This window comes from Schistocerca piceifrons, chromosome 1, assembly GCF_021461385.2.
Source record: "Schistocerca piceifrons isolate TAMUIC-IGC-003096 chromosome 1, iqSchPice1.1, whole genome shotgun sequence".
NCBI classification, from domain to species: Eukaryota; Metazoa; Arthropoda; class Insecta; order Orthoptera; family Acrididae; genus Schistocerca; species Schistocerca piceifrons.
The window spans coordinates 1,080,976,664-1,081,048,752 of NC_060138.1; positions in this window are offsets into that span (position 1 = coordinate 1,080,976,664).

Here is a 72,089-nt window from a genome sequence, read left to right on the forward strand (position 1 = left end):
TTTTTGTAGGCGGAGCTTAAGGTTAACATTGAGACCCTGATTGGTCAGATGAAAACACAGCCAGATAGTTTTTTTTAAACCAACTTCGGTAAATTGTAGTAAGGAGAAGTTAGGCAGAGAGTTGCTTCCGAGATGGCAAGGTGAGCGGAGCTGTGCTGTCCGCCGCCCCCTGACAAGGTAATGAACGCACGTGATGCCGCATAACAGCGCATAAAGCTTCACTCAGAACTGCAGAAGTCTCATCTGTTACACCCCCTTCTTGCGTAATACTAGTGTCGATCGTCAATTAAAGCTCATGGTGTTCACATTTGCCACTTGAAGTAAAAATCTGAAGCGCGATGATTTTTCTGTTATATAGTTATTGAGAAGCCATATCAGGCACTGTAATTTACGACAAGTTAGATAAGTAATTAAAGATAATTGAGGGTCACTGTAGACCATTTTGATAGTTTTCTCTTTTGTGAAACTTAATTTAAACCTAGATTATAGATGTGATATGGCTTAGGTCATCCTTCGATCCATTGTAGAACTTGGAAACCCACTCAGGGAATATTCGTTCACATTTTTGTTGAACGCAGCTGGTTTTTACCATCCTGTATTAAAACATTTCCATTTATCAATTGTGCAATTTATAAACAATGTTTTGTGAGTAGAATAACATTTTCAGTGGTAAACTTAACTGCTTTTTCGACGTTATTTTACCAGGTAACTAAAAATAGGAAAGCCTTGAACCCCTTCCACTAAATTTAGTTAGTATTAAGATTCTTTTACAGGGAGTGCAGTGCAGCTGACGCTGAAATCATTAAGTATTTGGTTATATCATCGCTAGTCTCACTGAACTCTTCTGAACTCTACATGTCATGTGTGGTCTGGCATCTCCTTACCAGCAACAGGTCCCAGGTTCAAACTAGTCAATTCCCCAAAAAACACGCTCAGAGCGTCGTTGCGCGAAAGTGGTAGGGAGACACGACATAGAACAACAGACACCACGAAGAATGTTAGAGCTTACCCGCATTTTTGTCAGAATTTCTAACATCTTTCACCATTTTACATTCTCGAATGGTTTTTCCAGATCGAGAAATCCTATTAACGTGCTTGGCTTCTTCTTCATTCAAGCTTCCATTGTCAGCCGCTACGTCAGAATTACCTCTCTAGAGCCTTTCCTATTCTAAAGCCAAACTAGTCGTTATGACTGAGGAAGTCAGGATGAGGGATGCACTTACCATGGAAGTCAAGGCAACTATAATGTCACTCCTTAAATACAACAACTACCAAATCAATAAATCAACAATTTATTCAAAGGCAATATTCATAAAATAGCTAAGAGACTATCAAAATGTGGCCATCTTTAAAACAATACCAAAATATCGCAGATAGCTTGCTTCTTAAGCAAGGCAGCAAATTACAGTTACGAAAACAGACTTAAAGAGATGAGCCACAGAGATTTCAAAACTTAAAGGAAGAATAAATTTCAATCTGAAAGTGATTTAAAGAAATGTGGCAAAGATAATTTATTTAAAGAGCAATAAATTGCAATATGAAAGTGATTCATGAAATGCACACCATTTCGTTAAGAACCCAAAAAATACAAGCAGCACAACAAGTTACAATTTAATACAATTCATTCTCAAGCAAATAAAAATAAACTTAATATTTTTAATATACATGAAACACGTTAAATGTTTACCCAACAGGCAGTGATGCCATGCTGCCCTGCGCAGAAGATGACTTGTCTTAAAATGCTGGAAGCAGCAGACCAGCCATCCAAAACAACATCTAAACGCCGGGCACAATCGGGAGTCACTTCCCATTACATAGCTCATCACAGCTTCTTTTTGCACCGTAGCGAAACGTGGCGCTGCTGCCACACACCCCAACTTGCAGAAAACTGGAACACAAACAGACGGTAGAAGACATGGCCAACAGCAACCAAACATCAACTAATACAAGTTAAGAGATTAATAAACAACAAGATAAATGAAGAACCAATTACTCTTTTACTAATACTGAGTGCATTCAAATAAATGCACGTGTATTAAATTCTGTGTACAAACGATTGCCCATTTGCAGAATACGAGCCTTTACTAATAACAGAGTGAGTACTTTCAAATAAATGCACATATATAAAGGAACTATGTACAAATGACTAGCTTTACAGAACACAAGTCTTTACTAATAACTGAGTAAGTGCTTTCAATAGAACTGACCCAAATTTTACATCAATCTACAAGGGTGTCGATTTGATGGCAATCAAAATACACTGAAAATCTCATACAGACAATACATATCTTCTTGATACTGTTCCAAAAACCCTATATATAACACACACACACCTTCGTGCTAATCAGCTTCCTAATAAGAATCCAACCAGCGGGTTTTTAAAAGAAATATTAACTTGTGGTCTCCATGCGGTCACACACTCTGCCACCTGCTCTTACTTCGACAACATGTACATTAGGGTATCCAAGTAAGAAGTACACTCACTGCGACGCAAATCGTTCAACGAAACGAAGGCACTAAATTCAATTACACCTTCGATTGAGAGAGTTGTTCGAGATGGTCTCCAGGGATGGGTCTCTCCGAAGAAATAAGCACCAAAGCAATGCGACGAACGGCGCCAGGAGCTGACATCAGGCAGGTTCACCACAAATTCGCGATCTTCTTGCGAGATAGACCGCCGTACCGCGGCTGACAGAGCATGCGTGTTTTCCTCTTTCGTGCATGCAAGCACGTTCTTGCGCCTCGTAGCGAGTCCAACACCAACTGCCCCAAGCGCGAAACACCCGCGAGAGCACAACAGGGGCAAGGATCCTAGTACAGCCGGGTAATCGATAGTGTCGCGCCAAAGAGCTGGTGCGCCAGAAAAGTCGCACCAAGGCTCAGTCGTCATCTGAGAAACCCTCAGTTTTGTCTTCCATTGTTCCGTATATTTTCTGTACCAGCATTTTGGATGTTTGAGCGAGTCTGCGTTAATTTTCGCAGTTGTCGGCTCTTGCTACCTTCGGAATTGTGTGGACGATGTTTTCCCGAAACTCTGATGGTACAACGGCATCTCATACATTCTACACGTCAATGCGTTGAGCCGTTTTGTTGCCAGTCCCCCATATCATTTTAGAAATTCTGATTGATGTTCTGAATTATATGAATGAGTGGTGTCTGTTCCTTCGAAAGAATAGACGCCACACAGATACCGCAGCTGTGAAACACTGTATGTAAATGGAAGGGGAATCAGTGCTGTCAGCGGGACATTAAGCGGAATCAGCGGCGATGTCCCGCTGCAGCTGACAGCAGTGACGAGTCCAACACCAATTGCCCCAAGCGCGAAATACCCGCGAGATCACAACATGGGCAAAGATCCTAGTACAGCTGGGTAATCGATAGTGTCGCGCCAAAGAGCTGGTGTGCCAGAAAAGGCGCACCACGGCTCAGTCGTCATCTGAGAGATCCTTAGGTTCCTCTTCCATTGTTCTGTATATTTTCCGTGCCAGCATTTTGGATTTTTGAGCGGGTTAAGCAGATTGTGCGTTAATTTCCGCAGTTGTTGGCTCTTGCTATCTTCGGAATTGTGTGGACGATGATTTCCCGAAAGTCTCATGGTACAACGGCAGTCTCATACGTTCTACACGTCAACGTGATTAATCGTTTTGTTGCCAGTCCCCCATATCATTTTAGAAATTCTGATTGATGTTCTGAATTATGTGAATGAGTGGTGTCTGTTCCTTCGAAAGAGTAGACGCCACACAGATACCGCAGCTGTGAAACACTGTATGTAAATGGAAGGGGAATCAGTGCTGTCAGCGGGACATTAAGCGGAAGCGGCGGCGATGCCCCGCTGCAGCTGTTAGCAGTGATCCCCCTTCCATTTACATACAGTGTTTCACAGCTGCAGGATCTGTGTTGTGTCCGTTCTTTGAGAAGGAACAAACACCACCCATTCACATAACTCATGAGCCTGGCTGGGCAATGGATCCATTTTCTTCAGTGCGAATGCACGAAAGACGTCCAACCTCCTATGGGAATCCTTGAGTATGGAATGGGAGTATAATGGATGGGGATTGCGTATAGGTGGCGTTTGGTGGGAGAGTGGATCGACCGTGAGGCGTACCGAGATAGTCCGTGCAGGTGCGATGATGCTGTGTCCTGGATGGCGCAATGGTTGTCGCATCTGCCTAGTAAGCAGAAGATCCCGGGTTCGAATCCCGGTTCCGTACGCATTTTCGCTCGTCGCCGCTGATTCCGTTTGACTTGCCACTGCAAGCAATGATCTCCCTTCTGTGTAGATACAATGTTACGAATTCCTTTCTGGTTTATATGATTTGAAGTCCTCCAAAGATGTTTTAAATTCTGACTCTAGTACTGGATCTCCCATCTCATTCCTCTCGATTCCCGTTTCTTCTTCTATCAGACCATACGACAAGTCCTTCCCCTGACAGAGCCCTCAATGTACTCTTCACCTATCCGTTCTCTCCTCTGAATAGTGATATTTCCATTGTACTACTAACTTTACCGTCCTTGCTTTCAATTTCACCGATGTTTGTTTTGATTTTTCTGTATGCTAATCAGTCCTTGCGATAATAATTTATTTTTATATTCCTTCACATTTTTCATGTCAATATTTCTCCTTAGCTACTCTGCACTTCCTACTTATATCGTTCCCAAGTGACTAGTCTTTCTGCATTTTGAATTTCCCTGAACGTTTTTGTACTTCTTTCCATCGTCGGTCATCTGAAGTATTTCTTGTGTTACCCATGCTTTCTTCGCAGTTACCTTCCATGTACTTATGTTTTTCTTTCCACCTCCAGTGAGACAAACAAAAATTACTCGTAGTGTTCAGAAACAAGTTTTTTTTTTTTTTATTTCAATAAATTTGAGGCCGACTCATTCTCTGACAGATTCAAAAAAGAACGAGAGTATGAATGTCATTTTATATTCCTAATTTCAAGTTTTAAGATCAAATAACTGGAATTTACCACAGATTAATAGGACTCAATGTACACGTTCTGCACCAAAAACAGACAGTGGCATCACGTTGTCTCTAGCGGATTACGTAGATGCCAAATTTGATGGTGCGGCGCCGTGCATGTTATTTTACCATTGTCGAGCGGATTGCATGTGCTCACAGAACGACAAAACTAAAAGCCCTGGACTTCGTTTAGCCCAGAAAGACTGTAACTCGCAGGTGATGAGGTTACTGGCCGAACAGTTTTATTTTAACGGTTGTCGGCGCGCTTAGCGTCGCAGTGCAGGACAATGCGGAGCTTTCCCTATCGTGTACGATGTTTATGTTTCCTGTGGGAATAGCACGGCCGTTCTGTTGGACAGCGAATCCGAAAACACAGCTTTCGAGAAACTGATGGCGCCGGACGGTGGATTTTCCCTGAGCCCTTAGTTGCGCCGCGGATATCGGCGACATTATAAAATGTAACGTATTCTGTGCGATTAAAGGTTGAGCGCAACGTGATAGTTTCTACACGCCTCTGACAAAATGAAACTTTTTAGAGCCACGATGGCTGCAATTCCAATAGTGCTTGGAGGGATATGGAGAATCGTAGCTTTACAGCTAAACAGGCAGCTGTATTTGGGAAACATTTTTAAAACTAAAATACTCCTATAATAGTCATAGCATGTGTACGAGACTCCCAATGTACATGAGTGACAGGGACCAACAAACAAATAGGAAACAGCACAGAGAAATTATCCTCTTGTTGCTTACGTACCGCGTAGACTGAAGACGTTAAGTTTGAAATATATTAATATGGAGGATAAAAACATTTTATTACTACAATGGAGTACAAAACGTAAGGAGGAAAGTTAGTTTCACATGATGTGTCACTGACAAGTAAGAGAGCTCAATGAAATGTAGGCCGTAAATAGGAAGAACTGCTGCAGGTTAGTACAGGAGGTAACTCAAAGAAATACGCAAAGGGAAGAACAGAATAAAACTTTTATTTAAAGACGATAATTACACTGTGGTCACCTGCGAAATGCAAACGGCGGGGCTTTGTTATTAATGGGACGTGTGCCCACGACGGATGGTGGTGAACGATAAACACAGCCGAATGGAACAAAAATAACGAGACTATATCCTTTATTCCCAATAAAAATTTAAGTGTAATGAAAAAGAAGAGGCCGGCTGGAGTGGCCGAGCGGTTCTAGGCGCTACAGTCCGGAACCGCGCGACCGCCACGGTCGCAGGTTCGAATCCTGCCTCGGGCATGGGTGTGTGTGATGTCCTGAGGTTAGTTAGGTTTAAGTACTTCTAAGTCTAGGGGACTGATGACCACAGCAGTTGAGTCCCATAGTGCTCAGAGCCATTTTTTTGAAAAGGAAGAGAGGAAGGCAGAATATTGCAATACCTTCCTTAGAGTTCTTGAATTCATGTCCTGTATCTTACTCACAACGCAACTTGTAAGGAGACCACATTGCTATCGGAATTATACACTTTTCATGTTTATGGTACATGAGGTTCAGAACTCAAATACCAAACATCAGAAGCAATTTGATGCAACTCCAAAAAGTGTTCGAGAAAATCGACTTTCCGGCCGTTTTTGTTATGCTAAAACACGATTAATCTTTCACGAGAGCTCTTGTGACTGTGTAGTACGATGCTGCTAATCATGATTCGACATCTAGTCGTGGCAAAATTTTAAATGAAGGTGCATCTTGAATGAAGATTTCCATGAAGCGAAATACATAAGAACGGGAAAGAATTTAATTTGCAATGTTTTTTTTAAATTTAAACCAAGTTTTATAGGAACATTATTAATTAAGAATTTACATTTTCTAGGGAAACTGGATGTTTCTGAGCAATTGTAATTAGAATTAACATATATTTTATTAATTATATATTTGAATGCCATTGTATTCGAACTGACCGAAAAAAATTATGACCGGAACAAGCCTCGAACGAGAGATTACCAGTGTCGAGCGCTTCAATGTTTAGGGTTCTGTACCTCAATCGGTGGAAGCGGAACCCTTACAGTATAGCTTATTATCCGTCCGTCCAACTCTTTTTCCTCAGAAAGGGGTTGACGAATGAAGTTGAAATTTATGTTACATACTAAGGTCTACGGTCCCTTGATGGAACAATCAATGGTAGGTTCTAAGTCAATGCAATCAATAGTTACGGCCATTTATATCACATCTTTTGATACTTCCCGTTCACCTAGAGTCATGAAATTTGGCAAGCTATAAGGTTTCACAGTACAAGCAAAGGCAAAAACCCGAAAATTGTTTATTTGTAACCATACTATACGAAAAAATTTCTTTTATCTTTTATTATCCTACATCAAATTTCAACATCAAACAATAATTATGTTTGCATTCAGGTTGACTCTGTCACAGTGATAAAAGTCAAACATCAGGCAAGGAATGACATTATTGCGTGAATCACGGGTTTGGGAATTTATCCACGTCAGATGTCAGGAGCGATTACTGCACATAGAATGGCTTTTCAAGTTTTATGTGAAACAAACATTGCCAAAATATTGTAAGAGATAATGGTCGCCTGCTCCCTGCATGAATTTGTGTCACATTTACATTAGTGAAGTAAAAATATGGTATTCTCTAAAATCTTGCAATCTCTAAGACGATATCTTACCAGTATCGATGTCGACAACAGGAGAAATGCTCGAAAATCTAGATTTTCTAGATCCCTGGAATGGATGAACAGTCTATTTATATAATTAAGTTTGTACGGAACCACCAGTGTGCGAGTCCTAGCCGCAGCTGGCCGTTTATCTCCATGTTATGCACCTCTGTTTAAAAAGTTGCATCTGCAGGGAATCGATCATAAAACACAATTCATAGCCGATATCTAGGGAATTTTTTCGTGTTTCATCGAACTGCTTTAGGTGGTTAATATTTGAGTTCTGATTTTCACGTACCACTAACATAAAAAATTACTAAAATTCGATTGTTGTGCGGTCCCCTTCGTAGTTGGGTCTCACGAGGCTGCCTCTGCAGCTTTGGAACTCACTGCTCCAATACTGTGCTGTACCTGACACTTGTCCAATCCCAAGAAAAAAATTTAATAATGATTTTATTAAGCGATACTTGTCAGATAAAACGAACGGAGAACATCATGAAATTGAGCCGCAGTTGGACGACAACAGAAGTTTTCCATATGTTTCGTAAAGTTGGGACATCCAGTAGCCCTTCGGATCACGGGTTAAATTCATGATGGAACTGTTGGAGGCTGCGCCAAGGGATACAAGCCCCGACGCCAACGGGAGCTTTCCAGTAAACGTTAGTGGTAACATCCAGCGGAAAGCTCTATGAGAAATCAAACATTAAAGTATTTGCCTGTCAAAGAAGCCAGCTAATGGGAATGTCCCGAACGGCTATTATCGAGGGTCAGCCGTGACTTAGACGGTATATAATCAAGAGATAACCTACTGGCCATTAAAATTGCTACACCAAGAAGAAATACAGATGATGAACGGGTATTCATTGGACAAATATATTATACTATAACTGACATGTGATTACATTTTCACGCAATTTGGGTGCATAGATCCTGAGAAATCAGTACCCAGAAAACCAATTATAGCCGTAATAACGGCCTTGATACGCCTGGGCATTGAGTCAAACAGAGCTTGGATGGCGTGTACAGCTACAGCTGCCCACGCAGCTTCAACACGATACCACAGTTCATCACGAGTAGTGACTGGTGTATTGTGACGAGCCAGTTGCTCGGTCACCATTGACCAGACGTTTTCAATTGGTGAGATATCTGGAGAATGAGCTGGCCAGGGCAGCAGTCGAACATTTTCTGTATCCAGAAAGGCCTGTACAGGACCTGCAACATGCGGACGTGCATTATCCTGCTGAAATGTAGGGTTTCGCACGGATCGAATGAAGGGTAGAGCCACGGGTCGTAACACATCCGAAATGTAACGTCCGCTTTTCAAAGTGCCATCAGTGCGAACAAGAGGTGAGCGAGACGTGTAACCAATGGCACCCTATACCATCACGCCGGGTGATACGCCAGTATGGCGATGACGAATACACGCTTCCAATGTGCGTTCGCCAAACACGGATGCGACCATCGTGATGCTGTAAAGAGAACCTGGATTCATCCGAAAAACGGACGTTTTGCCATTCGTGCACCCAGGTTCGTCGTTGAGTACACCATCGCAGACGCTCCTGTCTGTGATGCAGCGTCAACGGCAACCACAGCCATGGTCGCCGAGCTGACAGCCCATGCTGGTAGAAACGTCGTCGAACTGTTCGTGCAGATGGTTGTTGTCTTGTAAAAGTTCCCAACTGTTGACTCAGGGATCGAGACGTAGCTGCACGATCCGTTACAGCCATGCGAATGAGATGTCTGTCATCTCTCGACTGCTAATGATATGAGAGCGTTGGGATCCAGCACGGCGTTCCGTATTACCCTCCTGAACCCACCGCTTCCATATTCTGCTGACAGTCATTGGATCTCGACCAACGCGAGCAGCAATGCCGCGATACGATAAACCGCAATCTCGATAGGTTACAATTCGACCTTTATCAAAGTCGGAAACGGGACGGTACGCATTTCTCCTCCTTACACGAGGCATCACAACAACGTTTCACCAGGCAACGCCGGTCTACTGCTGTTTGTGTATGAGAAATCGGTTGGCTCAAATGGCTCTGAGCACTATGCGACTAAACTTCTGAGGTCAACAGTCGCCTAGAGCTTAGAACTAAGTAAACCTAACTAACCTAAGGACATCACACACATCCATGCCCCAGGCAGGATTCGAACCTGCGACCGTCGCGGTCGCTCGGCTGGAGACTGTAGCGCCTAGAAAGGCACGGCTACTCCGGCCGGCAGAAATCGGTTGGAAACTTTCCTCATGTCACTACGTTGTAGGTGTCGTCACCGGCGCCAACCTTGTGTGAATGCTCTGAAAAGCTAATCTTTTGCATATCACAGCATGTTCTTCCTGTCGGTTACATTTCACGTCTGTAGCACGTCATCTTCGTGATGTAACAATTTTAATGGCCAGTAGTGTAAAATGAGAAGATGTAGTCTGATGAAGTCTGATGGAGAAGTCTGACAAAGGAGTCCGAGAGCAGTAGTACGCCAGGCATCAGCAACGTGAGTATGCAGAAGTAATATTCGCAGCGAAAAGTCAGTAATCAGATCTGGTGACACACACATCAGCTGCAAGGTAAGTAATCATTATCTACTCTGGGGAATAGCTCTGAACATAGACGATCTGTCTTTGTCTTAAGGAACAGTTAGCATTTGTAGCTTTGTAATTAACAAGAGCAATTTATGGAATAGTAATTGTCTCTCGTAAGCTTAGGCGAGTGGCCTGTTGATAAAAATATGTTGAGTCTGACTAGCAATACAGAAAGGGGTTAGGAACTGCCACATCTTTTGTAAGTTATCAAAGAGAACACAGGTATTACTGAAATAAATACTGAACTCTTCAGCATACCCATCCTGCCATTAATCCGGAAAGATTACCACTGCCACCAATAACCACCCAGTTCTACCTCAGAGAGCTTTCTCCCTCTCATCTCCGACAATAAAGGTGGACACTCAGACAACCCTCAGATTGTCGTCTACGTTCCTAACGCACTACAAAACTTTGCTGGGACACGACACACTAGTGCGGAAAGAGAAGGCGTCTTCGCCGTATAATTTTGATGCACGCCGCAGCCACGACCGCCAACCGCCACAGAGACGCAGACAGGTAACAAATCGCGGCGCCGTAGTCATTAGAGGATTGCTCCGGGCGTCCGCGCCTTTTGTCTGGCCACACTCGCTGCTGCCTCCTCCCTCGACAACAATGGGCGCCACCTATTGTTGTTATTTGTTGCGGGCGCCGCGCTAATCCGTCTCCGGCGGCTTATCTCGGCATAACCCTGATTACCCGCCCTCTCGAGCGGGCCGAGCGCCTAAATGACCCGCGCTTTTTCTCTCCTCATTGTTGAGGAACTGCCGACTCTCCCACGGCCCACCAAATGAGGTGCTAGCGCTGAAAAGCGAGAAAGACCACCACGTTACGAGGCGGCTGTTAAAAACAATGACCCCGTTATGTGAACAAGTAGTGTCCTTTGTCTTGCGCGGGGAAAACTGCAGTTTTTTTACTGGTAATTTGTTGCTTACGTAACAGAGCCCTCTTCCCTTATTTTTATGCTCACAGCGAAAACACAGCAACTATTCTACCACTACTCTTTACAGACGACTCACACTACAACGCCCTCAGGAAAATTAAATAATGCACCGAAAGGCACAACTTCACATTACTACCTTTTTACGTTTTCCAAGAGGAAAACAGCTGAACCAGAAACGGAAGTACGTCGAAAGCAAATAATAAACGGAGGCTCTTATAATCTGTTTAGCATCGTAGGTCGCTATGGAAACTTCGAAGATTGGTGGCTTATGTTCGTTTATGCGCGCTGGTAGAGGACTGTCGCGGAAGAATAATTGGGAAAGTCTCATAAGCAACGGTTCGCTCATCGAAGCATGGACCAGAGCGTCGTGATAAGAGTTCTGTTGCGTAATAAGTAATTAATTGTCATTTTGTGCACGAGCACGCTACGGAACACGACAGCTAACGTACTTCCGTGTTCCCTTTAGAAGAGTGTGTGCGCCAAATGATTTATAATCAGGTCCAGGGTAATTATAATTAAAGTTCAATTTTTAAAACGCAGAATGACATCAACTTTGAAAGGAATATTATCGAAGGAGAGGGAAACGTTATAAGAAAAAGAAAATATTAAGGACAATTTTACCATTATATGGCGCTTTAAGTGTCAGAATATGCAACATAAAAGACATGGGCACATGGCTGTTCCTCAGTTTTGCGTCTGAGACGCTCGGCGTAACTGTCTCAATGTAGCATCGCGCGGTGCTGGTAAAGCCCTTTTACAAGAACGATGACTCTACGTCAGTAGCTCTACAGAGGTTCCGGACACTCACAGGTATGAAAAAAGGCTTTTGTCCGATTTCTGCCAGGGGTACGGAGAAACTGATTCCGAAATTCGAAAACACAGGTTCTTTTGAAATGCAACGAGGCAGAGAAAGGAAATCAGCTGATCCAACTTCAGTAAAAAGAAGTTTTGGCCACAGCACTGCAGCGTGGGCAGAGCAGCGGTGTGTAAACGAGCAGTCCACGGGGAATTGCCCGATCTTTGGACATGCCTGAGAGGACGATGCACAAAATCCTACCAAACAGCCTGCATAGATATCCATCCAAAATCACCCATGCTCAGGAGTTGCTCCATACCGACCTGCAAGAGCGACAAACGTTTGCTCTAGAATTTCTTGATCACTTGGAAGTGGACGATGAACGCTGAAGGAACATCCTGGGGGCAGAGGAAGCCCATTTCCAAGGACTTGTCAATATACAGAGTCGCAGAAAATTACCTCGAGCAACTAAACAGAGAACCGAATCGTGGAGATAACATCTTGGACCTACTGATAACAAACAGACCCGAACTTTTCGACTCTGTAAGCGCAGAACAGGGAATCTGTGATCATAAGGCCGTTGCAGCATCCCTGAATACGGAAGTAAATAGGAATATAAAAAGAGGGAGGAAGGTTTATCTGTTTAGCAAGTGTAATAGAAAGCAGATTTCAGACTACCTAATATATCAAAACGAAAATTTGTGTTCCGACACTCACTTATGGAAAACGTTCAAGGCAACCGTAAAATGCGTTTTAGACAGGTACGTGCCGTGTAAAACTGTGAGGGACGGGAAAAACCCACCATGGTTCAACAACAAAGTTAGGAGACTACTGCAAAAGCAAAGAGACCTTCACTGCAAGTTTAAACGCAGCCAAAACCTGTCAGAAAAACAGAAGCTAAACGACGTCAAAGTTAGCCTAAGGAGGGCTATGCGTGAAGCGTTCAGTGAATTCGAAAGTAAAATTCTATGTACCGACTTGTCAGAAAATCCTAGGAAGTTCTGGTCTTCCGTTAAATAAGTAAGTGGCTCGAAACAGAATATACAGACACTCCGGGATGATGATGGCATTGAAACAGAGGATGACATGCGTAAAGCTGAAACACTAAACACCTTTTTCCAAAGCTGATTCACAGAGGAAGACCGCACTGCCCTTAATTCTCTAAATCCTCACACGAACGAAAAAATGGCTGACATCGAAATAAGTGTCCAAGGAATTGAAAAGCAACAGAAATCACTCAACAGAGGAAAGTCCACTGGACCTGACGGGATACCAGTTCGATTCTACACAGAGTACGCGAAAGAACTTGCCCCCCTTCTAACAGCCATGTACCGCAAGTCTCTAGAGGAACGGAAGATTCCAAATGATTGGAAAAGAGCACAGGTAATCCTAGTCTTCAAGAAGGGTCGTCGAGCAGATGCGCAAAACTGTAGATCTATATCTCTGACGTCGATCTGTTGTAGAATTTTAGAACATGTTTTTTGCTCGCGTATCATGTTGTTTCTGGAAACCCACAATCTGCTCTGTAGGAATCAACATGGATTCCGTGAACAGCGATCGTGTGAGACCCAACTCGCTTTATTTGTTCATGAGACCCAGAAAATATTAGATACAGGCTCCCAGGTAGATGCCATTTTCCTTGACTTCCGGAAGGCGTTCGATATAATTCCGCACTGTCGCCTGATAAACAAAGTAAGAGCTACGGAATATCACACGAGCTGTGTGGCTGGATTGAAGAGTTTTTAGCAAACAAAACACAGCATGTTGTTCTCAATGGAGAGACGTCTACAGACGTTAAAGTAACCTCTGGCGTGCCACAGGGTAGTGTTGTGGGACCATTGCTTTTCACAATATACGTAAATGACCTAGTAGATAGTGTCGGAAGCTCCATGCGGCTTTTCGTGGATGATGCTGTAGTATACAGAGAAGTTGCAGCATTAGAAAATTGCAGCGAAATGCAGGAAGATCTGCAGCGGATAGGCACTTGGTGCAGGGAGTGGCAATACATAACAAATGTTATGTATTGCGAATACATAGAAAGAAGGATCCTTTATTGTTTGATTATATGATAGCGGAACAAACACTGGTAGCAGTTACTTCTGTAAAATATCTGGAAGTATACGTGCGGAACGATTTAAAGTGGAATGATCACATTTGTAGTCAAATCCATTTTCATTAAATCTTTTCCGTTTCCATAATATTTAATTTTTTTTTGATAAAGTTTCGTGCAACTGTAACGTTGCTCTGAGCAGTAATTCTTTCTTCACAGTGTTTTGGAACGGAAGCAACGGATAAAACAACTTTATGCTGATGAGAGATGAGTGTCTAGATTTAGGTGATGGTTCTATCAGGACTGTGTTACTTTGAGTAGTGGAATAAGCATCCATTGCCTAGTTCTTGAACTGTTTCCCTATACACTGAGATGATGAGAGCCATGGGATACCTCCTAACACGGCATTGCTGCGTAGTGCAGCAAAATGTCGTGGCATGGATTGAACAAGTCGTTGGAAGCCCCTGCAAAAGCATTGAGCTATGCTGCCTCTACAGTCGTCCATAATTGCGAAATTGTGGCCAGTACAAGATACTGTGCGCGAACTGACCTACCTATTATGAGCCATAACGTTCAGTGGGATTCAAGTCGAGAGATCTGGGTGGCTAAATCATTCGCTCGAACTGTCCAGTATGTTCTATAAATCAATAGCGAACAAATGTGGCCCAACGTTGTTTGCTAGAATAGAATCCACGAATGGTTGCAAAAGGTCTCCAAGTAGCCGACAGTAACATTTCCAGTCAATCATCGGTTCAGTTGGCCACTGTACCCAATCCATTCCACATAAATACAGAGCATACCATTCTGAAGTCACTTCCTGCTTTCAGAGCAGCTCGAAGACAACTTGGATCCATGGATTCCTGGGTGTACTTCACACTCGATCCCTAACACCAGATCTTACCAGCTAAAATCGGAACTCATCTGACCAGGCCACGGTTTTCCAGTCGTGTAGGGTCCAACCGATACGTTCGAGAGAGTAGGAGATGCGTTTCAGGCAATGTTGTACTGTCAGCAGAGGCACTCGCTCCAGTCGTCAACTGCCATAGCCCATTAAATCCAGATTTCACCGCACTATCCTAATTGCTACGTTCATCGCACGACCTACATTGATTTCTGTGGTTATTTCACATAGCGTTGTTTGTTCTTTGGCACTGACATCTCCACGCAAACACCGCTGCTCTCGGTCGTTAAGTAAAAGCCGTCGGCCACTGCGTCGTCTGTGGTGAGAGGTAATGCAAGAAACTTAGTATTCTCGGCACGCTCTTGACACAATGAATCCCGGAACATTGAATTCCCTAACGACTTCCGAAAGGAAATTTCCTATGCGTCTAGCTCCTACTACCATTCCGTGTTCAAAGGGGTCCCATGCCACTCCAACTCCACACGACCCACACCATTATAGAGCCCACACCACTTTGAACAGTCCCTTGCTGACATGCAGGGTACATGGATTCATGAGGTTGTCGCCATACCCGTTCACGTCCATCCGCTCGATACAATTTGAAACGAGAGTCGTCCGACCAGGCAACATGTTTACATTCATCAACCGTCCAATGTGAGTGCTGATAGGCCCAGGCGAGGAGTAAAGCTTTGTGTCATGCAGTAATCCAGGGGTCAGGGTCTTCGCCTCTAAAAGCCCATATCGATGATGTTTCGTTGAATGGTTCGCACGCTGACACTTGTTAATGACCCAGCACGGAAATCTGCAGCTGTTTGCGGGATTCCTGATATTCACGGTACACTCGTGAAATGCTCTTACGGAAAAATCCCCACTTTATCGCTACCTCGGAGATGCTGTGTCTCATCGCTCCTGCGCCGACTATAACACCACATTCAAACTCGCTTAAATCTTGATAACTTGCCATTTCAGCAGCAGTAACCAATCTAACAACAGCGCCAGACACTTGATGCCGACCGCAGCGCCGTATTCTACCTGTTTACGTAACTCTCTATTTGAATAAGCGTGCCTATACCACTTTCTTTGGTCCTGCAGTGTATAACGACTGCCTGCAGGTAGTGAGTCAGTTTTATGCTTACGTTCGAACTTGCGCACTGACCTAGCAAGTTATTTTAAACTGCCTTCGTTCAGAATATGAATGAAAACAAACCAAAGAATAAGAGGTTTTGTAACTGAGTATTTACGTTGATGTAGATAAATATGGAAATAAAGGTAATAATAGAGTAAAATAGCCAATGGCCTTGCCTCAGTGCTAACACCGGTTCCCGTCAGATCATGAAGTTAAGCATTATCAGGCTGGGCTAGCACTTGGCCGGGTGACCATCTCGTCTGCCCAGCGCTGTTGGCAAGCGGGGTGCACTCAGCCCTTGTGAAGCAAACTGAGGAACTACTTGACTAAGAAGTAGCGGCTTCGGTCTCGTAAACCGACATACGGCCGGGAGAGATGTGTACCGACCACATGCCCCTCCATATCCGCATCCAATGACGCCGGTCAGTAGCGTTGGGCGTTCCAAGGCCTGGTTCGGACGGAGTCTAGTTTAATACAGTAAAATAATTCTCACAAAATGCATGAAGATGGGTATTGCAAAAGTATCTTATAACGTAGTGGTTTTCTAACTCAATATTTTGTATCTGGTGTGTGGCACCCATATACTTGGACGTGCAATTCTTCTACATACGGTCCTAAAGTGTGTATGAAAGACACTGTAAGGCTTAAAGCAGAACTTCTGTAGCTCAACAAATAAGTCATGGGCATGTTTCTTTAAAAACATGCTGGCGTATAAGAAATGTCTACTCTCAACTATGAATGGTGGAGGGTCACATATAAAGACAAACGAAAATATTTGTCTAACATGTACTCTATACTTGTCTAATTTTCGTATGCGGGTATTGCTACCTTTCTTTTACTTAACGTGGTGCAGTTTTATGGCAGTGTCTTCGGTACCAGTTTAAAAGATGGATCATGAGATATTATGACTGCGTATACTAATTCATCCTAAATTATTAAAAAGATCTTCAGTTTCATTTTTTTCGGCACGACTTATCTCCAGCTTACGCAAATACTTTAACAGCAATAATCTCGTAGTTTAGTTGTTTTCGTAAAGTTTCATTCAGCTAGGTATGATTTATTGGTATAAATTTTCTGTATTAATATTTTACAGTTTCGAATGTTTTGTGGATAGATTTCGTAAAGAATTAATTTGGTCACTTGTAACTATGGGAGATGTATATTAATGTCAAACCTAACTTCTGGTTTGACATGTAACATATCGTGTTGATTAGAGGATGCGACATCAGTGAGTGCTAGTCGATATGTATTCACGTTCAGGGCGTACAGAATGTTGATCCTTGTGACACAGGGCCTTCGGACAATTTTAAACCACATTTTTTAGTTACACTCTTGCTACAGACTGAGTAGTGAAGACTAGATTGGACACTTATATTTTCTAAAATTTTCACTGCAAGAGAACATTCAAAACTTCCAACAATGGGTTGCATTTATGGGCTGTTCAGCTGATTACCTTCTGTTCAAGCATATTTTCCTGATGTGCTTTTCACAGTATGCCACAGAGCGGGTATATAATTATTTCCTCTCATGCAGATAAAGCGCAGTTGCTCCGAATAGAGAACGAAATCGACTGCTACAATAAAGAAACATGACTGCTGTGTATTATAGAATTCAGTTTCAAATTTTTAATATGTCTTACCACTTTTAAGCCAAAGTAGCAATGTACATTATTCTGAAACTACTATCGATTACTGCATATCAATTTTCAAGTTATAGCACTTTAATTTATTACAAGAATCGTCTATCTTCACAGGGTCGGCACGTTGATTATTGGATTTGGGATGATGGTGGTAGAGGACAGGCAGATGCTCTTCTGTCACCACCCCATCCTCCTGCTTTTAGTATTGCCCCATGTAATAGTGTGCGAACGTCTCCAAATCGTGGAACTTTGGAGGAACCTGGATACTAGGCTGTACTCACGTAGCCGTATGTGGGAAACCATCTAAAAAGCACATCCAGTGTGGCCGGCTCATTGGCCTTCGACGCCAAGCCCCGGGCGAATTCGTTACGGGGCAGGTCGCGTCTTCCAGTCCGGAAAGTTGCGTACTAGAACGTGCTGCTATGCGGGAGGATCTGTTAGTAGCATCGTTAAGTGACACAATTTATTGTTTCCTTGTAATTATTACGGAACATGACGTTCAATAAATTGAGGTACTTGGACGTGAAAATGAATTTGTAACTACTGAAACTAGTCAGCCGGTGTAATCTGATTGTCACAGAAAAACTGTTCTTTTTTTCCCCAGCTATTTACGTTTAGCGAGTTACGAGATGAAAGCTAAGAAAACAACATTGAGCCATACAGACAAATTACAATGTACAACTTTCTCCTTGATACTGACTGCAACTAGCTGTTTGCACGCAACGCTGCGGTCACTTGGAAAGCACTGTAGTGTAATTACGCGTCGGGCCACACCAACCACCTCTGCAGAAAAAAGCTGTAGTATTTTTATTTAAATAAATGTTGAGGAATAATCTGTGAACTTAGGTGCAGCGGAGAGACAGCCCATATGTTCTATAATGCTTCCTGGATTCAACTGCCACCAACCGTCAAGCATTGTAGAAGCGTTTACTTCTTCGCAAATGGTTACAAATTACGCTAGCCTGTGTTTGGATTAATTATTGTTGAGAGAAGCGCCATTCATCCTCAGAGTATTGCCCACGATTCATCGTTAACACGCCGCTCATCGAGTGGAAAGCGATTCGAGGCCCCTTTCCGGCTATTCACACTTAAGTTTTCCGCTGTTTCCCTTCAGACGGATAACACGGTGGTTTCTTTAACAATATCATCACTAATTTATTACACTACTCATGTACAATCCGAACTTGTTTTCGTTCTCTAATGAGGTGGTCGTCGATGGAAGCTGGAACTCTAGACTTCATTCCTTCTTACTGCGTCAACGTAACGATTGTCATGAGTGATATTGAGCCTTTTTCGGAACAACGAAAAAATTTCCAAAATGCGTTGTTTGCTATATTTTCCGTTGTTGAGCCACTCTCCAGGACATCGGACACTATCGTAAGAATTACCAGCACTCTAAATAGATTAGCCACATAAGTTTCTTCCAGTGCGAGAGATTTAATAGGAGTTTTCTCGAAATAATTATCGTAATAACATGTAGATATTACGATTAACGCTTCCAATTTCTGACCACTAATGTTAGTCGGTATATCGGACGGATCTCTATTTCACATTAGAAGTTGTACAAGAAAGCAAATGCCATCGGGCTTATCGCACTGATAACCTTGATTCCCGTCAGATCACCTAAGTTGCGCTGTTACAAAGCGGGCTGCAATCGGCCACAGTGAGGCCAATTGAGGAGTTACTTGACTAACAACTAGTGTTTCCGGTCACAGAAACTGACAACGGCCCGGAGAGCGGTGTACCGACCACCAGCGCTTCCATATCCGCATCTAGTGACGCCTATCGGCTGAGGATGACATAGCGGTCGGTCGGAACCGTTGGGCCTTCCCACGCCTCTTCGAACGGAGTTTGAGGGTAAATATTAATTGAAGATCTAAAAGCTGGCCTCCACTGATGTACCTTATTTAAAACATCTCCAGATTAATAGGTATCAGAATTAAGTGTTTTCAGGGTTCCGTTACTCGATGGGTAAAAACGGAATCTTCATAGGACGACTCTGTCGTCCATCTGTTAAGACCCCCTTTTCTCAGGAAAGGGTAACGGCATCATGTTTAATGTCAGATACTGAGGACTACGGTCCCTTGGAGGTACAAAAAATGTATGCCACTGAGATTCTCAAACAGCTGATTTGCTCTTCAAATCAAATGGCTCCAAGCACTATGGAACTTGACATATGAGGTGATCAGTCCCCTAGACTTAGAACTTCTGAAACCGAACTAACCTAAGGACATCACACACAGCCATGCCCGTGGCAGGATTCGAACCTACGACCGTAGCAGCAGTGCGGTTCCGGGCTAAAGATCCTGGAACCGCTCAGTCACAGCGGCCGCCTTTCGCTCTTCGTTAAGTGCTAATCCCGGAAACAATAATATCAACCTTCTGACGTATTTTGCTTATCTCCACTCAATAGCCTCGTACGGAATATTTTTTTGCGAATAATATGTAGTGTTCACCCATGGACGTCATGTAGGCACCTCTTCAAGGACCTACGCATTTTAACTGAGCCGCCACAGTAAGTATTCTCGCTAGTGAAATTCCTCACAAATAATCCAGCACAATTTAAGACCAATGGTGCGCATACCTACGACACTAGAGGGAAAACGACCTTTATTACTCGTTGTTAAGGCGGTCAGTTGCGCACAGAGGAATTCAGTGTAGAGCAATAAAAAATTTTGGTGTTTTGCCCACAATACAAAATGTCTGACAGGTAGCGAAGCAAGCTTTAATTCAGATTTAAAATTGTTTCTTCTGGGTAACTCTCTCTAGTCCAATGATGAATTTCTAAATATTTACTGGTAACCACTAAAAAAAGTCTTTGTTTTTAAGAGTAATTGCGTGATTAGAAATAAAATTGTTCATTAATGTTTACACTAGTCACGTGTACATATCCTGTAAACTAACTCGTTCCACTTAATTTCCGTAAAGGAACCGTTCAAATGATGTGTGGAACATGTAACTAACTAACTAACTAACCGTAAGCTTCTACGCTAGTACAAGCAAAAGCTGCGGCCATTTACGTCAGATATTTTGATACTCGCTGACTTACTTATTAAAACCAATAGATGAATTATCTTTATACGTAATTAAGTTTTTTACGGACCTCTTACAGTGCGAGTACTACTCGCACTTTTCCGGTTTTTAGAGATTTTCCTGCTGCTTACTTGGATGTTCCGTATAGGATTAACGGAGTGAAAGGTTGTTTGTTTCCTTCTGTTTCGGATGAACGTAACTGTTATCTAGTTCAGATCTCCAGTCTGCTATCCTATTCATTTTCGAATTACACAGCGCACAATGTATATCCATCATCAACTGCAAAGTTATGCTTTACACTTTACGACATGAACTGCAGCGTGCCTCATTCCCAATCAGTCTCATGTATTATCCACTCAAACTAAAGTAGACACTTGTGGTAGTTGGGTATCTCTTGCCTTCTTATTGCCGCCATCATCGGGTCACGTAAGTGCCTTGTATCAGAGTGTTATCATTATCGCTTTAACTACATTTCTCCATGATTTCCAAGTATTAAATGGCATGCCGCAACAGTGGAGAGAGTGATCGATTAATGGTTACCATCACTACTGTTTAATGCCTAATACGGCGGAAAGAAAACGAACAGCCATAATATGGTCCGCTCGACTTAATAATGAGATCACAGCTACTCCTAATAATAGAGAACCAGTAGCAGAGGAATTAAAAGAAGATGACTGGGCTCTGTTCCTGTGCGGGTGTGAGGTACTACCTTATTCAGACATGATGCAAGGAAAAGGATGTAGCACTTTTGAGGTAAACTGCCTTTCCAGACACAAGAAACTCAAATTACGTGTGAATCGAACGATTCATTATGAATATTAGTAAAGTAGCGATTGTCTTGGAACATAATCAACGCTTCGTATTTCAACGACATTTATTAAGGATACGGAAATTCTTTTGCTGCTTCTCTTCGTCGCCTTGGAAATTGAGGAATTGTCGTACGGCCGTACGCGATTCATTAGCCACACACACCAAAGTTCGAGGAACCTTTAGTGATTTACAGTACCTTCGACGTCTGTACCACATGCGAGGAATTTACAAGCAGGAGTAAGAGCTCACCAAAACTGCGTGAAACAAGTCGGCAAAAAATCTTACGTAAACACTTTACTTCAGTTGAGAAGTGAAAAGTAATTTGCTTGATGTGAGTATAGTATACAACGAGTATCACAACCAGAAGAAGAGGTGGTTAGACGGAAATATTTCATGTATTTTCTTTTCTAAAAACACTGTTTAAGAAAACATGTACATAGAATACCTACAGACCTTAATGCCTCAGCCCCGACGAATCCACAAGTACAGTCCTCACAGTATGGCAAGCAATTAGCTTCTCTCGTGCTTCATTAGCATAACAAAGCGAACAAAAATGTAAATCTGTCTTCAAAGAAATCCTAATTACGCATCTCGTTTTGATGTTAATTACATTGGCATAATTCATGGAGTGAGAAAGAGGATATTTCTCTGACCGTGTGTAAACGAAAGCAATTAAATTTTATGTTGTTAATGAGGCTGATCTGCTAACAAAATTTTAAAAAAGCAGAGGTCAGGTATGAAAATACAGTGAGAGAGAGAAATTCGTCGTTTCTCATCCACACGCATGAACACACAGGCGCAAAAGAGACACTGAATTCATTAAAACACACTGTCAGATCTGTGCGTATATCTCTACAAGCCACTGCACACTGGAGGGTATCTCATCCAAATATTAAGGGCTACTGCTTTCACATATGAAACGTCTGTCTGTATGAGTTGTCCAGCAACCTGATCTCTCGTGTGTAGTTATTATGATTCATATGTGCAGTGTAGCAGAGGTATCAGAACTGCTGCACAGTCTCCGTCGGATGGCTCTTCAATGAACTTGTAACATGCTTTCGCCTGAACATAATCATCTTTCTCCCAAAAATTCCCTTTTAAAGTCATTAACATCTGAATTACACTAACATATGATAAAAATATGGAAAGAAAGGGCGTAAATGCTTGCTTAAACATGAAAACGGGTGTCAGCCACGCTGTAGGTTGTGCTATTGCACGGTACCTGTGCAAATCGTCAACACTTTGGAAGTGTCAGTCATGGTCAGATCAACTTTCTGTGTAGTTGTTAGTGTATTATGTTGGAGCTAAGTGAATTCGAACGTAGCATTGTTTTTGGTGCACGTATGCTGGGTGCTTCCGTAACGAAGGTAGCCGAAGTGTTTGCAGTTTCAAATGGTCCATCGCGAAGTATTGTACTGCAAACAGTGAAAGCGAAGAGACGTCATCGCTAAGTCACAACGCGATTGAAGGTGACAGACGCTCACTGAAGAGAACTGAGACGAAAAATAAAAGGACGCCAGCTGCTGAAGTCGCTGCAGAATTGAATCTCAGACTCGCCAACCTTTCCCTCACCATACAAATACAAAGGAAGCTCCATAAGCAGGGAATTGCACAGAGAACTGAAATACAATTATCACTCATCACTAACGCAGATACCGCAAGAGGAAATCGTGGTTTCGAAGACACAAAGGCTAGACCATAGAGCAATGGAAGAAAGTCATTTGGTCGGATGAACCTTGTTGCACAATGTTTCCAGCTTCTGCCCGAGTTTACGACCCAATGGGAAACCTGGTGCGGATTCGGCGACGATATGGGTAGCCGCATCATTGTATTCCTTGGTTCCCTTGGATACTCTGCAATGCCTCATTGCTGTAAAGGATTATGTGACCGTGTTGGTTGATTAGGCCCATCCTACAGTACGGTGTTTGTTCCCCAGTGGTGATGCTGTGATTCTAGAAGACAGGGCCACTGGTCAAAGAGTTCACATCGTCCAAGACTGGTTTTGTGAGCGCTAGGATGAAACGTCGGGTCTCACTTGCCCACCACAGTCAACAGATCTCAGTTTTATCGGCTCTTTGCGGTTTACCTTGGATAGATGGGTGCGTGATCATCGTTACCTGATCTTGTCACCATTTTGCGGGAAGAATGGTATAACACTTGAAATGTTTTCGTACAGCGTATCAGGCGTGGTAATGTGTTGTGTTTCTGGAGTTTATATATTTTCGTCCACCTACTGTATATCACAATACTGACCGAAGTGAATACTGCCGAACGCCAAACTCCACCGATGAAACAATGGAGAGAGATTTTGGTGTAAGGAACCTGCAGCCTACGATAGCTCGTTAAACAGTAATGGAGTTTCATTTGATGTCTTACCTTCAGTTTTATTTTTGTATGACTTTCACTGAAAATATCTTAATAACGGTGCTAATATGAATGGTATGTGCTGCGCCTTTGGAAATAAATTTGTTACGTTCACCCGCGGCACTTGCTACTGATGTTTAACGATGGAAAGTTGCAAAAGATACAGATGCGAAAGTACAGAGATGTAGCTGCCTTTTCTGTGGGAAAAGCTCAGCATACGTCGTTTTGCGGTCCTTTCCATTGCATTCATTGATCTCACACATGAGTCTCACACCTACCATCTCTTTATCAGTAAACCTATCCATACTGTTGTGTATCTCTCGGGTGAGCTGTCTTCTTCGATTTACGAGAGGGATTCGACACTTACTGTAATATTCAAATTAAGAACATTTATCGTGGAGGATGCAAACGTTTTAGATAAAATATTTTAAAATTGAATTAAAAACAGTCTTGAGAGCAGTAAAATATTTATAGTAATCAGTTTTGTCCAAAATGCGATCATCGGACAATATTACATCATGATAGCAGACACTGGCGGTGAACTTAGCACGTATGCTGGATCCGCCATACCTTGTCTGTTCATCGCCACCATCTATCATCATGGTGTAATATGATCTGAAGGTGAACAATTTTGAACGAAGCCGATTATCATTGACAGTAAACATATTATTGTGAGCAATAATGTTTTTAATTCAATTTTAAAACTCCTTTAGCCACTGGTGGACAGTGAGCACTTCCTATCGACATTCGGGTTGGAGACAAAAAGAGTGTAAATTATTGTGAGAGGGACTAATACCGCCTTGGGATAACCTCTCAGCTCTGGACGGTGCAGACAAGGCAGTATCCCTATCGTCGGAGTAGCAAATTAGTTGGCTGATTCATGCTGGGCGATTTGAGTGGCCAAATCATTTACTCCAACTGTCCAGAATGTTCTTCAAACCAGTCGCTAACATTTGTTGCCCTGTGACATGGCGCACTGTCATCCATAAAAAAACTGGATCGTTGTTTGAGAACATAAAATCCATGAAATTGTCTCCAGTTAACTAAACATAACCATTATTCACCAATGATCGGTTCATTTGGACCAGAGGGCCCAATCCATTCAGTGTAAACACATCCCACGCCACTATGGAGAGACCACCAGCGTTCACAGTGCCTTGTTTTTAACTTTAGTCCATGACTTCATGGGGTCTGCTCCACACTCGAACCCGACCATCAGCTCTTACCAATTGAAATCGGAACTCATCGTGTTGACCGAAGCCGATAATCATTTCCAGTAAATATATATTTGTGGACAAGAATGTTTTTAATTCAATTTAGGCCGGCCGGAGTGGCCGAGCGGTTCTAGGCGCTACAGTCTGGAACCGTGCGACCGTTACGGCCGCAGTTTCGAATCCTGCCTCGGGCATGGATGTGTGTGCTGTCCTTAGGTTATTTAGGTTTAAGTAGTTCTAAGTTCTAGGGGGCTGATGACCTCAGAAGTTGAGTTTCATAGCCCTCAGAGCCATTTGAACCATTTTTAATTCAATTTAAAACTGCTAGAGCCTCCAATGAGAACTGCCTATCGATATTTGGGGTGAAGACAACAAGAGTGTAAATTATTATGAAATGGACTAGTCTTCCCCTGGTGTAACTTGCCGGCTCTGGACGGTGCAGGCAAGGTAGTGCCCCATCATCGGATTTTTGGTGGTGAACAGGAGTGGCAAATTAGTTGGTTGATTTGGGGGGAGAGGACCAAACAGCGAGGTCATCAGTGTCATCAGATTATGGAAGGATGCGGAAAGAAGTCGGCCATGCTCTTTCAAAGGAAAAGATTTAGGGAAACCACGGAAAACCTGAATCGGAATGGCCGGGCGCTGGTTTGAACCATTGTGCTTCCGAATGCAAGTCCATTGTGCTAACTACTGCGCACCTAGCTTGGTGGTAAATCAGTGCAACAAGTGCGCTGCTAACTAGGATAAATAAGTTGTTGTAGAGGATTCATTCACAGTGCACCATACCATTAGGATGCAGGGGCTATGCCAGACCCTGCTATCCAGGATAAATAAGTTGTTACAGAGGATTCATTCACGGTCCAGCAGGACCACCAGGATGCCGGGGCTATGCCAGACGAGGAGACGAAATGAAGCTGCGCGCTGCTGCCGCGGTTAGAGTCCCCGTTGGGATAACAGATTCCTGCATTAAGTCCCTCCACTGCACTTGGTGAACCGTAAAATTACTACTGGTTCACCAAAGGTTATTAATCTCAATCAATACACAAAATGTAAAGTGGAAGTTGGTGCCAATGAATAACTGGCGAAATTACACACAATTTTCAGTAACACTCTTTATTCAAATTTGGTGCAAGACTTCACGATATTTTTTTAAAAAAACCAACAATTATTTAACAAATAAGTCACAATTTATGATAGGAAAGGACTTTTAAATTATGAAATTATTAAAAACTTTGCGCCAGTAAAAGGCAAGCACAGGCAAGCAATTTAACGTATACAACGCGACGCTGTATAATATTTCAAGCTCAGCTAAATTACTGGTGAATTTCACTCCATTCATTAAATGGCGCAGAATCTAACTTGTCGCCAACAGATAAAGACAATCCTGTTTACAAAAGTTCTAATAATAGAAAAACCGGAACTCATGAGTCATGCACACGGGGGGACATTCACAGTTAATAATATTAACATTTCCAAAATTTATATAAAAAACAAATTTTACAGATTTATGCCAATTAACTTACGGCAAACACACACGCTCGCCAGGTAGGATTTGTGAACTTTTACAATATTCTCCTTTCAAGGCAACAATTTCTACCCGTAATGAAACGGCAAACTTTTGCATGGCAAGAAGACACACTAATAACCAACTACCTGTATAAAACACATAAGCACGTTGAGTAAAACACACAACAGTTTTTGCTGGCTGGAAACAATATAAAAAAATCCACTACGGCGTACATTAACAACCTTGCTTGATTATAGTCAAATATACATAAAAACAAATTTACTTATGTTACAGCTTCCAGATGACCAGTGTAAGGAGTCCGCAGGCCCTTACTACTAGGTTTGCACTCACACAGGTCGACAGGGCAACTATCGATTAGTGTGTCGGGTCGCGAGAGCGAGAGTTGAGTCAAGTCAGTGCGTGTTGTAGGTTCCCGCGAGGCGGGCAGAGCTGAGCAGAAGCCAGCAATTGATAGAAATTACCGACAAAGGGAGTGGCCATCGCCGCGGTTCAACCCCTTTGTGTTAGAAATATACGGGAAAGTGTAAAGGTATAATTAATAGAGTGATCAGTGATATTTTGTGCCGATATTTGTAATTACGCGTCTACCCCGCCGGCATCATTTGGATTGCAGTGTTGGATTGCAGTGTTGGATACAGTGATTAAAATTTGCGTGTGACGATAATGAATAACAAAGAGGCCTGTGCTAAGATTATCCGTTATTAACTCTGTAAGACGAAGGCAGTGGCTGTCTCCTTATTTTGGTGTTTTTGTGATGAATATAGGTCGTTGATTGATGAAGCTGTATTGTTGTTCTTCTTGCCACCAGACATTTTATTATTACAGCATTTGAGAAGGACAGAATGGAATGTAACATCTCCGTAGCAGTCCAATCCGATTGCCAGCCCCATTAGGTACACGGTCACATTAATTAATATCTGTTTTTGGGCTGCTATCAGATCTCGATCGAGCGGGATAAGTCAGTAAAATAAACCGGAGTGTTACACCCTTGGCTTACCGTGAAAGGACAAGTGCAATTTTCGGACGAATCGCAAAGAACAATAAGTAATATTATCTTATTTAACGCGAAGAAAATATTTTCAATGTTGGATCGGGACAGAACATAAACTTTCAAATCGCGACAAGAAACAGTGCATTTTGAACAATACGAAGTAATAGCACCTTACGATTGTGACTAAACTTTTTCTTGCCATTTTAGATGAGGGTAACAGTGTCGATAAACTGTGTTGTAATGTGCAAACGCGTAAATCAGCACGAAAAACTGTGAAAAGTGAACACTAAAGAAAGACATGTGTGAACATTATCACGACAAACGGGCCAAGAATTCGTCACGAAAGCTTTACAGAAGTGTTTAATAGTAATATTGTGACTGAAATTGTTTTTTGAATGGTGAAATTCAGACAGCTTCGTGTGGACCCATAAACTGCTATGCGGACGACAATGTATTGTGGCGACGCAATTATTGAGTGACGTCACGCAGACCCATGTAGCAGTTGCACCAAAGAGCTTCGTTCTGCGAGGTGATTTCACACGACATCCCACCACTGAGCGGCCGACTGAGTGATGCGACTTCGAGACACCGAGCGCAGTCCCGGCACCTAGCGGCCAAACTACAAACTACGCCCGCCGGCAGCGCCACGGAGCGGCCGACGGAGAACTACGATGACTTGCAACAGCAGCGCAACCTCACGCAGCTCCAGCGGCAGTACAGTGCCACGCCCACCTCAAACGTCAAAACATCGCGACTCGCGGTAATGTCGGTTGGTGAGTGAAGACGACTGGTTGACATAACATTAAATTGCGCTGTGCAGTCTTCGCGATAAATAAACAATTTTTTAACTGATATTTACATTAGGACACGTGCCCAATTGTAGTAATTTCCGAAATATTTGAGAAGCATACTCTGCAATATAGCATACTTATTTATGCACACTGCACTGTCTAAATGGTAATTATACAGATATGCTCATTGTTTTTGGGGATTTTACATTTATAGATTTTATGAGTGTTGTGATTATCTTGTTTAAAACATTTTTACATAAACTGTGTATGTGGAAGTTGTTATTGGAAATTATTAGGTTTTTGAGAGTTGTAATGTTCAGTACTCATGCATGTTGTGTCATTTTGGGGATTAACTGAAAAGACTGCAGGTACTGTTTGATTAGTTTCATGGTAATTAGGAGTGTTTTGGGTTACTAGAGGTTATTTTGTATTACTTGCCTGTGCATTAAAAATAAATCAAAGATGTCTACAGAAGATAAGCAGGTTTGTGAGGCAGTAGTTGAAAGGAAAGGGATAGGACAGGAGGACAGGGATGATTCAGGAATCAGTGATTGTGGAGTGTCATTAGATAGCCCAGTAGCACATTCAACTAGTTATCCCGAGACACCGGGACAAACGATGAGAAATAAGCCAATTTCAGAGGGTGCAGATATACGGTCGATGTTGGCAGCCTTGCTAAAAGAAAGCTATGCATCACTAAAGGAAGATTTACGAGAAAGGGAAGAAATATTCCACAAATCAGTAGAGAAAAGTTTACGAGAAAACAACGCATCACTAAAGGAAGATTTACAAGAAGCTATAGCCCTAGAGATCAAAACATCGCAGATGAAGATGGAATGTAATCTGAAGAAGGAAATGCAGGAGTTACAAGAACGACTGAAGATGGACATCGACGAGAGAGAGAGGAAGCTACAGAAGAGCGTAGACCAAGTCCAGGGAGACATGGAGAAGATGGAAGGAAAGTTGACAAAAAAGATAGAAGACGATGTTGAAGAAACTAAAGCCGAACTGGGAGAAAGGATCGCCGAGGTGACGCAGATGCAGAAACAATGCATTGATGCAGTTAAGGGGATAGGAGATAGGCAAAACCAACTGGCTGTCAATCTGAGAAATGCTATAGCCGTGCAACGGGAAGAGGATAACAAGAGGGTTTCAATGGAGGTCAGGCAATTACAACAGGGAGTGCAGCAATTGGAGAGCAAGACAGAAGAAATTGATAAGCGAATTAGCAATGCCACTTACCTTGATGAGCAGTGATAATCAGTATGTCCAAAATCATACAGGGCAGAAGTTTAGACCGAAAGGAGGGTTGCACCCAATGATATTTATGAAGTGATTAAAAGGAGTTTTCCCAGCACATCTTAAAGACTCAGACAAGATTCAATTTGCAATAGATAGAATGGAAGGTGAGGCCTTCACTTGGGGGGTCAGGAAGAAGGAAGGGACTACTAGTTATGATCAGTTTGAAGAGGAATTCTTGAAGAAATACTGGTCCAAAAGCCATCAATGTGCAGCAATTGAGGACCTACTCCATCGCAAGTCACTTAGTACATGGAAAGGAACGTTGAGAGAGTTTGCCGAACATTTGTGGGAATTGAACGAGACGCTGGAACAACCCCTGAGTGATGACGTAATGATATCTGCGATAAAAAGAAGATTGAATCAGAAAATGCAAGAAACTGTATCTGGGAGCATAATTAAAAATAGGGAGGCTTTGATGGAGATACTGGAACAGTTGGAATCTGTTCGAGCACAGGGACACAATCAAGCTAATGATCAAAACTGAGGGGGAGGTAATGACCCAAGGAATCATTTTGGTAATTCGTCTAATTATTGAGGAAGAGGTGGTGGTCATAGGTACAGGAACCATGGTGGTGAACGTCAATGGAGAAATGATTGGAGAAGGAGTGAAGAACCAAGAGATCATGAGAGAAGATGGGATAGGCGAATGAATGACACGGTGCATATAGAAGAGGTGGAGAGACCGGAAAACTGAATGACACTCCAGATGAGGTCCGATCGGGAGTGAGAGCTACGAGGACCAGGGTAAACCTACTAAGACACGACAATGGTGGAGACCTAAGAGAAGATCTACTGGAGGAAAGAAGTGGGATTCCCAAAGAACCCATGCTACCCATGATAGGGATCAAGTTATGTGGACTGAATATCGAGGCACTAGTCGATACAGGAAGTGAAGCATGTGCAGTATCCAAAAGGTTATATGAACAGATACTAAAAGCAAATATTAGCTTGCCTAGTTTCCCAGTGAGTGGAGTGAGAATTGTGAACGCATTGGGTGCAAGGAGTAAACCTATTAAAGAACAAGTGTTGATTACCTTCGAGATAGAGGGAGAAGAATACGAAGCAACATTTTTGGTGGTGGCTGGATTGAACACATCAATTATCTTAGGGATTGATTGGTTGAATGAAGTTGATGCAGTAGTGAGTTTTGATGAAGGTACTATCAAGGTCAAAGGAACAAAGGGAGAAGAGAAGAGGTTAAAGTTTGCTGAGGGGAGTGCAATCGAAGAAGAGGAAGAATTCAGAAGAGTAAATTTGTGTCATGAAGAGGAACCCACCACGGGATACGGGGAAGAGGAACTAGGAGGAGAAGTGTTGATATACCTTGAGGGATTAGCACGAGAGGATAGGCATAAAGAGGATAAGATCAGGAAAAAGTTGGAGGAGGTGACACACCCAGATGAGAGGACTAAGGAGAAATTAGCCACAGTATTATACAGGCGTTGTAAAGTATTTTCTCAACGGCCAGGTATCATGAAAGGGGTGGAGTGTAAGCTAAAGATAAAGAACCATAAACCGTTCAATATAAAACAGTATTCCATTCCCCAGGCGCAACGAAGAGCAGTAGATGAAGAAATACAGAGGATGATGGACCTTGGTGTTATAGAAAGGACCAATAGTCAATACAACAACCCCCTATTTGTCGTTGATAAGAAGGATGGAAAGGTGAGGATAGTTTTGGATGCACAAACAGTGAACAAAATCATCGAACCGGAGAGGGACAAACCAGAGACTATAGAAGAACTGATTCAAAAATTCCGAGGAGCAAAGGTGCTTAGTAGTATCGACTTGACTGCTGGTTACTGGCAGATACCATTGGCCACAGAGTCTCGCCAGTATACGGCATTTACTTATGGAGGAAGGTGCTATCAATTTAGGGTGTTGCCGTTTGGACTTAATGTGTCAGTGTCTGAATTTATAAGAGCGATGGATAAGATACTAGGCGAGGAGTTACTTAAGAAGGTCACCGTCTACGTGGATGACCTCTTGATAGCAAGCGAATCATGGGAAGAACATTTGAATAGACTGGATGCAATCTTGGCAGCTTTTGAAACCGCAGGGGTAACTGTAAACCTGGACAAGTCGGAATTTGGCAAATCAAAGATAAAATTTCTATGCCATATAATATCCGAGGAGGGTATCTATCCTGATCCTAGTAAAATGGAGGCTATTAGAAATTTTCCGACCCCCCATAGTAAGAAACAGTTGCGAGCATTCTTCGGGGTTTGTGAGTTTTATAGAAAATTTGTCAAAGGATCTGTACTTAATGCCCCGAGTATGAGGGAATTGACTGAGGCGAGGATGCCGTGGCATTGGAGTGCAGAGTGCCAAACCGAGTTTGAGAATATCAAGGAAGCAATATATAGTGCGGATATATTGTACCACCCCGATTTTTCCAAGGATTTTTATTTAGGAGCAGACAGCTCTGACTATGGACTAGGAATACATTTGTACCAAATAGAGAGGAGCGGAAATGATGAGAGTGTAAGAGCAATAGCGTTCGGTAGCAGAAGTTTAAATGCTTGGGAGAGGAAATATTCGATTACTGAAAGGGAGGCATTGGCAATTGTGTGGGGGTTTAAGCGTTTCCGGTACTATTTGGCTGGGAGGCATGTGAAAGTCGTGACTGACCATAAGGCCCTTACATTTCTGACTACAAGCAAGTTGAGGCATAGCAGACTAACGCGATTGGCCCCAGAATTACAGGACTATGACTTCGAGATAAATTATGAACCAGGAGCAACACACATAATACCTGATGCTCTGTCAAGATTACCAGCTGACTCAAGAGGAATGTTGGTGGACAGGCCGGAAGGAGAAGGAGTTAGAATTAACCTGATGAGGGGTGTACAGTATGAAGAATGCATAAGGAAGTTCCTAAAGAATGTGCGTAGGGAACAGAACGAGGACGAGAAATTAAAGACAATTAAAAACAAATACAGGTGTGCAGGAGAGGAAAGAATTCGCACATTTTATTATATTCACAATGGGATACTTTATAAAAGGAACAAGGAGAGTGAGGAGAACTGGAAACTCTGTGTGCCTGAGCATGTGGTAGAAAAATTAATTTGGTATACGCACTATAGTAATGCGCATTATGGGCCGAAGAAGTGCCTGGAAAAGTTGAAATTAGATTTTGCTTTCAACAACATGGGAAGGCGTATACGTAAAATACTGAGTACATGTGACCGGTTTCGGCCTAATAGCCAGGTGATATCAGTCACTGATACACTTTCAGCGACTGAGGTCAATTGGCTGTTGTACGCATCGTCATCTTCAGCTGATGGTACTGTCTGAAGATGGCCTAAATATAGGCCGAAACTGGTCACTTCAATAAAGTACCATTGTGATCTAGATTGATTTTTCACTGTTTTTTAAACGTAATAACACGACAGGATGAGGTTACTCGTGGTAACCTCTAAACACAGGCAAAACCGCTGTTACATAGTTGCCGTCGCTGTGAGAAAAACTGAGCATATCGTCGTTCTGCCTTCCAACATTGTGTTCGGTGACCCCGTAGACGATATGCGTATCGACTGATTTCCATGAGTAAACCTATTCATACCGATGTAACCACTGTTAACGCACAAACACTGCTGGAAAAAATAAATCGAGTCTGAACCGAGAAGTACTGAATGCAAGCTTGAGGACCAAGAGTAAAGTAGGCCTTACTGTTGTACCATGAATGAATGTCTTCAAACAAGACATGTTATCGTGTCCTGACACAGGATAGAGGGAAGCTAAGAGGTTTGCGATCAGTCTAACATTTGCGAGAGATGAGGAGCAACTGTAAAAAGACCAATTCCCAGTGAAGGCAGGTTGAGGACACGGATCAGCGCCAAACACCGCGCCACAGGGCACCTATGAGAGGTGAAACTTCCTGGCAGATTAAAACTGTATGCCAGACCGAGACTCGAACTCGGGACCTTTGCCTTTCGCAGGCAAGTGCTCTACCATCTGAGCTACCCAAGCAAGACTCACAACCCATCCTCACAGCTTCAGTTCTGCCAGTACCTCGTCTCTTACCTTCCAAACTTCACAGAAGGTCTTCTGCGAACCTTCCTGAACTAGCATTCCGGGAAGAAAGGATATTGGAAAGACATGGCTTAGCCACCGTCTGGGGGATGTCTCCAGAATGAGATTATTACTCTGCAGTGAAGTGTGCGCTGATATGAAATTTCCTGGCAGATTGAAACTGTGTGCCAGACCGAGACTCCAACTCGGGATCTTTGCCTTTCGCGGGCAAGTGCTCTACCATCTGAATCTGGGTCAGGCATACAGTTTTAAGCTGCCAAGAAGTTTCATATCAGCGCACACTCCGCTGCAGATTGAAAATCTCATTCTGGAAACCTATGAGAGGTACAGTTTCTGGGCTTCGACAGGCTGCTTGCTTCAGGAGACCCGTGGAATTCAGGGGTCTGATTAGCACTATTTATTAGCGATCAGACTAACAAGTACACTGAAGGCTAATTCTAAACATTAGAAAAAGCGAAGGATGCAAATGGTTCCACTACAGAAGTCAGTGTCTGAAGCCACGTGCGACAATGCTAACAGAAGTAGCGAACACTAGCAGCACATTAAGTATAAATTTGAGGTCAGCACTCCAAGTGAGGAAAATAGTCATGTCGGAAATTACAGAGGCAGGCCACAGCGACACGAAATCGGCGACCCACAAATCTGACTGAACTCACTCTGAATACAAAAACATTTTTTTAAAGCATCATGGCGGCTCACCGTTTCTCCCTTCTTGTATTCGACCCACCAATCTATCGGCACTTAACAAGCTTCGGCCAACCTGGCGAGTCGTTCTGCACCTCCAGGACGCCTCTGGCCAACCACTTTTAGATTCCCTATTTCTCGATAGATAGGGCTACTTGTGGATTTTACGTTGCCAAACTCCACGTTTGGTATCAACAGCATTCAGCTGAAAGCCAAACACCACTGCCACACTTATTATGGCTCGCAACAACTGTGCTTTACGTCACTTGCCCCTCCCTCCGCCCTTCTGTGGGCGGGGACTGTTGTAGTAGCACTCTAACCTGTGTAAGCCCACTGACGTTGCAGTTCGCAGGAACAACTATCGAACATGCTGCCTCTGCTGAGACTAGCCTTGTCGTGGGCCATCTTCTACACTGACGCCTTACGACAGCGTCTAGGCGGTAGATGGAGCAAAACTCCCCCCTGGGACAGCTGCCTTGAGCATCTGCAGTTTACACGGTTCTATTTTACTGTTTATCTCCGGTAAGTTAAACGCTACCACTTTTTCCTGCTCTCTGCATTGTGTCTCTGATTTCCTACCTGGGAGTGAACTTGTTGATTCCAAATAGCCTTTAGCGTAACAACGTAAAGTCATCGTTAGTTCATACGATCAACAGGGTCACCGTTTTGCAGATATTTTCAATGTAATACAGGTACAAGGGGTAAGAAAACAAACGAAATGTAATTACTCTCTAACGAGCCACTGGAGACTACCCTCATGCCAAAATAGTCGGAAAATAATCCTGGACAACCTGCGAAACTTTGTCGCTGAAGTTCTGGTTCACCCTGTATACATGCAAAATGGCCTTTTTGTTAGAATGACACTTTACGCACATTACATGTACTATATGCTGATTCATGGGAGCACATCGCATTTTACTTTAAAGTATGCTTTATGAATAGAAGAGGTAAGATTTTAAGATACATGTTCATAACTCGGTTTTAATGTTTTTCACGAACTGCGACATGGTCGCGTATACAAACAGTGATCCAATACGGTCAAACGTTTTTTATTCCAGTCTTTGATCACAATATGAATTCTTTAGACGATGACCGATTTCAGTCCGTAATGATCATCCTCAGATCTTTTTTACACCATGTCCTAAAGTGATAAGGCCATAATGGCACCGTCAAAACATATAAAAATAATCAGTATAGCATCATCATATAGATCTAAAATAAGGTGTAGAATAGGCCGCCTCGTCCACACAGTCATTATTGAGTTACAATAATGACTGTGTGGACGATGCGGCCTATTCTACACCTTATTTTAGATCTATATGACGATGCTATACTGATTATTTTTTGCCGCATCTTGTATTTTTTTACAGTTTCGGAGAGTGTATTCTTATCGGCAATCCCAGATTTCTTCTCTAAATCAACAAGTGCTATAAACGTAGGTTTGCCGTTCATCAGTCTAAGATGGCTCATAGGGTCAGAACTGCCTCGCGTTTGCCTCCATTTCTCAGGAATTCAAATTGATTTTCCGTGGATTAGGTTTTCACAAGTCTTCCGTTTTCACAAGTCTTCCCATTCTTATTTCCCAACCACGATTATTTAACTGATTGTACGTATGTAGGTATCTACCTTCTTTTGTATTGAAATTATCGCTTCTTTCGTAGTTTACAACTGCCGCTATGAACTAGCAGTATTTTAGGGAACTCATTTCGGTAGTGAAAACCTACGAACATATAGCCCATCATTCCCATTTCTGGAATAGATTGTTGGTGAACTCAGAAAAAGCCGGCCGAAGTGGCCGAGCGGTTAAAGGCGCTACAGTCTGGAACCGCAAGACCGCTACGGTCGCAGGTTCGAATCCTGCCTCGGGCATGGATGTTTGTGATGTCCTTAGGTTAGTTAGGTTTAACTAGTTCTAAGTTCTAGGGGACTAATGACCTCAGCAGTTGAGTCCCATAGTGCTCAGAGCCATTTGAACCATTTGAACTCAGAAAATAAAAATATGTATAAATCAAAAGATTTGTTTACTCAAAAAACAGATGATGGTTGAGAGTAATAAGTAGAAAAAATGGTAACTCATGATTAAGCAATTAAAATTAAATTTCTTTTTATATTCATTTTATATTTCAGGGATGTTATAAGCAACCGTTTTATCAACAACTAAATAAAAAATTTTGTAGTTCATCCTTATCGTCTAATTAATTTTCGTACATTATTCTGTCGATTTAGTGAAGAATAAATCCGATGCGTCACCCTGAGTTCAACTGGCTGCTCGTAATTTCCCTCCCACGCGCCTAGAGACTTCTTTCCATCGCAACTCCCCTGTTTGAGCTCCCTCCCTCTCTGCCCGGATCATCAATCTCCGTGGCCCGGTCTCTCTCTCTCCGCTTTGCTCATGCGATTCCCTTTTAATGCCACGAACGCCGTACCAACGACGGCTAAAATTGAGACCTATTATCGGTAAAGACGTTATATGTGAATAGAGCGGCAATTCGCGAGATTAGCATAGAAATATATCACGGTCGCGGTGAGAAAAGTGCCTATTTGCAGACTTATCAGAATGACATTAAAGCGGCTTCTTCTACAGTTACCGAAAAACTACCAACACACAAATTTAGGCCCGTTATATATGGAAGTGAGGGGCATGCTTGCATTTGGTTAGCTGTTATCCTTATTCGAGAACTCTTCCACAAATTTCATTTGACTTTATCTGCGCTCTACACTCCAGAAGGAATGGTGTAGTTGATGAAAACTGCTTATTTTCGATAAGCTGTACTATCTTTAAAATATTTAAGGAAAGTCATGTTGAAATTTATATCTACAGTTGTATGTACCATTTTCCATCGTAAACGATCATCTTCAGATGTCTCTGTAATACAAAAAGAATAGAAGGAACTGTAGCCGAGTGAGCGTAACAGACATAAAATATATTTCGATTAGACGGCGATTCCCATTGCATAAATATTTTGACGACCTCCTGTTCATTATGAAGTGAACAAGTGTCCATGAAGCACTGTGTCCAAGATGGAGAGAATGTTGTACAAAATAACGGACAAAACATTTTTCATTAATTTATGTGTACTTGAATTCCTATGCGTAAGCAGCCATAAAGTCGTAAACGATCATTCATTGTCGAACTAAAAATCACAAGGTCAAATCTGCTTCCAAAATTTCTATCGTCACTGACATGATTTGTGAATAAATACTGCAACATCCCGCTATGTGTGATGCCGTGAAACCTGTCAGAGTAATAGACCCACCCAGGCTCCGTCACACTCCCCTTAAGACTCCACTCTCCTTAAGACTCCGTGTTAACTGGAAATTACGCAAATGAATCACTGACTTGAAAGGCCGTAACACAGAATCATAAGTTGGGAAAGTGAAATATTCATCTCTTTAACTATCCATTCAATCAATAGAATAAAACAGTGATCAGAAGGAAATTACGTGTTCCTTCAAATAAAAATGCAGATGAAGCGTAAACCGATTATTTATTATATTAACCAATTACAGAGTAGTTGTATCAATATTATACGAAAATACATTAGTTGCTGGCGGCAACCAACAAGAAAGACAAGCGGAGGGATTGCTACCGTATCCTAGCTGCATATTAAATCATTAACTCAGTCCAACGATTAATTTAGAAGCTCCAGTGGACAGTTGAATACCACAACAAACGATACTTAAGCAAGAATCGGGTTTAGCGAAGCCGTGGCGATGGTATGCTTACTATCTAAACATTAACCCCCATCTAGGGGACCATGCTGCTGCATACTCTCATCAGTCTGCTGTGGCAGTAAGTCGGAGGACCGTGGTCCTAGTGGAGATTCAGAATCTCGCTCGTCAGGACTCAAACACCTTCAAGCGCCACGACGTCTCGAACCAGCGACCAATTTCCATCCGCCATCAGACCTAGAGGGTCTTTCTTCCACCATCTACCGACGCTTCAGTCTGCGCCAATCTGTCTGCAGACGCCAATCAGAAAAAATGTAATCCTCCGCTGGCAATCTAGATCTACATCTACATGGTTACTCTGCAATTCATACTTAAGTGCCTGTCAAAGGGTTCATCGAATCATTTTCATACTACTTCTCTACCATTCCACTCTCGAATGGCGAGTGGGAAAAAGGAACACCTAAATGGTTCAAATGGCTCTGAGCACTACGGGACTTAACATCTGAGGTCATCAGTCCCCTAGAACTTATAACTACTGAAACCTAACTAACCTAAGGACATCACACACATCCATGCCCAAGGCAGGATTCGGTTCCAGATAGTAGCGCCTAGAACCACTCGGTCACTCAGGCCGACGGAACACCTAAATCTTTCCGTTCGAGCTCTGATTTCTCTTATTTTATTATGGTGATCATTTCTCCCTACGTAGGTGGGTGTCAACAAAATATTTTCGCATTCTGAAGATTTTCGTTAATAGATCTCAAAACCGTCTTTGTTTCGGTGGCTGCCACCCCAACTCGCGTATCATATCAGTGACACTCTCGCCCCTACTGCGCGATAACACTAAACGAGCTGCCCTTCATTGCACTTTTTAGATGTCCTCCGTCAATCCTACCAGGTAAGGATCCCATACCGCACAGCAATATTTCAGCAGCGGACGGGCAAGTATAACGTAGGCTCTCTCTTTAGTGGGTTTGTCACATCTTCTGTCCTGCCAATAAAACACAGTCTTTGTTTTGCCTTCCCCACAATATTATCTACGTGGTCTTTCCAGTTTGAGTTGCTCATAATTGTAATTCCTAGGTATTTAGTCGAATAGACAACACTTAGATTTGTGCGATTTTGCGTATACCCAAAATTTATCGGATTTCTTTTAGTACTCATGTGGATGACCTCGCACTTTCTTTGTTTAGTGCCAATTGATACTGCCGCGCGGGATTAGCGGAGCGGTCTAGGCGCTGCAGTCATGGACTGTGCGGCTGGTCCCGGCGGAGGTTCGAGGCCTCCCTCGGGCTTGGGTGTGTGTCTTTGTCCTTAGGATGATTTAGGTTAAGTAGTGTGTAAGCTTAGGAACTGATGACCTTAGCAGTTAAGTCCCATAAGATTTCACACACACACCAATTGATACTTTTCGCACCATACAGAAATTCTCTCTAGATCATTTTAAATTGGAATTGATTGTCTGATGATTTTACTAGGCGGTAAATTACAGCGTCATCTGCAAACAATCTGAGGGGACTGCTCAGATTATCACCTAGACCATTTATGTAAATCAGGAGCAGCAGAGGTCCTATGACACTACCTTGCGGAACGCCAAATATCACTTCTGTTCTACTCGATGATTTACCGTCCATCACTACGAACTGTGACCTCTCTGGGAGTAAATCACGAATCCAATCACACAACTGAGACGATACTCCATATGCATGCAATTTGATCAATAGTCGCTTGTGATGAACGGTATCAAAAGCCTTCTGGAAATCTGGGAATTTGGAATCGATCTGAGATCCCTTGTCGACATCACTCACTACTTCATTGCACAAGAACAATATTTTCTGAATCTGTGTTGGTTATGTATCAATAAGTCACTTTCTTCAGTTTGATTCATAATGTTCGAGTACAGTATATGCTCCAAAGTCCTACTGCATATTGAGGTCAGTGATATGGGTGTGTAATTCAATGGGTTACTCCTATTTCCTTTCTGGAATATTGGTGTGGCCTGTGCTACTTTCCAATTTTTCGGAACAGACCTTCCGTGAAATGAGCAGTTGTATATGATTACTAAGAAAGGCGCTGTTGTGTCTGCATACTCTGAAAGGAACCTGGCTGGTATACCATCTGGACCGGAAGACTTGCCTTTCTTAGGTGATTTGAGTTGTTTCGCAACACCTAAGATATCTACTGTTATGTCAATCAAGCTAACAGCTCTGGAATATTTACTTCGTCTTCTTTCGCAAAGGAATTATCGAAATCTGCATTTAATAACTCCGCATTAGTGGCACCTTCATCGGTAACATTTCCATCGCTATAGCGCGTTGACGGTATTGAATGTTTTTTCCACTGGTGTACTTAACATAAGAGCAGAATCTCTTTGAGTTATCTACCATACTTTGAGACAATGTTTCATTGTGGATACTATTGAAAGCATCTACCATTGACTTCCGCACTAAATTTCGAGCTTCCATGAAACTTAGCCAGTCTTAGGGATTTTGCGTTCTTCTGAATTTGGCATGCGTTTTTCGTTGCTTCTGCAACAGTGTTCTGACTGGTTTTGTGTACCACGGTGGATCAATCCCGTCTCTTATTAACTTATGCGGTATGAATCTATCTATTTCTGTCGATAGAGTGTCATTGTCACGTTTAACAGGTCCCCACCGAGGAAAGTCGTCAGTCATGGACTATTCGGAGCACATTTTCCTCGCTAGTTTCTCCTTGAAACTCGCATCTGATGTCAGCCGGTGATAGGCGAATCAGAGAGTAGTGTAACATTTCTGAAGTTCCCGAGGCCAAACAGTATTCCAATATTTCTATTTTTCCGCCATAATATGTAGTGTTCCAGCAATTACTAGAAACTGTCGCCCCGGTCCGTCTAGGTCCTAGGAAGGCAAGTAGTGCTACAGGCCGCTAACTCAGACTTAGCGAAAAGCATCGGCAGCTTCTGTGAACTTCCGTCGGTGGCCACTTGACATGCGCAAGCCAACACAAAGCTCTGGACACCCACGTCACACCTGACATGCAGAGCAGTGTGCGAGATGTGCATTTCTCAGCTGTTCACAGGCTGGAACGATTAGCCCCATTAGCGACAACCACAGGAATTATATGAAATACATTTACCTGTAATAAATCACCGGCCGAAGTGGCCGTGCGGTTCTAGGCGCTGCAGTCTGGAGCCGCGAGACCGCTACGGTCGCAGGTTCGAATCCTGCCTCGGGCATGGATGTGTGTGCTGTCCTTAGGTTAGTTAGGTTTAAGTAGTTCTAAGTTCTAGGGGACTAATGACCTCAGCAGTTGAGTCCCATAGTGCTCAGAGCCATTTGAACCATTTGTAATAAATCAGGTTAATGATGCGTTAATTGAAGGAACCAAGTGTCCTGCCTATCGCCAATCGTGACATAAATGGAAAGAGGTTTGATTTTTCGTAGCTTTCCGTGTTTGGTTGGAGAATATCAAAGAACAGATAAATAATAATAGGTAAACGTAGTAGTATGTGATCAGAGCATACAAGCTTTGGAGGCTTGACAATGGCTTTTTGCGTAAGGTCCATTGATTGTACGTTTGACCCTAAGTGATTTTTCTGAAAATATTTCTTAATCGGATTTCGCAGATTGAATAATTCCAAGGCATTGGTTCGTGCTGGATCATTAATAATATTTGTAAAGCGGAACCTTTAGCACTGCCAAGACGCCGTTTAATTGGAACAATAGCTTGCAACATAAATGAAACGCAAGATTAAATAATATCACTGTATTCACAAATTAACTTATATAGACACTTAACATTAATTCTGTACCCTGTGCAACTATGGACACGCCTAGTAAGACTGCTTCTCATACAAAACAGAATAATGACGGCGTGACAAATAATTTTCTGCAGCGATGGCAGAATGCGTCCAATCGGGACGGCTTCCGAAACAAAAAAGTGTCGCTTCTCGGCGAGACACCTGAACTGCGTATTTATTCTAATGTTTCAGCGGTTGCACCCTACAATCGATACAACCACTTGTACTAATTAATATCTTAAGTAACGTTTTGTGTTCCGAACTTATATCTGAGTTTTTGCAATGTATCCACGCCCATCCTGCAATTGTGCTTTTAAATTGCCCCCTGAATTTCGAAGCGAAAAGACGCACCTGCAGGTGAGAAATTCACCCCAAAGCACTTTTAGTACAATATTTATATACACACTAGTGGACCCGACAGACGTTGTCCTGCATTTTTTTGTTTGATATTTAAATGATACCCATCTTCTCCTTCTTCCCAAAATATCAATGGATATTGATAAGTGTCGTAAGAGCGATGACTGTCTTCAATGGTATGCACTATGTTATCTCTGCATTTGATTCGTATATCTCGACGTTCAAATGCGTCGCTAACCATAGCAACTGCAACTTCATTAATGGTCGGTGCATTATAACGGCCCGCGTGCTGCCCAGATGGTACTTTGTCTGCTGTATACTTGTCGTTTTGCAGTCTGTTTGAAACGGTATTGAACAACTGGACCAACTGGTTGTGATTCTCTAAAAATGGGTTCAAATGGCTCTGAGCACTATGGGACTCAACTGCTGTGGTCATAAGTCCCCTAGAACTTAGAATTACTTAAACCTAACTAACCTAAGGACATCACACACATCCATGCCCGAGGCAGGATTCGAACCTGCGACCGTAGCGGTCGTGCGGTTCCAGACTGTAGCGCCTTTAACCGCTCGGCCACTTTGGCCGGCTGTGATTCTCTAAGAACGGTTCTAAAATACCCTCAATTTCTCGCTCCTCCATCTGCTCGATATGGTTGTACTGGCAGCGTGCGTTTATTTGCTGCTCCTCATCACCCATGAAGTGGATGTGCAGAAATTTTGAATCGGTATCAGGCATCGGCATTAAAGAACCAATTTGATGATACACTTGGCCCTGAATCTTAAACGCTGAGTGAAAATTGCGACCATCCTCATTCTGAACGATTTTTGTTGCTCCAAATGATGTCACTTGGAAGCGTGAATTGAATGGTTCCGGCGGCGAATTCAGTGGTGGCAACACAACTTTTCCAGACGCGCAGCAGAAACCGGCCAATCCACCTTTGTATTTGAGTGCATGACAGTGTTGGCATTGTTTGTTCATAGCACCGATTACAATTTCTGAATGTGACGAATAGTCGATGTCCGACTCATATTCAAAGGCAAGGCGATACACTTGCAAATGCTATTGTTCACGTGTTCTTAATGTGTCGGTGACTCGTTGACAGGCCAGTCTTTGTCTCAATACATTGGCTCGAAGACGTTCGTTGCGTTGCTCCTGACTTTCATTAGCAAGTCTGATTGCAGCCTGGTTTCTTAAATTTTCATCGTCCGTCGATTGATCTTCTGCCGATCTATTTAACCGACGGTTCTGGACTAATTGTGAATTCAGAGTCCGTCGACCAATGTTTCCTCCTCGTCCACGAAGACATGGCATTGTTTCATGTACGTAACTTATATGTGGATATAATACACTTAATATTCACTGAAATGCGACACCTGAAATATCAAAAGGCACTGAAAAAAATGAAAATGTCAAAATAACGAAACACACATAACGTAATACACTTAAATTAAAATGTCGAAAAATAAACGAAATCCTATGCACGTAACTTATATCTGAATATAATACGCTCAATATTGCACACAAAAATGCAACGACACCTACCGTGCTGATTAAAGAATGTAAATTTTCCAGGCCACCACTTGAATGCATACACAAAAATTCATTGAAGTAGATCCCATCGTTTGGTTGCGGTATGGATAAATAACCTAAATACCGTGCCATTGTGGTCAAGCGTTAACAGTGCGCCATGTTTTATTGTCGTGTCCCCGCTTTAGTCAGTCTCGTGTTGTCCTGTCCCTGCCATCTACTTTACCGGATATTTTAGCTGATGCTGCTCGAGCAGCTGCTCGTGTTCTGCGTTTTATAACTTTGACTGGCTTGTCCAAAGACATCTAACTGTTTTACTTATTTTATCTGCATCTTTGTCAGGACTTTCTGGTGTCCCCCCCTCCCCTTGAGTTTTACTAGATTCCATGTGCTCTAACAACAGTGACTGGGCGCTAATGACCTCAGTAGTTGAGCGCCCTTAAACCTCACCACAACACAACAACCTAAATACCGACTGCAGCGCCATCTGCCGGGCTGATTTGTGAATCTAAATCATCCAGGCCCCCACTTGAATGCATTCACAAAAATTCACTCAAATCAATCCAGCCGTTTCGTTGCAGTATAGATAAATACCCTAGATACCGACTGCAGCGCCATCTGGCGGGATCATTTGTGAATCTAAACCATCCAGGGTGCCACCCAAACGCATACAAAAAAATTCATTCAAATCGGTCCAGCCGTTTAGGGGGAGTTCAGTGACATACACACGTACAGTAGAATTATATATATACACATTAAAATACAATTCATGGTATACAACATTTGAATGAGGCACGTGCGCCAGGAAGCTTTCAATGTTTGTATTGCGGCTGCCGCGCATGCTCAGTCGCGTGTATTTCAGTGAGGCAGTAGACGTTAGCTGAACTCGCGACACTGTGATCACAGTTTATATGCCATTCGTATGTGCGTGTGCGCAAGACATCACTGTGACAGGATATTCGAGGAAGTTTTTACAAAAAAATATGCACTATTATCTAAAACAGGTATAAGAATCTTCAAACTACTACGTATGATAATGCAAAATACATTTCATTATTGGTCATTGTCCCTCATGGAAAATATTGCATTTAAAACGTCTTTGTGTTTCAGAGTAGCTGTTCTTGTACGACGTGTTGTCGTTTGCAGTTCATATCAAATGGTTCAAATGGCTCTGAGCACTATGGGACTTAACATCTCTGCCACCAGTCCCCTAGACTTAGAACTAGTTAAACCTAACTAACCTAAGGACATCACACACATCCATGCTCGAGGCAGGATTCGAACCTGCGACCGTAGCAGCAGCGCGGTTCCAGACTGAAGCGCCTAGAACCACTCGGCCACTCCGGCCGGCGGCAGTTCGTATCCATAACACATACAGTAATAACGCTAAGGTAAGCATTGTTTTGGTAGTTTTGCATAACTTAAATGTTATTACGTATCGTCGTCCCTGTGCACAGTTTTGACAACCGATAAGTGGGCATGCTCACTCGTTGCACTGTTTATTTTCACTGATAACACTGTTCTTCCTAGGTCATGCGTAGCGTGATTGAAGACCAGTGGATTTCCATTCCACGACGTAAGTTCTGGATGCATGACGTCGGACGGCAAAATGCTAGCTGCGTTGCTCGATTTCTCCAGGCGAGGGAGGCCGTCGTATTCCTAGAACATTACATTCCATGAAGTCCCATTCCAAACTCTACCGCCCATGGAGTTGTCTTCAATGCTTTCGTGTGTTGCGAGCGTAGTTCCAGTGTCTACCAGTTCCTTATTTTGCACAGTTGCATCGCGGTAAATGTTATTAGGCGATGCGCAAGAAATGTTGTTGTACTTCACATTAACAGTTCCCTCCACTCACACTTTATCTGGCGATGTGCAAAGAATGTTTGTTAACATTTTTTTACATAAATATCTCATCACGATGATTCTAATAGAGATACATGAAGAATAGTGTTATCAATTTTGCACACATACTTCATCGCGGTTACAGGGATTGCGATGTATGTAGAATGTCTTTAAAGCAGTCTCTTTCCCATAAATCTCTTGGTTTTACACATTTTGATACATATTACAAATTCTGATCACATTTACATATCAACGTATTACATTCTGCTTTACATCAATATAGGTAAGTACATAAATCATTAAATTTTGGCATTATATGGAATATATACATAATTTTACAAACCTTACATATTTTTGATCCATATTTTGAATTCGCGCAATGATGTCACCTGGAATTTGAAAGATTCAACACGATATCTGGATGCCTCAGCAAACAACCCCAAGCGCACATGTAGTAATGGAAAACGTCTAAAACAACACACTAAAATCAAACCTACAGAATTCCCGCAAGTCAATCGTGATTTCATTGCCCTTATGTCTATGGAAATGTTTACATTTTGAGAGACCAGTAATACTGTCCTTCTGACTTAACATACCTAAGCCTATAGTACAATTAGTAACTAGGTTCTGGACCGCGAGGAATGGCCATTGTACTGTTCCATTACTTATCTTAATGGTCACAAAAACCTGTTTCGTAACTCTACTAGACTTGTTACCTATGTCAGTTAAAATATTATACTTTTGAACAGGAAACTCTGGTACAGGTTCAAATTTCCTGTGTCCAGAACAATACTGGTTGGAATACTTCCTACTATACCAGTAGTTGTAGATAAAACTATTTAATTGCTAGATGAACGAATGACATTGTGTATTTTCCTGCAACAGTTCATCAGATAAGCTCTCATCATGACTGTAGTGTGTAAATTACAGAGTTCGCAGCTTAAAACTGTTGGCTACATAATCATTGTGTTGTTAATCAGTGGTGTATGAAACAATGATTTGATACTGAAGTCGGCCCCCAAATCTTCTTCAGCCACGACCTGGGTCACAGTGGTGACTCTCCTTAATTCGACGTCGTCGTAATTGGTGCAGGTGATGATACAGGCGGAGGTGGAGTTTCACGTGACACTTCTATTATGTTTACATGAGGGCATTGATTTTCCATTCTCCAATCTCTTGTGGTTTTTGTGTTTGAGCTCCTTGACCTACCTGCTGATTGGTGGGTAAAGTCTCATTTTGATTTTGTACAGGCTGTGGCGGCATTTGCCACTGACCTGTGTTGATGTTGTACAGAGGTGGTGGACCAGTATTTTCGCATGCATTACCGTAGCTACTGTTCCAGTTCTGCTGTTGATTTTGAACAGGCTCATAATTGTTTCTGTTTTTGTTACAGTTCTTGTGGTTTCCGTTTCTGTTATTTCCATCATTGTTGTTATGGCACCTCTTGTGTTGGTTGGCGCTTATTTTGTATGATGTGTTATGATTATTGTTCATAATGGGATGCGTCTGCTGATTTTGATGCGTGTATTGGTTTGCAGAAGGAAGCTTTTGATTCCGCTGCGCTACGTAACCGACAGCAACCGGCACGCCAGGATAAAGTTGCCTTGCCTGCGCGTTTTGCCTGCCGTTGACGTAATCATTGTGGCAGCTGTTTTGCCATACGGAACATTGATCCTCATATAACATATCATCAGAATCAGGTACAGTAAGAAAATATTCTGCATGATTGTCTGGAATGTGCTGGAACTTCTCTTTATTATTAAATGGCAATTTGGCTTCCAGTGCGCGGGGTATATCGAGCGTGGCTACAGGTTCGTCGAGAACGTGTGCGATATTCATATATTTCTCAAAATATCGGTGCAAACTGCCATGTTTAGCATTGAAAGGCTCTGTTTCCACAATCTGCTTTCCAAGCCTTTCTTGTACCGACTGCGACCATAATTTGCCCAGGAAAGCTCTTTCGAATTGCTCATATGTCACGCATCTGTCGGCTTCATTATATGCCCAGACAGCTGCGTCACCCTGGATGTAATCTACAATTTAAGAAATTCTCTTTCAGTCACTCCTTGCTCTTGGGAACACATTTCTAAATGCCTTCTGAAAAATTACAGGTTGTACAGTACGTTTCTCTGGGATGAAATGTTTAAATTGTCGATGTTTAATCAGACTTTCTTCTTCTTTGAAATGTAATGTCGATTGCTGTCACTGTCATTATTGTAGTGATCGGCTGGTGAATGGAAAGGAATGTACTGCTCTTAAATGTCACGATTATAATTAGGTGTCATGTGTATGGGTGTGTACTGTTGTCGCTGTGACGTATGTTGTGTACAGACGATGCGTGTCACGCACGCATCTGTTTTCATTACCAAAGTGAGCATTTTGATTATTAGCATTTCTGCCTACCGGTTCGTATGTTATCGTTTAGTTGTTTGTGTTGTGATGCATTGGACTGAGCTGCCTCAGGTATGGCATGTTTATTATTTATGAGAAATTCGGCTACAGTGTCGTGCAAAACCGTCGGCAATTTTTCCTCTATACATTGGTCAAATTATTTATTTTTCTGCTCACCCCAGTCATGAAATTCTTTATTTATGTTGGTAAAGTGGTTGTCAGTGTGTGTATATACAGATTTTAAGTTGTTTATCCATAGTGTTAACTTTGCCTTCAACTGCAGTAATGCGTGTTTTTATTGAGACATGAACTGGTGGATAAGATTTGACTAGAGTGGCAACAGCTTGCATGTCTTGTTTAAATGTTTGACTTCAGTTTGAAATACGTCTTCTGTATTTTTTTCCTGCTGTAAGTTCAATTCGGAAAATTTTGGGTCAAGTTCTGACACTTGGGCGCTCAGTCTCGTGTTAATTTCGTCTACTCTTTCACACAAATTGTCATTACAAGTTTTTAGTGCTCTTAATTCAGCCTTGATGACGTCATGTCACGTTTTTGAAACTGTCATGTGTTGGTCAATGTCTTTTGTTTTGGGTCAACTGATTTTTGTTTTCAGACATTTGATTTTGTATTGATATCATGTGATATTTGGTTTCAGCCATTTGCTTGATAATCGCAATATTTGTCAACTGAAACTGCTCTGCCCCCACCACGTCGTTTGACATGACGTCACGGACAAGAATGGGCTCTGAGCTGGATTTAGCTATTTGACTAGTGGTCGGTCTATTTACGAAATTTCCTTCACTAGGAATGTTAACTGCTGACTGTTCGTTACTATTGGAGTCAACTCTGGAGTCATTGGCCATGTTTTGTCCAGTATCCAAGTTGGATTCAGCTTGCATCTGTTATCAGCCGTATTCCATTTTTGATACCTGTTTACGTGTTACCACCATGCTACACGCAATGTATATTGCAAGAAAAATCTCTAAACTCGTTTGAGAATGAATTCATGAAATTAATTCTGTATGTCAACAATGTTGGCTTAACTGAGCAAGAATTTCAATTATTGGTGATATAATTAACATTAATGGCTGCTTGCCATTTTACGTTGCACATGACACAATTCGGCCATTTTGTGGAATGGTACGACTGTATTGTTGTAATGAACTGTATGATAAAAATAATTTGGAATAGGCAACTTAGTGTAAAAATGACTGCTACGGTTACGGAAAATTTTGACAAAGGTAGGAAGCAAGCTACAATTATTGGAAGCGCTTGGACAGCGTGCTGATGGAAAAATGCGACGTTTTACCTTGGATCCAAGTATGCAGTGTAGATTCCAGGTTTTGTCAACAATTTCAATGTTTCGTTTTTTTGTTTGGTCTCTACAAATATTCAGTGGCATTGGCTCGTCAGATATACTCCCATAATCCATGCAACGAAGAAAAACAATGTAGTAAATATAATAAAAGGTCTAGACAGGAAGTCGCCAGTTTGATTTCTCGTGGCTTTTCCTGTCTGGTTTGAGAATATCAGAGATCAGACAAATAATAGTAAGTAATGATAATAGTATGTGATCAGTTTATACAAACTTTCGGCGCTTGAGAACGGCTTTTTGCATACGGTCCGTTCATTGTACGGTTGACCGTGAGTGACTTCCCTGAAAATATTTGCTTATCGGACTTTGAATAATTCAAAAGCGGTGATTCGTACTGTACCATTGATAATATTTGTAACACGGAACCTTTAGTCATGTCAAGACGCCGTTTAATTGGAACAATAACTTGCAACATAAATGAAACACAAGATTGAATAATGTCACTGTATTCACAAAATATTATACTAAATTAAATTACATAGACACTTACATTAATTTTGTTGCTGTGGTCAACTATGAGTTCGCTTAGTGAGATTGCGACTCATGTGAAACGGAATTATTGCGGTAGACCAAATAGTTATCTGCAGCGATGCAGATATGCGTTCGATCACGACGGCTTCTAGAACAAGAAAGGTACCGTCTTTACGGCAAGACAAATTAACTGCTTAATTATTCTAATGTTTCAGCGGTTGCACGCCACAATCGATACAACCACTTATACTAATTAATATATTAAGTAATTCTTTATTTATATTCTGAACTTATATCTACAAATTTGCAATATATCCACGCAGATGGCTTTAACCTTCCATAAACTCCCACTTACAATAGAAGTTTGAGCGCTAGTTGTCCTACTGAAGTATGCTAGTGGGATAACTCCAAGCAAAATTTCTAATAACGAACAGGAAACTACCACCTATCAAGACTGGTGGTGGAACTCATATGAAACACTGAAATGCAGCATGGAATGATACAACAGAATGATATAACACTATATGTTCAACCACAGGATAGGCCTCTCCTGCAAACAACTGAAATAAAGATAAATTCGTCTAATGTAGATGATACATAGTATGAATTTACTACAATAAGCCCCACTAATTACGTACGACTAGTCCCTGACCTGCCAAAATCAATAGGGGTTATTCTAGCCGAAACGGTACTAAAGTTATGACAGAGATCTTCACAATGGAATTCAATGAGTCGCTACCAAATTACATGTCTCACTCAGCGACCCGATCATATCAATGTGAATCTCCTCAAAAAGCTGGTATCGGCGAACATGTTTCGTCAAAGAAATGATTATTTTTGGGGACTTTTCTTTGGATAACAGGTGAAACTTCCGTTTAGCAATATTTATATACCTCTACATTGTTTAAGCTTTTACATATTGCACCATTACGTTTCCGACATTATACAGTTCTTTTCCTATATATTTTGTTCCTCAAGATTCTTAGCATTAAAGTAATTTTTCAACATTACTATAACGCACTGATTGTTTACCTGAAGCTTACTATCTAACTTTCATATGAATTCGTAGGTTTTTCTTTCTGAAACTCTTTGTGTCCGCTTTATAGCAGTCTACTCCAATGGTAGACAGCATATAGTAGTGACCATACTTTTAGGTTATTGGTATCTTTTACGTTACTCTTACATCTAGGACAATGAAATATTTAATGCTTCCTTATAATGCCAACAGCTGTTTAGACCCAAACTGACAAAATCCCGATTTCACTTGTCGGAATTCGGTGTTTTAACCACACCTGACGAGTATGATTAGGACCCGGTTATTTTATCAGCGTGTTAGCGTGGTTTTTACTTCTCCATGCAGTTCAGAGAGTATGCAATGGAGAAAGAAGATGGTACTCATTTTATGGGCTTCAACTTCGACAATACAGTGGTCTTCGCATACTCATTTACCTTTTATTTGTTTCCGTACCCACGTATATCATCGCTACACAACTTGTTAGGTCTTAGTATTTAGATGGTTGCTTTATACTCCCAATGACATTGTATGAATTAGTCGGCTGTGAACTTAAGAGAACTGCCTTCCTTATATAGGATCAGATTTTCTTGTTTATTTGGTTCACTGTGGTAAAGCCAATCTGTTCAGTGATATAAATGAAAGCAACCATATATTTTATTCCGATAAACTAGGCCAAAAGTTAGGTGTGAATACTCTTTGTGTACGCTATGCATGCTATTTTCTCTTAATATGTCGACTGCCATTGATACTGTGACAACTACTTGTCTTACCATCCGTGATATTGCCTAGGCAGTAAATATGGAAACTGTTGTAATTCGTACCTTACTATTTGACATTTTACTTTATATGAATGATTGGGACTCATATACACTTGTCGGTTCCTCATCTAAAAGGATTTTATAGGATTTCATTATTTGAAAAAAAGACGTGCTTTGTTTGTACGGAGCTCTTGATTGTACGCTGTCCAGTGCTGAACTTTCTAATGATTTTACATGCTCCCTAGTAAATCTGTCATGTAAAATAGTTTGATGAATAACAAATGTGTACACCTGTTTTAGTCTATTGTGATAGATATACAGAGTGCTTTGGTTGAATGATATTAAGAAATATATACTCATGTTTTAGTCTATTGTGCGCGATGTTCACTTAGATTTGATTAAACGCTAATTCTTCCATTATTTTTAAGTTCAAGCGGTATTAAGATTACATGTCCCTTGTAAACTTGACTTGCACAATTTATTATCACTACCTGTATACTCCTTTATAATAGAGAGGCCTGAAGACGGCAATATTGAATTGCCGAAACTGTTAGTATTTGATGTATAAAATGAAATAATTCAAAATATTCGGCTGATGGTAAACGTTTTTGAATCGAGAAATACGTACCAGCCGATGTGCACTGGTCATGATTGACCGACAGAGACTGATTTTAAGACTAAGTCGGTGAAATGGCTGGTAGGAAGACGAGAGTCTGCTTCCTAGGGAGTAGTCACGGGAGATGCGTGAACCGATTACTACAGGAAAAGCTAGGCGTAGAGTACCAGGTCACATTTGTTTTTTCCAATTTCGTGGTATACCTTTTTGCTTCTATCACATGTTAGACAAATTTAACATTTATTTAAGATGTGCCGGCCGTTGTGGCCGAGCGGTTCTAGGCGCTTCAGTCTGGAACCGCGCGACTGCTATGGTCGCAGGTTCGAATCCTGCCTCGGGCATGGATGTGTATGATGTCCTTAGGTTAGTTAGGTTTAAGTAGTTCTAAGTTCTAGGGGACTGGACCTCAGATGTTCAGTCCCATAGTGCTCAGAGCCACTTGAACAGTTTTTATTTAAGGTGTAGTGATAATCTTCCATATGTAATTAATTCTGCAATAATTTCGTCTAAACCTGAGGCTTTTCGAATTTTTGTGATTTTCAAGGCTACTGTGAATTCTTTTTGAGTCGCGCCGGCTTTCGTACTACCGATTTTCCTCCAAAAATCGTACCCTTTTTGGCACTCGTGGTGCTGCCGCGAGTTGATCAACCGAGCGAATGTGGGGAGTGAGAGGCAGCTGGTAACGGCGCGTGGTCGATAGTGTACACAAGAGGCAGCTTTCGCAGTGAATACTGTCGCTATGAAAACGTTCATTCGGACCAGCGCCGGTTATATCGGACGCTCTTTAGGGTGAACTGCGTAGTGAAGAATTTGGTGGTCGTTAGCCGCTTATATGTTTTTGCAGGCCCTCACTCGTGACCTACCTTTCGGGATGTTGCTGGACACGGAGTTAAACTGATGTAATAAGGTGATATCACTGTACTTACGTCATTCGTTGGAGGCACATTTTCTACCCTCCGTGTTGCAAGTGTGATGAACCTGAGACAGATTACTGGTTGATTCTCAATCACAAAACCCTGTTCACAGTTTAACTTGTGGTTTGCGCCTACGAAACTTGGTGTATCATTCTGACTGCATTAATTCGTGTTGCCGTTTGATTGTGTTGATATTCTGGTTTACCATTTAAACCTTAGGGGTTACTGTGTATTATTTAATAATCTTAGTGTTTAGTCTGTTTCAGAGAGCACTATGTGACACTGAACAGACCGATGCACCAATGTATGGTCATTCCGCCAGATCTTTCTGAGCAGTCTTGAATGTTTTGGCACATCAAGGACGTGTAATAACTGTAAGGCTAACTTATCATTTTATGCCTTTCCTTGAAGAAATCTATTGTTAGTGTGATTTAAATTGCTTGTTTAAAATACCCGGGGTTTGACAGACATTTGGTTACTTCTTCGAGGCATTGACAATTTGGTTAAGGATTTTGGTACTAATTTGATGTTTTATAAAATGTTACTCTAAAGAGCACTCCTTGTGTTCATTGGGGTAGAATTATTTATTTAAGAAGTTGTAGCGTTTTCGTTATCGTATGGGAATGTGCGACAAATTGGATCGTAATTTTTTACGATTTGTTTTATCTCTGAGCCTCGGTTGTGGGTTTGACCTACGCCTTCGAGCCCTTATGTGTCCCCCTTATTTAGTAGGCTATAACGTTACGTTTATGCGCCAGGTACACCCTGTAACAGTTACCTGTTTTGTAGGTAATACTCTTCGATGGTGTCCATGTGAGACAAAGTCGGTCTAAGACTTATATACCTCGCACTATTGCTGGTCGAACGGGACAACAGGCGATTTTCCACGCGGCCTGTTGTGAACGACGTTCGTGTTCGTACCAGGTTGGCGCCTGGAGATCAGATATATTTATAAGTGCCATCTATTGGTCCGAGGTTCACAAATTTAAAAGGAATTTCTGTATATGCCATTACTCCGTGTCCCTTTCAGGCGTAAGCTGTTTCAGACAAAAAACTTTCATGTTTAAAGTTGCTTATTCTGTTTGTTCAGTAACGAATGCATTTGTCAAGAGTGGCATTTGTTGTCTGTACGTCACTTTTGTCACTGTTCAGTATGTCTTCAGTCTAGTCCTCGAGACGCTTAACATCGAAAGAGTTTTATTGTAATCGCATTACTATAATCCCATGAAATTTGTACTAACGAAAAATGACTTCTGCCGCTTGTTCTGTCACAATTGATTCCTATCATTCTACTGTTAACTTTGTTACAACAATCCAACAAAAGTTGCATTAGCGTAGATCGGCTACGCTGTCTGATGTGTAACTAATAATTTCCGTAACAACAAACAGTTCAGAGAGTTGTTATTTAATCCTAGTTTGTTGCTTTTACTGATCGTATCTGTATCAGAATTATTGTATCAAAGGCCAACTTGTGCCTATTTAGATATCTGGTAAATAATCGTTCGGCAAAATTTTTTGTTGTAATTCTTATTTTAATTAATTGCTTACATGAATAAAGCCTTGTGTGATAAATGGTGAATGAAGTTCTCCGTTCCACTAAGACCCGTCCTTCCACTTAGTCGTTTATGGGCGTTTTATGAGGCACCGAAGTATCCCCTTATCACTTTTATTGTCATGCATTGTAGGCTTACTATCTCTGTTTCTAGATTTTCTTCTTTCATCTCGTCAGTGTTAGGATCATAACAAAGATTTTTGCAGTATTTAATTCGCTTTTCTTTCGTAATATTATGCAAATGAATTGTATCCTTTTCTGTTCCATTAATTTTTTTCTATGCTTTGTATGGTATCGACTGATGGCCATGAATATCGCATTTTACACTGAAGCGCCAAAGAAACTAGTATAGCCATATGTATTCAAATTTTATGCAAAAGGCAGAATACGAAACTGCGGCCGATAATGCCTATATAAGACAATAAGAGTCTGTCGCAGTTGTTAGATAGGTTGTGCTGCTACAATGGCAGGTTAGCAGGATTTAAGTGAGTTTCAACGTGGTGTTATGGTCGGCGAACGAGCGAAGGGACACAGCGTCTCCGAGTGGGGATAAAGTGGGGATTTTTCCGTACAACTATTTCACAAGTGTACCGTGAATATCAGGAATCCTGTAAACATCAAATCTCCGACATCGCTGCAGCCGGAAATAGATCCTGCAAGAACGGGATCAACAACGACTGAAGAGAATCGTTCAGTGTGACAGAAGTGCAACTCTTCCGAAACTTGCAGCAGATTTCAATGCTAGGCCGTCAACAAGTGTTAGCGTGTGAACCATTCAACGAAACAATCATCGATGTGCGCTTTCTGAGCGGAAGGCCCACTTATGTACCCTTGATGACTGCACGACACAAAGCTTTACTCCTTGCTTGGGCCCTTCAAAACCGACATCGGACTGTTGATGACTGGAAGCATGTTGTTTGGTCGGAAGAGTCGCGTTTCAAATTGTATCGAGCGCATGATCGGATAAGGGTATGGAGACAACCTCATGAATCCTTGAACCCTGTATGTTAGCAGGGACTGTTCAAGCTGGTGGAGGATCTGTAATGATGTGGGGCGCGTGCTGTTGAAGTGACGAGCATCTTGTCCGAATACCTGCATCCATGTGTCCATTGTGGATTCCGGTAGACTTAGGCAATTCCAGCAGGATAATACGACACCCCAGAGGTCCTGAATTGCTACAGAGTGGCTCCAGGAACACTCTTCAGAGTTTGAACACTTCCACTAGCGATCAAACACCCCAGACATGAATTTACTCAGCATATCTGGGATGCCTTGCAACAAGCTGTTAAAAAGAGATCTCCACCCTCCTCGTACTCTTACGGTTTTATGGACAGGCCTGCAGGATTCATGGTGTCAATTCCCACCAGCACTACTTCAGACATTAGTAAAGTCCATGTAACGTCTTGTTGCAGCACTTCTGCGTGCTCGCAGGTGCCTTACACGATATTAAACAGGTGTACCAGATTCTCTGGCTCTTCAGTGTATATCACTAATGTATCTGTCCCAGACTTGTAGTGCGTTCTTTTCAGTATTACGAGGGTTGAATGAAAAGTAATGCCTCCATCTTCTTTAATTGGGTTTGGATGGGAATATTTTAATAAATCAAAAGCAGAAATATTCCTAGAATGTGATCTTCAATTGCCAATATTCAATTTTTCACATAAACACCAGCTAATTGGATACATTTCTGCCAACGATGAACAAGTTTTCTGAAGCCGTCACGGAAGATGTCGATACTCGGTTTCCGCAACCACAGTCTCACAGTTCTCTCAACGTCTTCATCAGAGGCATAATGATGTCGCTGCAGATCGTCTTTCACTATCGGGAACCGATAGAAGCCATACGGTAGTGAGATTCAGTCTCTAAAGTCTTGCTGTGGTGGCACGTGATGTGTGTGCTTCGGCGTTGTCATGCTACAGGAAAACATTTCCCTCTTCCTTTCGGACCCTTGTTAGCCGTCATTTCAGAGTTCACAGCGTTGTGATGTAACACTGTGAATTTATTGTTGTTCACGGTCAAGGAAATCAACATAGATAACACCATCTGCGTCCCCGAACACTGTGGCCATGATTTTTCCAGATGAGGGCTGCGTCTTGAATCTCTTTTTCTGGAGCGAGCCTTTGTGTCGATATTCCATAGACTGACGTTTCGTCTTCGGGTCGTAGTGGTGTACCTACGTTTCGTCTTCTGTCAAAATTGAATGGAGAAAGCGTCACCTTCATTCTCGTACCGCGAGAGGGGTTCCTAGCAAATTTCAAGCCTATGCGCTTTGCTTTCCAGAGTCAGCATCCGGGATACCCATCGTGCACAGATGTTCCGATAGCCAAGCAAACAAATAATGTGACCCACACGTTCTTGTGAAATGCTGATTGTGCTTGCAATTTCTGAGTGATACGCCGATCGTTCTGAATCAATATGTCAACATTTTGCTTCTAGAACTCGGTGGTTGCTGTCACAGGACGTCCTACTCTTTGTTTGTCACGAAGGTCAGATGTTCCCCCCTCAACATCTTTAAACTTACTCGCTCAGCGATGCAAAGTACTCACATCAACACAAATACCATAAACTGCTTTCATTCTCTGATGAATCTCCTGTTGTGTGTGTTGGGTACATAGTTCCGTGTAGTCAGCGCGTCCACAACTTTCCCAATAGAGCGCGCCCCACTAAGCGCAACAGCGCAGGTGCAGCGCTCGTACGTCTCCGCACTACGTGATGGCGCTGTCTTAGAGACGGACCAAATTCTGCTTCCGCCGATCTGCGTATTAATATGTCACGCAGCCAATGAGATTGCTGCTAACGTAGAACCTTTTCTCCTCGCGGATCACATTCACGCAGTGATACCTGGACGCGCGAGGTATTATAACGAGTGTACAGACCTCTGATCAGTCAGTCTGCATTAGTCTGTAGTCAAGTTTCAGTCTGCGCCTAATAAGATTATCATGTTCCTGTACATAGCCATGAAGAGAAATGTATAGACACTTTGTCAAGTATCAGAGATATGTGAGAATAAGAGTAATGTACCAAGACCAAAGGAACTTAAGATTGTCAATTGTAAACTGCATCCAGAATCAAGTTACGTAAAATTTATGATTTTTATTATTTTAATAAATGTGTGTGAAAATTAATCACGTTATGTTTAAAATTGGTCACCGCCAATCTGCTACTCTAAGCGTGCAAGTGGCATTTCTGTCGTCTGACCTAACGGCAGAAGATAAACACGCCACGATAAGAGCACGAGACATATTGCTGACACTAGCCTACTTCATTAGAGCGACAAGTCAAATAATCTGATGGTGTGTGTACCGAAGATCTTACAGTACGCACACCACAGTGTGACACCTTCTGCTGTCAAGAATTCAATGACTGCACGTTGCTTAAATCGTATTGACCAGCCGGCTGCGCAGGACTCCATACTTTACACTGTAACAACACAGCTGTTCAATGCTAAGGCATCCCGCCAACTGGAGCTGTAGAGAAGAGGCTACGGAACAAGCCAGTACCTGCCGCATACTAATGCTGCCAACTGTTGAAAAGTTACGGAGGTGGAGGCATTACTTCTCAGTCAAACCTCGTATATTTTTGTAATTCCTTTTCTGTTTATACATTTGTTTATTTTCCAGGATAGACTTTCAAAGTCACTTTTAACTGATGTTTCTGCTGAACAAATTTTTAATCCAAGCCTTCGTTGATATTTATTTCTTTTTCTAATGCCTCATTTGCTAGTTTTATTGGTTTTTCAGTATTAGTCCATTTTTTTCAGTGGTGTCTAGGCTGGCTCATTAGCTAACTGTTTTTAACTCTAATGCAATTATCGGTTCGCTTTCTAAGATGTATGTGTACTCTTCCAGTCACGTATGACGCATGGCAGTCGTCATGGCGCATTCATAAGTCGTCCATTCAACAATTTCATGAAGTTTTACGATTCTGCAGAAAATGGACATGAATTCCGTATGTCATAAAGGTGTAGCTGAAAAGTCAAGTAATTTTGTTAATATTACAGCAAATCAAACAACGAATGTAGAAGATGTCGTCAGTGAGGATCTTGCGAAAATGATGCAAACTAATCGTGAAAACTGAAAATCCTTCCTCGCATATTTTTATGTATTATATGACTTGCCGTTTAGAGGAGAAACAAATTCAAATGATGTTTATGGTGGTTTATCGCAGTTTAGGCTATTCAGGTGGCGAAACATTGAAAGAACGATTTGAAAATGCGCCTTAAAATGCTACCATAGTTTCTTTTTGATCACAAATTGACGTAGGTTCCGAAAGAAACAGTACAATTTTAAGTTACGCATTATCCTACAGGCCGTGCGTGTATGGGAAGACGGTTTCCACATAAATCGAGTAGAAAATAGATGTTGAAAACTGTGGTAATGATTCAAAAGCCCAAAATACGGAAAACTCAATTTAGCCTACACGATATTTCAATGGTAGGCGTACAATCACTCGAGAGAATAGGGTTACTACGGTACCAACCAGAAATAACGTATTGAAGGGAAAACACTGAATAAAATTAAAAAGCAGGTTTTACTATAAATGTACTATAAGCTTGTACGCGTTTATAACATTTACCAGGTACCAACAGGACAAAGCAACGGGAAGATGACAATGTCCTCAAAATTTCTTAATCACGTGTATGGGTAACATCTTTGCCCCTACTGACATAAAATCTCGCGGGCGCCCTCGTCACTGTGTAAAGAGTTGCCAGATGCTGTTGGACGTGAGAATACTTGACGGTCAGCACTACTAAGTTTATTTTGCGCATGTCTGAGGCCCTGTGAAGATAACACTACAAAATCCAAATATCCATAATTATTTAATGTTTGTTTGCCTTTAAAGAATTTCCATACGTTTAACTAAAAACATTTAATAAGATTTTACTGTATTAATATTCTGTGGGAGCGAGAGTTTAGAATGTGTATCTACATTTGTCATGAAAGTAGGGTATAAGATGAACATCAACAAAAGCAAAACGAGGATAATGGAATGTCGTCGAATTAAGTCGGGTGATGCTGAGGGAATTAGATTAGGAAATGAGACACTTGAAGTAGTAAAAGAGTTTTGCTATTTGGCGAGCCAAATAACTGATGGTGGTCGAAGTAGAGAGGATATAAAATGTAGACTGGCAATGGCAAGGAAAGCGTTTCTGAAGACGAAAAATTTGTTAATATAGAATATAGATTTAAATGTCAGGAAGTCATTTCTGAAAGTATTTGGTATGGAGTGTAGCCATGTATGTAAGTGAAACGTGGACGATAAACAGTTTAGACAAGAAGAGAATAGTAGCTTTCGAAATGTGGTGCTACTGAAGACTGCTGAAGATTAGATGGGTAGATCACATAACTAATGAGGAGGTATTGAACAGAATTGGGGAGAAGAGGAGCTTGTGGCACAACTTGACTAGAAGAAGGGATCGGTTGGTAGGACATGTTCTTAGACACCGAGGGATCACCAATTTAGTATTGGAGGGCAGCGTAGAGGGTAAAAATCGAAGAGGGAGACCAAGAAATGAATACACTAAGCAGATTCAGAAGGATGTAGGCTGCAGTAGGTACTGGGAGATGAAGTCTCAGGACTGAAGACCACAACAACAACAACAACAACAACATGTACAGGTAGCGGCTTTCGATATAATAGTCAGTGTATAGCAGCCTTGTGTGGTACGTGAGCATGGATAGCGAAAAAAATGGTTCAAATGGCTCTGAGCACTATGGGACTCAACTGCTGAGGTCATTAGTCCCCTAGAACTTAGAACTAGTTAAACCTAACTAACCTAAGGACATCACAAACATCCATGCCCGAGGCAGGATTCGAACCTGCGACCGTAGCGGTCTTGCGGTTCCAGACTGCAGCGCCTTTAACCGCACGGCCACTTCGGCCGGCTTACATGTTAACTGTCTCGGATTAATCTTCCATGCAATGCTATAGACATTGCTATACGTGAATAGTGCAGAGACGCGTTTCTTATAGTGTGGACTTACGAAGCGCAACGTGAACAGCCTGCTTCAAATTCTAATGTGTCGATGTGGCTTTAATCATGAACTGATGTATCGTGGAGCGATATGAAAGCGGTGGATGTAAAAGGACGAATTTATCGACGGAATTGATTCCAATATGGAATACATCCTCGAACTGTGGACTGGATACAAAATATGCTACATTACTGTGGTTACAAGCGCTTATTTCTTTAGTGACGCTGGCAAACATTACGTCGTTCAGTGCGGACTACATTTGTTTTTTATCGTCAGGCACCAAGGCATACACTAACAAGAAGACGATAGCACCTTTTACTGTATCTTAACACTAATTATCTTGTTCAAGAGGATAGCTGAAACGGCATAACTTAAGGATTGCAATCACTTATGCATGTTTGTGTGTGGCGCCAACGTAGGATGACTCACCGTTTCTCACAGTTAAGTATCTTTCTCCGGACTCTGAAATGGTTAGGCAGCTCTCAATGCAAATACTGTATGCCTGCATTAAATTCTTTTGGAACTTTCTTGCGTTACACATTCTTGACTTACGAAATATTGTACATCATCGTTTTACGTTTTATCTTATTATATGTAAATTGGAATTAACAGTGCTTATAAACGTTGCTCTTTCTTTCGTTCGTTGAGTGAGATTTTGCAGTAGATTATGGAGTATTTTATTTGAAGTGGTACTGAAATATGTGTGTCGTAAAATGGGCGCCATTAAGCCAATTAGCTTCGACCAGTCACAGCAAAGTAGGTATGTTTTCATTGTTTAGCAGCGGGAAAGTTTTAAACTACACTAGTTTCGTGCTGAATGAAGTTCGTTTGCGTTCGAGAACTTATCATTTTGGAGTATTCAAGGGACACTGAGGAAACTTGTCAGCTGTGCTGATGAATGATATGAGTTTCGGTGATTTCAGGACACAGTCAAATTTTAAATTTTTGTAGTTCTTCTAGCGTCAAATACGACTGATATTTTACTCGTTTCATTAGTAAACAGTCAGGCTTCTACCCCATACCTTGACGTTAATCTCCAGTTTCAATTTCATTTGACAGATCAATTAAATTTTTGTGATTCTGGCGCGAACACATACTGTTGGAAGATTAATTAAGTGGCAAATCCTGGTTTCTCTATAGCATCCACGTGAACTTGGTGTCAATTCCGACCAGTTCCCGCGAGTTCGATATTCGCACATCGTCAACAGTGTCGCTTTCTCATTACGTCCATGCCACGCTCTATCGTCATCGTCTTCTGGGTGAAACTGGGCCGTACACGCCGTTATCTAACTAAAAGAACACTTTTTCTCTCTCTGTCTACCAGATGTGACGTTTATGCCAAATGTGACTTCAAGAGCAAGCACAATGAAAATTATGACATGGATTCTACAGTAACGACGGAGACTGCTGTGTATATGGATTACGTAACCATGCTTGACACAAGGACAGTGTCTCGAAATCGCGAACACGGTGCATAAAAGCATTTAATAATAGTACAGGCTTCTCTGCCACCGCTCTGCCCGCATATGCGAATGTCACATACATTTCAACTAAGTCACTGCCTAATTCTTTGCTGTTTTATACCTTGTTACTCAAGAGAGGACGTTGTATGAATTTTTGTTTGTTTGTTTTATTCAGCCGTGTGGACGATTTTTGGCTCGAAACACGCTGACAATGACTGACTTGCTACAATGCTCATTCTCGTGTTAAACAACACAAACGTAGGAGAGACTGCATTTCAGACTTTTCAAGTATTCCAAGCCAACTAATTACAGGACAGAAATACCAACAGCTCGTTATCGGACATTTTTACGTATCACCCATTGTCATCCCCACCCCCACTCCAAGGGTAGGAGAAGCATCTCACTATCCCACTTATAATAAGTCATGTATTCTGACTGTCGACGACTTGACAGAAGAAGAAACAGGATTCGATATAGAAGAGATGGGGGAGCCAGTATTAGAATCAGAATTGTGAAATAGCTGTGGAAGACTAAAGATCTAATAGAGAAGAACGGTTAGATATCATTCCATCGCAATTTCTAAAACCATTGGGGGAAGTGGCAACAAAACGACCATCCACACTGGTGTGTAGAATGTATGAGCGCGGCGATATACCATCAGATTTTCAGAAGAAAATCATACACATATTTCAGAGATAACCAGAGCCGACACGTGCGAGACAAGTGCTTAACAGCTCATGCAGCCAAGTTGCTGAGAAGAACAATGTCCAGAGGAAAACTGTGAGTCTGTTAGATGACGATCATTTAGGATTTAGGAAAGGTAAGGACACCATCAGGGCATTTCTAATGCTGCGATTGACAATGGAAGCAAGACAAAAGAAAAATCAAGACTCGTTCATAGCATCTGTCGACTTGGGAAAAGCGTTCGACGAGGTCAAATGGTGTAGCACTGTTTGAAATTTTGAGAAAAATAGGAGTTTGCTATAGGGAAAGACGGGTGATATAATATGTACAAGAGCCAAGAGGGAGCAATAAGAGTGGAAGGGCAAGAATGAAGTGCTCTGACCAAAAAAAAGTCTAAGACAGGGAAGCAGTCTTTCGAGCCTCCTGTTCAACCTATACATCGAAGAAGCAATAACGAAAATAAAGGTTCAAGACTGGGACTCAAATTCAAGGTGAAAGGATATTATCTAAATGGTATTGTTATCCTCAGTGAAATGGGGAAGGGTTACAGGGTCTGCTGAAAGGAATGAACAGTCTAATGAGTACAGAATATAGATTGAGAGTAAATCAGAGAAAGATGAAAGTAATGAGAAGTAACTGCAATGAGAACAGCGAGAAACTTAATATCTGGATAGATTCTCACGAAATAGGCGAAATTAAGGTATTCTGCTACATGGGAGGATCCAAGGACCAAGGAGGATATAAAAAGCAGACTAGCACTGTCAAAAAGGACATTCTTTGACCAAGAGAATACTATTAGTAGCAAACATAAGAATTAATTTAAAGGATAAATTTCTGAGAATGTACATTTGGAGCACAGTACGGTACGGTAATGAAACAGGGACTATGGGAAAACCGGGAAAGAAGAGAATCGAAGCATTTGAGATGTGCTGCTACAGGCGAGTGTTGAGAATCAGGTGGACTGACAAAGTAAGGAATGAGGAAATTCTCCGGGGAATCTGCGAGGAAAGGAATAAATGGAAAACACTGACAAGAAGAAAGGAGAAGATGGTAAGACATCTGTTTAGTCAACATCTGTTTAGAGAAAACGAAAGCCAGAGGGAAACTCACATCGAAAGGAATCCAAAAAGCCTTAGGCGTCCAGTGATCTAGGGAGAGGTATAGAAGGTGAAAACTGTAGAGGAGAACAGAGACTGGAATACATCAAGCAAATAACTGAGGACGTAGGTCGCATGTGCTACTCTGAGGCGAAAACATCGGCACAGGACAGAAATTGGTGGTGAGCCGCATCAAACCAGTCAGAGCAGTGATGAAGAGAGCGTCTTCAGGAACAAATCGTGGACAAGAACCTGTGTCCGTCATCCAAAAACATCACAGAGCGTCGACGTCATGTGCGCCAGCAAATGCCACAAAGTAACCTGTTGTCTGTACGCTGATGGAACGTACGCGGAACTCCCGCAATACTGTTTGTTAATCAGTGATCGCGGCTGATTGCCACGATTGCCAGTGGAGAAGATGGAACTACCTGCTTTGTATACAGACCTTGTCTCCTGCGAATGCGTTGCTCTATTGGCTTGGTGGAAGACGGTTCGGGACACTGGTTTCCATTCGCAGTTCGATTCTCCACTGTATTCAGAAAAACGTTGGAAGTATTAGTGTTCCATGAAAAAAGTAAACTGTGGATGAAATCCAGAGTCGGAAACCATCACACATTGAGGCAACAGAGCATCGCATTCATAGGAGGCAAAGCTTTTCAACGCAGCAGCTAGCTCGCTATTCTTCACTGGCTATGGTCGCAAACAGTTGCGATCAGTGAGTGCTAGACAGCAATGCGAGACACTCCGTCTACGGACCATCAACGTAGAAAGTTACATTGTTTGCTGACGAAGGGGTGTCCTGCAGGTAGGCGCCGGCGCTTATAACTTCGACGATCTGTACTGTCATAGGGTGATGTTTCTGGACATCGGTTTCTGTTGTCGAGTTATTCCTCAAGACACCCTCTGTGCTGCCGTAAGCTGTCACAGGAACACTGGTCGGCAAAGATGTGGCACGAATATCGATAGTACGCGCTGGATCAAGCGCGCCTATCATGAGAGAGGCCAGAGACACACAGACAAGCAACAAGCCGCCAACGCATTCTCGACAGCAAGTATTTAGGCCGCCGCCGCTGACCGTAGGACTCACTGACTCAACTCACCATTTCAGTTTGGCGTCTGCCAGTCCAGAACAGGTATAATTCATCGCAGGTTACGACAGTACATAGCGGCCAGATCAGTGACGGCAGCGAGACCAGCAGTGAGGCTAAAGTTTGTAATAGCAAGATTATCGATAATGTCTGCAAGAGAACTATTACTGATGAGATTGTACCACAACACAAGCACTCCTTTCCAGTTAAGTAAATACTTACACTAAATAAAGAACCGTATTAATCTACATGTGCATTTCTATTGTAGAGAGAGGATACCGGCCACCCATAACAACATCCTCTTCCTTGCGGTACAAGATATTACTCCTTCTGCTACCTGTTAAAGTTTCACGCAACATTTCTGGGACACCCTGTATACTAAATGTAGTTGAAATTGCTCCAGGTGTTCGTGAGTTTAGCCCTTAAATCAGCCTATCGACACCAACAAGAGTGTCTTACTTTCACATTTTTTTTAAAATTTTTTAATTATTTATTTATTTACTTTTTTTTGAGACAGCAAGTGATACTTGTCTAAGTTTGATAGATATTACTCCTGGCGTCTTTCCTAACCATCTCACAGCCCATCCCTAGGAATGAAACATCATGAGGACTGTCGCCACTGAGACTAGCGACTATGGAAACAGTGTATTCGGTACTAATGAGAGTAGTGAGCGAGTATTTTTTTCTTTTACGTCTCCCTTTCTCACCCCCCCCCCCCCCCCCCCAACCTGGGAATATGAGAGGTATATTACCCCCACAGTATTTCTATACAAATAATTGTAAAAATAATGAGCCATATACGTACAACATATGGTTGGAATCGCTCCATATCAGATGATCCTGAATTATGTTTGTGTGTCCTTCCCACTGACCCTCGCCCCACTCCCTCCCCACGCACCCCCAATGGGAGGTACATATTGTTTCTTTCCAGATAATAAGTGTCATCTCTACCAAGTTTGGTTGAAATCGATATCTTGGTTTAGGAAGAGATGTGGAACGTGCATACGATGTCTTAATATGGGTACTAATTGGAAAGTAGGGAACGATCGTTCGCGAAATGGAAACCACGGTGAAAATCTGATGAAACCTCGCACGGATGTTGTGGGCAGTGTCTGCCCGCAGATAGCGTTGGTCTTTTTCGTTCTGAGCACACAGAGAGCACATAAAAATGCTTAGAAAGTATTGTCTCCCGCCTAGTGTGGGTGCCTAACAAGAGATTTCGCCTTATTTCGTGCAACCCCATATAATGTAACGATCATGGTGTTCCATCTCATGACATTTGCCGGCCGCGGTGGTCTAGCGGTTCAGGCGCTCAGTCCGGAACCGCGCGACTGCTACGGTCGCAGGTTCGAATCCTGCCTCGGGCATGGGTGTGCGTGATGTCCTTAGGTTAGTTAGGTTTAAGTAGTTCTAAGTTCTAGGGGACTGATGACCAGAGATGTTAAGTCCCATAGTGCTCAGAGCCACTCATGACATTTCTCGCCTACTTACTGCAGGGGCCGTGAGGACTCCCCTGCAACGTTTCCGATGACAAGTGTTTGCTCAACCACCGCACACCCCGGGCTTGGCTCCCTCCGATTTTCATCTTTGCTCAGATGAACCGCTAGCTATGAAGACAACATTTTGGCACAGACAAAGAGCTATAGACCAGCGTAGAATTTTCTACGCTGGTCTATAGCTCTTTGTCTGTGCCAAAATGTTGTCTTCATAGCAGATTTTCATTTCTGGAGGCTATAGCACATCAGTTGCATGGAACTGCTAACCAGTGAACAGGTATGCCCTACGCTACTGTGTCTGAACAACAATTAGACGCAACAGTGTGGCGCATATCTGTTTACTGGTTAGTGGTTTCGTATAACAGCTGTGCTACAGGATCCAAAACTAAAAATCCTCAATATATTTTGGCATTTTAGAGATGTTCCCAGTTTTATTAATGACGGTTCTGCCCTTTATGATCAGATACGTTTTTTTCGACAGTGACTCGTATTTCAAACTACTGTTATGTCTTTTGATACATAAATAAGTTTTTGTACTTGAAAATACCGAGCGAGGTGGCGCACTGGACTCGCATTCGAGAGGACGACGGTTCAATCCTGCGTCCGGCCATCCTGATTTAGGTTTTCCGTGATTTCCCTAAATCGCTCCAGGCAAATTCCGGGATGGTTCCTTTGAAAGGGCACGGCCGACTACTCTTCCCCGTCCTTCCCTGATACGACGAGACCGATGACCTCGCAGTTTGGTCACTTCGTACAAACAACCCAACCCAACCAACTTGAAAATTTCCCGCGGCTCTGCCTCCACCCAAAACAAAAATTATTATTGTAAATAATAGGTTTCTTCTATCAGCCGTCCTTTTTAAATTTTATTGGCAGATCTAGATTTCAGCTGGGAACAAGCCATTCTCAACGCACTATCATTTTTATCAATGTATGTAATGTCTGTTGGTCGAGCTTCATCCACAGTTCATTGAATACTACCCGTGTAGTAGTCAATGAACTGTGGATGAAGCCCGACCAACAGGCACTGATCAAAAATGATAGTGCACTGAGAATGGCTAGTTTCTAGCTGATATCTGTATCTGCCAATAAAAGTTAAAAAGGACGACTGATATCTGAAATCTATTGTTTACAATTCAATATAACAGTCACTGCGTGCAACAGCCTTCTGAATGGAAGGCAACCTGATAAAAATTATTATAATGAGTTGCGGAATAGTGCAGTTTCGACTATTTCGATAGGCGTGCGTACATTCGCTTGGCATTTGATACGGGCGAAGATAAGAGCTCGCAGCGAGGTAAACAGACTAGCACGTCGCGCCCCGCCGGAAGTAAACACCACTCGCAACACGGCCGCCTGAGACTCTGGCAGGCCTTCCCGTGCGCAGTCGGCTCGTGATGTCAGAGGCGGCCGTGTTATCTGCGCAGTGACAGCGGTAGGTGGGTAGGTAGGCAGGTATACCTGCCGGCGCGGCGCTCTGCACACTCGGGGCCCCGTCCGGTGCTCGACACTTGCGGCGGAATCCAATAACGTCGACAAACAGCGCCGGGGCTGCTGAGCCGAGCTGCGCGCGCGCGCGTTTACCTGTCCCAGTCCAATACCGCCGCTCCGCGGCCGTCCCAGCGGACGCCGCGCCGAGATATTGCGGCCGGCAGCTGGAGCTGGAGCTGGAGCTGGAGCTGGCCCCTGCCGCCAGCTTATGGCGCCTATACACCTGTAGGCACCCCGTCCTCTGCGGTCGGGGCAACACTACATCAGTCAGTCGTGAAAGTCCTGATGAGGTGACGAAAATCGTGGGAGAGCGGTATGTGCGTATACAGACGGCGGTAGTGTCATGTACGCAGGGTATGAAAGGGAAGTGCCTTGACGAGGCTGTGTAACATTATGTGATTGCCTTATCATTTTAAATCATTCACTAATCGAGCAGTCGCTTGGCAACAGCTACAGATAGCAAATAATGTTGTGAGAATGTAAAAGGTGAACGACCTGTGACGTAAGTTGTTTACTGTCGAAGCGCCGTCAGAGATGCACTGAGTTACTGACTCTGAAAACCGTGGCGCGAAAAACAGACAGAAGCAGTATACTTTCACACATTGTTTTGATGTACGAGATACTCTTGATGAACAGTTACTCATTCTTCTCTTGTCTCTTGTAACTTGTGTCGGACGCGCACGTCTTGCCGCCGTATTATTATCGTTAAAAATAATATTATTTTAGTGTAAGGTAAAAGTGCAATACTGAAAGTGCAATACTGCATAGCAGTAGATTTATTGTGCGACGTGTATGTGAAAACTTCAAAGGAATTATTTTCATTACGAGAAGAGAAGTGCCAGTCAAAACGGCATCCATGTTATATCCTTCATTGCAGTGTAAGTTCATCTATTAATTGCCATAAATTCAGAGTTAAATGGAACTGGTTCAAAAATGGATCAAATGGCTCTGAGCACTATGGGACTTAACATCTGTGGTCATCAGTCCCCGAGAACTTAGAACTACTTAATCCAAACTAACCTAAGGATATCACACACATCCATGCGCGAGGCAGGATTCGAACCTGCGACCGTAGCGGTCACGCGGTTCCAGACTGAAGCGCCTAGGATCGCACGGCCACCCCGGCCGGCCAAATGGAACTGGTGTATGGACTATTTATTTTATATAGAATCTATGTCTCACTCCTTCACGAAGTTATTTAATTTTCTTTATGTTTCTGCCAAATAGAGAGTTCACAGTCACGAATTCTTTCGACGAAATCGGACGGAAGTTGCATACGGCGAAATATTTTCTCCGCGCCATATTCTACTGGTAAATGCATGATAAACTACGGTCTCTTAGGAAATTCATGTTGAGCTACCCAAAAATAATTATATTTTGAATAGGCATTTACTCTCCTCTGCAATGCAACTTCCGACTGATCAGACGATCAAACACGAAACAGCCGTTTGCAAATATATTTCCACCGCTGATTATAGCTATATGTTACAGCACAAAAGTAAACATATTGTTATAATTAGCGAGTTATAATTAGCGACTACGAACGGGGACCTTTATAACTGTATGTTTATGTATACACATTACGTAAACATATCGTTATAGCTGTTACATGTAGTCAGGCGACTCATTTGTAAAGGTTTGCGACGTGATTTTGGTCACACGACGGGAATTAGCAGGCTTTGAACGCGGAATGATCCTTGGCTTGGACACATGCGACACTCCTTTTTGGAAATCGTTAGGAAGTTCAGTATTCAGAGATCCACAGTCTCGAGGTGTGCCGAGATCACCATTTTTTGGCTTTACCTCTCACCACGGTCAACGCAGTGACTGTAGGCCTTCACGTAATTACAGGGAGTAGTTCCAGTTACGTAGAGTTGTCAGTGCTAAAACACAAGCAACAGTGAGCGATAGAACCACAGAGGTGTATGTGGGACAGACGATGAACGTATCCACTTGGATAGTGCGGCGAAATTTGGCGCTAATCGGTCGTGGCAGCAGACGACTGAAGCGAATGTCTTTGCCAGCAGCACGAGATAGCCTGAAGTGCCTCTCCTGGGCTCGTGAATGAATGAATTGTACCAAAAAATGGTTCAAATGGCTCTGAGCACTACGGGACTTAACAGCTGAGGTCATCAGTCCCCTAGACTTAGAACTACTTAAATCTAACTAACCTAAGGATATCACACACATCCATGACCAAGGCAGGATTCGAACCTGCGACCGCAGCAGCTGCGTGGTTCAAGACTGAAGCGCATAGAACCACTCGGTCACAGCGGCCAGCAATGAATTGTACCCTGGACGTTTGGAGAACCGTGGCCTGGTACGATGAGTCTCGATTTCAGTTGGTAAGAGCTGATGGTAGGGTTCGAGCGTGGCACAGAAACTACGAAACCATGGATTCACGTTGTCAACAAGGCACTGTGCAAGCTGTGCAGGCTCCACAATGGTGTGGTCTGTATTTACATGGAATTGACTGGATCCTCTGGTCCAACTAAACTGATCATTGGCTGGAATGGTTATGGTCGGCTACTTAGAGACGAAATTTGGAGTCATTCATGGGATCAAGTTCCCAAACAGTAAAGAGTTATTATGTAAGACGATGCGCCTGTCTCCGTGCCGCAGTTGTTCGCGATTAGTTTGAGTAACATTCTGGACATTTTCAAGCGAATGACGGGAACCAAGATCGCCCGACATGAATGCCATCGAACAGTTATGGAACATAAGCTAGATGTCATTTCATGCACAAAACGCTGCACTGGGAAGACTTTCGCAATGATGGACAGCTGCAGCATGGCTCGAATATTTCTGCAGGGGACTTTTAACAACTTGTTGTGCCCATGTCACGTCGAATTAATGCGTACACCGGGCAAAATTAGGTCCGACACGATATTACGAGGTATCCCATGACTCTTGTCACCTCAGCGCATTTCTCATTCACAAGCGCAGTTCGTTGCATAACGCACTAGGTAAGTACTGATATTAGAAATTAAACAGGATTTAAGACGAGCGTGATGGTGCACTAACTGATGTAAGAGCTCCCACTTCACTAAACTTCGTAAGTGTCTCATTGAATCCGTAGAAGATGACGAAAGAGTCGTACCGTGTGACTGATCGCGCTTTTCCAAAGGAGATTTGCAGAGGTTAAGACAATACTTCCTTTGATTGTCTTACTCAGCCGCCGCATAGGCTTTCTTCCTACCTGTTTTGCCGTAAAGATTTCTTAGCTGATGTCCTTAACAGATACGTCATCAGCGCCATCGCAATATCTTACTGTGCACCATGAGACCGATTGTGAAATGGAGTCTGCGTCACGTGAGAGAGGAAAAGGCAGGTCCCTACCTGAATGTGTTGCTTTATGGTAAAATTTTGTAAGAGTACGGTTAATTCCACTGCGACGGCAAACTCTAATAATCGGTATCGCATGCATGATTATTCCGTGCTGATACGAGTCGCGGAATGAACAGAGGCAATGATTGTGAAGTCAGAGGAGACGGATGAGTTACAGATTCCCGAATATAGGAATCTTTGACTTTTAACGGTGAGCCGTGGTGGTTTGCTGGCGTATTTGCAAGTAATTCGCCTTCGCGCTCTTATCTTTGCTTGTGAGGCGTACTCAGTCTTGCCTGCCCTATCTTTGCCCGAGGAGTTTACTGGAGGCTATCGCCAAGGACAAGACAGTTGGCGTTCCATGTTACCTGAGGCCGGGGTGAACTTGGGGTGGAGCGGGGACCGACCACGTGTATGGGGCGGCTTGGTGGAGAGCCTCTCCTGTCTCCTGTGAGGAGGCTTGCTGCTGCCCTGGGTTGCGTGCTGCTGGTTCCGGACACGGCTGTCTATTGTCGTCCGCTGCCTGATTGCCGCATGCTGTATCCGACGCAAGCCATATCGGGCGTCTAGTGAAAAGTTAAGTGAATTTGTCCGGGATATGTGACTGCAGATTTGTCAGCATTGCTGTAGTGCTTTAAAATACAGCGTGATCCATTGACCGTGACCGGGAAAAATATCTCACGAAATAAGCGTCAAACGAAAAAACTACAATGAACGAAACTTTTCTAGCTTAAAGGGGGGAAACCAGATGGCGCTAGAGTTGGTCCGCTACATGGTGCTGCCATAGGTCAAACGGATATCAACTGCGTCTTTTTTTTAAATAGGAACC